The sequence below is a fragment of the Erythranthe guttata genome, chromosome 5 (assembly GCF_056151865.1).
Source record: "Erythranthe guttata isolate IM_541 chromosome 5, IM_541, whole genome shotgun sequence".
Taxonomy (NCBI): domain Eukaryota; kingdom Viridiplantae; phylum Streptophyta; class Magnoliopsida; order Lamiales; family Phrymaceae; genus Erythranthe; species Erythranthe guttata.
Genome location: NC_142537.1, coordinates 12,904,321 through 12,975,337, shown reverse-complemented (window position 1 = coordinate 12,975,337; position 71,017 = coordinate 12,904,321). Strand labels below are relative to the sequence as shown.

The following is a 71,017-nucleotide window of genomic DNA, read 5'->3' as shown; positions in this document are numbered from 1 at the left end:
AAGTGGTAAGTTTGAGGACATAAATCGATTTAGTGGTAAAGTTTAGGGACATAAACTGTAATTTTCCACATATATATATATATATATATATATATATATATATATATATATTTTGATACTAAATTGTTAAAAAGTTTGAGGACATAAATCGATTTAGTGGTAAAGTTTAGGGACATAAACTGTAATTTTCCATATATATATATATATATTGATACTAAATTCAGAAAATATATTTCATTCCATTAATTGAAATATTACTATTCCATTTATATGATAATGCAATAATAAGATAAATTAATTTAAAATTTATCTATATATATATAGATAAATTGGTTATTAATTTATCTTATTATTGCATTATCATATAAATGGAATAGTAATATTTCAATTAATGGAATGAAATATATTTTCTGAATTTAGTATCAATATATATATATAATAAAATGAAATATAATCCAATTAGTACTAGGTTAATTAATCAAATGAAATATAATAAAATTTAATATTTTTTCATATGTATACGAATCTACATCATCCTATTGTGCACTATTCTATTAATGTATTGTTTTAAAATTTTAAATTAATTTATCTTATTATTGCATTATCATATAAATGGAATAGTAATATTTCAATTAATGGAATGAAATATATTTTCTGAATTTAGTATCAATATATATATATATATATATATATATATATATATATATATATATATATATATATATATATATATATATATATATATATATATATATATATATATATATATATATATATATATAAAATGAAATTAATATTTTGTATGTATAGAAATTACATAATATAAATATATATATAGATATAGATATATAGATTGTGATACTCTATGAAATTATAAAGGTAATAAATCATTAATGCACATGTTAAGCAATCATCTATATATTTTACCTTTATAGATAAAATACCATTTATTCTAATTATGCCTATCTATAGTAAACAATCTATACATATCAATCTATATACATAATTATGTCTTCTTTTCATACTTTTCGTATATACTTATATTATTAAGGTATTTTTCATAAATCGGTCAACATAAATGATTCAATATTTTTCCATAAGTATATTATTCAATTGTGTAATATCTAGTTTTCTTAAATCATATTCCATAATTATTATTAATAATTTCCTAATTTATATGATTTTTACTTTATAAACCACATTCTACCCATCTATATATAATTCATTCACTCCATTCATCACTTTACTCATACTCCGAATTTTGTTGGCTTTTTTTTTTTTTTTTTTTTTTTTTTATTATTCTCTATATTCACGTCAATGTATTTTGTTTAGTTTTATCTCTTTTTTTTTTTTTTGTTTTGCTCGTCCTTCATTATTGTCATTATTTGGCTAATAATTTATATATTTTATGATTTTTGCATTCACTTTGTAGTGTATTGTTTCCTATTTATTTTTATGTTGTATCAATTCAATTTCATGTTGTGCTTATTCCTAAGGGGCTCTTTGAGAAAACCCCCTCACTACTTTTTTTAATTGAGGGAGGCCCAAAATATTTTAGTCCATTTGAGAAAAGTCCACACCCATTTTCAGCCATTATGTTTTCCAGCTTTACCCCGCTCGCCACCTCATCACTGGGCCAGCGCTGATTTTTTATTTTCCGTTTTTTTAATCGACTATGAAGCATAGTCGATTAGTCTTAAGTCGACTATGCTTCATAGTCGATTAAGGAAAATCTTTAATTTTTTTTATTGTTTCTAATATTGTTTTTAAATTTTTTTTGATTTTTTTAATTTTTTTCTCTATCAGGTTTATTAATGCATAGTCGATTAAAATTTTAGCTATTAAAAATAACAAATCACAATTAAAAAAAAAATGCAAAATCAACTATATTTAAAAAAAAAATATACAGACATTGTAATTGATTTATACATTGGAATCAATAAACAAAAAATCAAAAAAAAAAAAATAATTAACAACTGGAGTCGGTTAACCTTAATCGACTACTGAACATAGTCGATTAAGCCTTATTAATCGACTATTGAACATAGTCGATTAAACCACGTAGTAGATTAAGGCCCTGCCTGCGCGAATTTTTTTTTCTGCGCCGTCTTCCGCCACAATCCACCAAAAAACCCTAAATCTGTTCTTTATCGTCACCACGTCGTCGCCACACCACAGCATCACCATCCCACTTCTATATTCTAACACACATTTCCCATTTCCTCATTTTCCACTCATTTCATTTCTACTTTTTTTTTTTTGCACACCAAGCCCTTCTTCTTTCTTCTTCTTCTCTTTCCCCACCGATAACCTAGAACACCTTTCATCCCGGCCGAATCTATGGCTCAGAAGAGAGACAAGGAAGAAACGGAGCTCAAAGTTCCCGAAAACATACCGATATGCACTCCGCCGCAGACGATTTCCCCTCCTCCTCCTCAGATTCTGTCCACCACTGCTTGTAGCCAGATCCGAAGAACACCGCCGCCATGCCCAGTTGGGTGGCGAATACAAAGGAATCTTCCTCTAATCGATAATCCATGGCGGAGGTAATTGCCAAGAGAAGAGAGAAGTGAGAAGACGAGAAGAGGAAAGGCGAGAAAAGAAGAAGAGAGAACGGCAGGCAATGGATTAGGGGTAATAAGGGTGGTTGGGGAATTATTAAATAATATTTGGGTAGGATATTATGTAAGGGGGTTTTCTCTAATTATTTTTTGGAGGGGGGTTTTTCTTAACTCATTTACCTAGATGAGGGGGTATTGATAACTATCCCTATTCCTAATTAATGATAATATAATTTGCATTCTCTAATAAAAAATTTATTCTATTTTATCTTATATTTACAAGGGCGGCAATGGATGACTCCTGGAGAAGATAGGAGATGTGATTCCGCGAAGGTAAAAGCATAAGTTATCAGTTCTTTATCATAAAATATGCGAGTGTTGCTATGTTAACTCTTAAGTTTCAATTATATTGGAGAGAATTGATATGCAATCATTATTTGTTTTACATACTTAAATTTGCTAATTATTTATGTTTTTTTTAATAGATTTTGCAGAAAATTTAACATAGGAACAATGTTATCAGAACCGGACCGGACACAAAACCGGATAGGTTTTCGGGTCACGGTTTGACCGGTTCAACCGGGTTCGACCCGGGTTTTTTAATTTTTTTATTTATTAATTTTTTTATTTATTAATTTTTTTAATTATTGTATTAATTTTAAACTTTAAAAATACAATATTCCTATATATCTTGTATATATTTTACATGTATTTTCTATTTTAATATCATATATCTCACTTCATTTTGTTTTATTTATATTTTTATTAACATTTTTTTATTAACATTTTTTATCTCTCATTTGACATGACTCTTTCTCTCTCTTCCCACTTTCTTTTTCCTTTCTTCTTCACGCAGCAGCCCCCTCTCTCCCTCTCTCTCTCTCTCTCTCTCTCTCTCTCTCTCTCTCTCTCTTCCTTTCTCTCTCCTCTGTAAATCCAAAAACCTTCCTTCTCTTCTTCTCTTCTTTTTCTCTCCTTTCTCTCCATTTCGGCCTCCGTCACTGAATTCAGCCCACCACCGCCCAGATTCGCCCACCTAATATAGTCTTTACAACCAAGATCCGTCCACCTCCAGCCTCCGACCACCGGATTCAACCCACCGCCGCCCAGATCCTCCCACGTAACAGCCTTTGCGGCCGAGATCCGTCCACCATATACTTTTTTTGACAAAACCCGGGGTCATTAACCGGTTCGCCGGTTTCCGGGTTTTACCCGGTTGAACCGGGTTTGTTCATTTTGACCCCGGTTTTCAATTTCTCCGGTTTTGGAGTTCAAACCGGACCGCCAAATTGTTGGGTCCCGGTCGAACCGGTCCGACCGGCCGGTCCGGTCCGGTTCCGATAACATTGCATAGGAATCATTGTGATATTTTTTCTCATTACAGTTTGTGGCAAATGCTAATAATATATACATAACTTCATTATGCTTCTACAAAGCATGATGATTATTTCTGTCTTCCCTTATTTTGTTTCATTTTGCTATTACGACTTTTAATTTGCATATGTATTACTTTTGTTATATTTGCTAATTATATATTTGTTGCTAATTGAACCAACAAACCACCAAGGTAGAAGAAATATTACTGAGATTATATTTCATAATGTATTTATAAATTTCTTCAAAATGAATATCTTGATACATATAATAAAATCTTGAGCATATTTGTTATCAAAACTAAATTATGAACACAGATTATAAAAATTTGAGTATATTTGCTAGAAGGTATGAAAGTTTACTAATTAGTAAGGTCTCTTCGACTCGAGTACATATAAAGTTTTAATACATATTATTGTTTATGAAATCAGTTAATTATTTTTATGACATGCTATTATTATTATTATTATTATTATTATTATTATTATTATTATTATTATTATTATATATATATATATATATATATATATATATATATATATATATATATATATATATATATATATATATATATATATATATATTTATATATATATATTATATAAAACTAAGATACACAATAAAAGTTATCCACTTGAGGAGATTGAGTCCACATTATTTTATAAATTTCAAAATAACCCCAATTACCATATTCACCCATATTATTAATGAATTAATTTCACATTATTGGTTTTTAAATTTTATCTCTCCTACATGTCAAAATAGTGTATTTTTATTGGTTATTGAGTTTCTTTTTTTTTCATTGCTTCATATAAAAACGTAAATATATAAATGGACATTCCACTTAATTTGTGTTAATTAAATTTTATGCACAATATTGTATTAATTGCCAAAAAACCTCAATTATCATAATCATCTATATTATTAATTAATTAATTTCACATTATTGGTTTTCAAATTTCATCTCTCCTACATGTCAAAATAGTGTCTTTTTATTGGTTAATGATTTTTTTATAAACAATATTTTGATTAAAAAACGTAGGGCTTAAATGCAATTTTTTAATTTCACAATTGAGTAAATTATAAAACTAAAATACACAATCAAAGTTTTCTAATTGAGGACATTGAGTCCACATTATTTCATTATTTTCAAAAAAAACCCTAACTTCCATAAACAACCACCTAATTATCTATTTATTAAAAAAAAATGTGGTTACCTAATTTGAATTGCGCACATGGCCAATTTGTGCATTTTAATTGTTTGATTTTTACCGTTTGGCAAACTATCCATATATACAAAAAAATAATAAAATCCAAACTTCATATATGGACAAAATATGCATTTTCATTGGATGATTGTTTTCAACTTTTAATTTTAATTGCACACATGGACAATTCGTGCATTTTAATTGGTTGATTACATATTTATATTTAATTTATTACATCTTATTCGCATATCTAATATTATGTTTTCTTAATAAATATTTTAATTTTTAATCTATTTTTAATAGTTATTTTGTATATCACTATTTTATGGAAAATATTTACCAACCTATTAACTATATATTAATATAGATAAATTAAAATATTATTTAATAATTGGTACATGGTAATGAAATCATCTATTATAACCGTAAGATCAATTTAGAAATGATTGACTTGATTGAATATAAATATGATAGGTAATTGTAAATATGGAGGTAAATACACAATTATAGAGGTAATTAGAAATTTCATAAAATTTGAATTTATACCTAATTAGTTTTCAAATTTTGAATATTGACTAATTAGTTTCTAAAAGAGTATTAACTCTACATTAATTACTTTATTTATTTCCTTTATTACATTATTGAACCACCTATAAATTCACCATTCAACACATTCACCTTCTTCATCTTTCTCACACAACTTTTTATTTTCTTTTGCAATTTAATGTAATTCGAATTATTCAATTTAATTTCGTATTGAGTATTGACTTATTGTTTCGTAATCTTTTGTCGTAATTCTTTCGATTTATCAATTATTGTTTTATTCGTTATTTTTAGTGTTTCGGAGATATGGCGAAGAGCATGTTTCAAAAAGAATTGCATAGGCATCACATATATACCTACAATTGTTGAAACATCTTAGCCTTTTTTATACTATATGTTTAAGTTATTAATTTATTTTGTATTTGATTTCGTTATTCAATTATATTTGCAACATTTGAGTAATTCTTTCATTGAAGCTACAGGATTGTATCAACCTTTGCTAGGAGTGTAGAACTCATGTTCAAGTTGTTATATATGTTCGCGAAGAATATATGGGCAAATAAGGTTTCAATTGACCGAGAGTTGGAGAGAGTTTTGAAGATCAAACAACACGGCGTGCGACAACAAGTACTCTTTTTATCTACATCTATATTATATATGAAACTAAGATACACAATTAATTTTTTCCAATTGAGGAGATTGAGTCCATCTTGTTACATAATTTCAAAAAAATCCCACTTACCATAATCACCTATATAATTAATTAATCGATTTCTCATTATTAGTTTTCAAAATTTATCTCTCCTACAAGTCAAAATATTGTCTTTTATTGGTTAACAAGTTTCCTTTTTTTTAATCAATTGTTTGATAATAAATACATAAAAACATAAATGCACGTAATTCTTTTTTTTTTTGGTTAATGAGATTTTATGCACAATATTTATATTAACTGCAAAACAACCCCATTTACAAGAACCACCCATATTATTAATGAAATAATTTTATATTATTGGTTTTCAAATTTGATCTCTCCTACACGTCAAAATATTGTCTTTTTATTGGTTAATGAGTTTCCGTTTTACAAACATTATTTTGATTAAAAATCGTTCGAGCTATAATCAATATTTGTAATTTCCCAATTGAGAAAATTTTATGTACAATATTTATATTAATTGAAAAAAAGACCCCACTTATAATATTAGCCCATATTATTAGTAAAATAATTTCACAGTATTGATTTTCAAATTTTATCTCTCCTACATGTAAAAATAGAATTTCACAATATTGGTTAATGAGTTTCATTTTTATAAACAATATTTTGATTAAAAAAACATAGGACTTATTCCACAATATTACCATAATCACCCATATTGTAAATGAAATAATTTCATAGTATTGGTTTTCAAAATTTATCTCTCCTACATGTCAAAATAGTGTCTTTTTAGTGGTTAATGAGTTTCCTTTTTATATACAATATTTTGAATGAAAAAAACGTAGGACTTAAATGCAATTTTTTAAATTTTCACATATTATTGTATTTAAATTAATTTAGATATATCCGGAAATTATATCAATTTAAATTAATTACTTTATTTGTTACCTTTATTACATTCTTTAACACTCCTATACATTACCATTCAACAATACATTCACATTCTTCAACTGTTCCACATACATTTTTTCTGTTTCGGAGATAAGGAGAGGATTCTTGAGAAAAAATTGCATTGGTATCACCTACATGCAATGATATATTTCATTATAGTCCCTTTTTGTAGTATAATTTTACTTTTTTGTTTTATTTTGTAATTGATTTCTTCATTCAATTCTATTTGCAGCATTTGAGTAATGCTTTTATTGAAACTTCTCGGTTGACAAGATTGTCTACTATCAACCTTCGCTACGATTAAGGCAATCATTTTCAAGTTGTTGTGTGTTCGCGACAAAAGAATATGGAAAAATGTATGTGCTGTTGACTAAGGGTTGGACACAATTTTGTTACGCAAATAACATGGTATGCGGCAACAAGTACTCTTTTTATTTTAACCAATGGGATGATGTACTTGAGGCATGGCTTGGCCCAGCCTTTTAAATGTTATGATATGTCTTTGGCATTCCTTAAAGTTTTATTAATAATATGAATTGCATCGATTTTCAAATAATTTTGATTTTTTTTATTATGTTATCTATCATTTATACATTAAACAAACATATGTATGCATATAAATCGAATGCATATACTAGCCACATGGAAATAACGTAATTGTGCGCATCCACACGGAAACGAGCGCCCATAAGATAAACCGAATAAAGGTATGGAAGGGAAAAAAAATTATAATATATTACAAAAGAGCCACAAAATTGGGCCAATAAAGGAAATTTGAAAAATATCTAAATAACTAATCTTTACATAGATGTTATATATCTGATACATAGATATGTATTGCTTTGATAGTTGTGAAACTAATGTTATATGCATCTAAGCCCATATAATGTTAATATTTATCATTAAAAACTATGTATTTACTGTCTTTATTGTTTCAATAAAAACCGCGTTAAAAACTATGTATTTACTGTCTTTATTGTTTTAATAAAAAATGAATAATCTATGCAACAATTAAAAGTAGAAGTCTAAAATCCTGTACATAATTATATTTAATTGTTATTGTAATAATGTACAATAAGCAAATCGGATATATACAAATTTTCACATGTACAATAATGTACAAAATTATATATTGTTTCCACATAATATATGCTAAATTTATTAACCATATATAAAATACATATGGATATTTTATATATCGGATATATATTTTCGTAATGTATGTATGGATATTTATTTTGTATTTTTGCACAATTTATATTTTGTTTCCTTATTATTAATTAATGATGATGTAAAATTTTAGAATTATGTATCGGATATATAATTAATTCTAATTAAGAATATAAATCTATTTAAATCAACATTTCATTTGTGCAAATTATTTATAGAAAATTGCTTAATTGTATTTCATTACATGGAATACGAATATTTGTTGCAAGACAAAATTTCGTAAATTAATTATTCTTCCCACACGTTTCCAAAATATAAAGTAAAATTATTGCTAATGTTAAATCGATATATATTTTTCCGGTAGGTCAACCGCCGTTGACTTTTTTTTTCTTTTTTTTTTTTATAATTTTGTTTTTTCTTACAGAAATATTTTAATTAATATTATTGTCTTGGCTACTAAATTACTGTCTCCAACAGTTATTTAACTGTCGGAGACAATAATTTAACTGCTAATTGATTTTTTTTCTTCAAAAATATTTTAATTAATATTACTGTCTTAGCTGAGAAATTACTGTCTCCAGTAGTTATTTAACCGTCGGAGACAGTAATTTAACTGCTAATTGCCTTTTTTTTTAAATATTTTAATTAATATTACTGTATTCGTTGCTAAATGACTGTCTCCAGCAGTTATTTAACTGTCGGAGACAGTAATTTAACTGTTAATTGACTTTTTTTTTCTTAAAAAAATATTTTTAATAAATATTACTGTCTTGGCTGCTAAATTACTGTATCCAGCAGTTATTTAACTATCAGAGACAGTAATTTAACTGTTAATTGACTTTTTTTTTTTTAATTTTGTTTTCTTAAAATAAATTATTTTAATAAATATTACTGTCTTAGCTGTTAAATTACTGTCTCAGACAGTAATATTAATAATATTTCTATTCGAAAAAATAATATTCATAATATTACTGTCACAAACAGTAATATTATTGTCTGAGACGGTAATTTAGTAGCCAAGACAGTAATATTAATTAAAATATTTTTTTCTAAGAAAAAAAATTCAGAAACAAATCAACGCCGGAGACCGGCGGTCAACGCCGAAATCTGGCCGGAAAAAAAAAATTCTAAAAAAAAAAAAAAATTCTGAAAAAAATATTCAAAAAATTATTATTTTGGGGGTTAATGTGATATATTTGTTTAAATCCGGGGTCATATGTAATATTACGAAAGTTAGAGCATAATGGATGGAATTGATAAGAATTATAATATGAAGGTTATTTTAGACTAAAGACATGGGGATGAGTTTATTTGAAAGACTATTTTTTTTTGTAGACCAATGTGCATTTAAGTCCCTTGTGATGGGCCTTTTTGCAATTCGCCCTATATATATATATATATATATATATATATATATATATATATATATATATATGAGTATACGATAGGTATTAGTTATTTATATGATTTCTTTTTCCTTTCTATTTAGCATTTATTTATAAAGTGTTTTCTTACAATGTTTTAATATTGATTACAGATGTTATTGGTTCGATTTTGTCGATAGGTTCATTGGCTCACCTAGCCGGTGGAACCAAACAAAACACTCCATTTGAACTTGAAGATATTAAGTAATTTAAAACTCACTGAAATATATTTTTTAGATTTTACATGTGTTTTTCATATCAATCATCATTTTCTTTGACATGCAAGTGATTGTTTGCTAGGGAAAAACTTTGCTGATTACATACTTCAACGAATTCAGGATATTAGTGTAGGGTTGTATATTGTTGTAATAGAATTTGCAACTAATGAGATTAAGAATAGTATTAATTTGTTCAATATTTCTCTTATGTATTTGGTTTAATGAATGTGAAGGACATTATTACATTTCATGCCTATTCTTATGTTTTTTCAGGTGAAGTCCAGGTATCCAACCATTGGCATTCATCGCATGTGCTTATAAATGAGGATATTCCTGCAATTAACGAATTCAAATCGAGGTTATAATTTTATCTTTAAATAAATTAATTACTTTGTTTTTACATTTATTTCGTTCATTACGATTTATTAGCATGTAGTTTTTATTTTAGTTTCATTCGAAGTAAACCAAATAGTTGTCAAGTGATAAGTCAGATGTCGTCGCAGTCTTCTTACTCGATAGAAGATGATTTCATACGTAAGACTGTTAGAAAAAAATTGGACGGATTGAGTGACACAAATGAGGTAATAACAATGTATTTGCTACATTATTTATTCGTACACTTTCAATAAAATACAAATATAAACCATTTATCAAATATGATTATAACTATATTTAACTAACTATTGTTTATTTTCTCAATATAGGATTTCCAACTCTCTTCATCACCATCACATGCAATCCTCAATGGCCTGAAATACAAAGGGTGTTGAAAGATACAACTTAGGCCGGGGATCGGCCAAACATTCTATGTCTTGTGTTCAAGATGAAGCTCGATAGTATAATGACATAAATTAAGAAATGACGTGTATTCGGACATATTAGAGCATGTAAGTATTTAATTAGATCTCAATTTATAATTATACATTTACTACATTCATAGGAATTAGAGATATGCATCCTATGTGAGTTTTAATATTTATTTATTCATTAACTAAATTAATGCATATTGTTTCATATCATTTATTTACAGTTCCTCTCCAGATGTGTGGACTATTGAATTTCAGAAACGAGGTCTACCGTATGCACATATTTTGTTGTGGTTGCATAATGATGACAAGCCCAAGACCCCAGAAGAAATTGACAAGATTATATGTCTTGAAATTCCTGACGAAGAAACCGACAAAAAGATGTACCAGTTGGTGGAGAAGTATATGATACATCGACCGTGCGGTCAGGCGAATTTGAAATCTCCCTGTATGAAGGATCGAGTTTGCACGAAGCGATTTCCGAAACCATTTGTGCAGCGAACTGAGTCAGATACATATGGTTATACTGTGTACAGGAGAAGGGAAGATGGCATAACGGTTATGAAGAAAAAGACTACTCTTGACAATGGTTTTGTAGTTCCGTATAATTGGGTAATATTGAGTAAATATAGATCTCACATTAATATAGAGCTATGCAATCAAAACATGTCAATTAAATACATGTTCAAATACGCCAACAAGGGTCATAATCGAGTTACAACGGCATTTTACGAAAGACGCAATATAGATGGTTGTGCTGAGATTCGTGACGAGATAAAGATGTACTACGAATGTAGATATCTTTCGGCATGTGAGGTAATGTGGAGGTTGTTTAATTTAGATATTCATTACAGAGACCCATCTATAATTAGACTAAGTTTTTATCTCCTAGATCATTAGTAGCTTGTCTTCAATGAAAACAAGTCATTAAAAAGTGTTCTGGATAGGCAATCTGCTAAGCAAACGATGTTCTTAGCGTGGTTTGAGGTAAACAAAAGTTATCCACATACCAGGGACTTGAGGTACGGAGATTTTCCATAGCAGTTTGTGTATAAGGAGGATTCTTGCACTTGGGCGCAAAAAAAAAATGGATTTTCTGTTGGTAGGATTGCAAATGTTCCTCCTGCAAAGGGGGAGACTATTACCTTAGGTTGCTACTTAACATTCAGAGGGGTGCAGGTGTTACGAGGACATCAGAAAAGTCGCTGACTACGTTTACCCTACGTTCAGGGATGCGTGTTATGTGTTGAGTTTGTTAGACGACAACAAAGAATACATGGACGCGATAAGAGAAGTGAATGCTTGGGCATCTGGGGATTATATAAGGAGGTTATTTGCGGTTATGCTGCTTTCCAATAGCTTAAGTCGGCCCGAACATGTTTGGCAAAGTTGTTGTTTGGGTTTGGCGGAGGGTATTGCTTACATAGAACAATGGCTTCATAATAATCCAGGTATGGCAATTTGTGTAGAATAGAATTAGATTTTAAATATTACTCACATTTTTAATAGGCTCTTTAAGTTTTGAACTAAATGCATATGATGTATCAAATTTTTGTGCAGATTTATCTATATCGGATGAAAGCTTGATGAACTATACTCTCACTAAAGTAGAGAAAATATTCCAAAGTAATGGTAAAAGTCTACGTAATTACGTGCCCATGCCATTTCCAATTGAATTCGCAATGGAGGACACAATAAACATATTGGTCTTAGATGAACTGGATTACGACGGTTTGAAATGGGTAAAGAACTTCAACGGTGTCTTGCCTCAATTACAGACGAGCAAATAAAGGTTTATGATGTAGGATGTTGTATCTAATGACCGTGGTGGAATGTTCTTTCTATATGGTCATGGTGGAATGGGAAAACATTTCTCTGGAAAACTCTTTCGGGTACAGTCCGTTCCAAGGGAGAGATTGTAATTAATGTTGCATCGAGTGGTATATCATCGTTATTGCTCATCGGTGGAAGAACAACTCATTTTCGATTTCGACTTCCCATAACTGTACACGAGACTTCCACCTACAGCATAACGCAACAAAGTCCACAGGTGGAGTTGATGATTAGGGCTAAGCTTATTATGTGGAACGAGGCTCCTATGATGCATATGAACTGTTTTGAAGCGCTTGACACGACAATGAAGTCAGTATTACAGGTAGACAAACCGTTTGGAGGTAAGGTGGTTGTTCTTGGAGGAGATTTTAGGCAGATTTACCAATCGTACTGAAAGCATCAAGGCAGGACATAGTGCATGCTACGGTAAACTCCTCTCCGTTGTGGCATTTCTTTCGTGTCATGAAGTTGAGTAAGAACATGAGATTGCAGTCATGTTCTTCTCCATCTAATGTGGACGAGGTAATAGAATTTGGGGACTGGATACTGAAGGTTGGTAATGGGAATGTTAGGGAACAATATGATGGTGAAGCTTCGCTAGAGATTCCCGATGACATGTTCATTGGTGATTCAGAAGATCTATTCAGAGACCTACTGAACTTCGTCTATCCTGATTTGTTGAGTAACATGTATGATCCAGATTATTTTCAAGGGAGGACAATTCTTGCACCAACTAATGAACGCGTCGAGTCTGTGAACGATCACTCGATGTCTCTCCTTCCAGGTGAGGAGAAGGTGTACTAGAGCTCAGATAATATGTGTAGGGACGAGCGAACAACGGATCGGAGGATAATGCAAAAATCTATTCGACTGAATTTCTCAACACAAGAAGTTGCTCGGGGGTTCCTTCTCATGTATTGAAGTCCAAGGTCGGTGCACCAGTTATGTTAATAAGAAACATCAATCAAGCAGAGGATTGTGCAACGGGACCAGACTTCAAATTACTATAATCGGCATTCACGTTCTGCATTTTTAACTTCTTTCCGGCAAAAATATCGGTGACATTGTGTTCATTCCTCAGATGACTTTAATACCATCTAACTTCGGATTGTCAATTAAATTTCAGAGAAGACAGTTTTCGTTGATTGTTTCTTTTGCAATGACGATCAACAAAAGCCAATGCCAAACTCTTTCGCATGTTGGTTTGTATCTTCCTCGGCCTGTCTTCAGCTATGATCAACAAGTGGGAATTTGAAGGTGTGGCATTAAGATAGTCATCAAGTGCAGAGTTAAGAGCAGATGTGGCATTAAGATAGTCATCAAGTGGGATTCGGACGAACTCACCGATGTTACTAGAAATGCCGTCTACAAGGAAGTATTTCATCGAATTTGAAGGTTGAAAATATTTTTATATTTATGAGTTCTTCATGTAACATGTCTTGATTTTTTTTTTTTTTTTAACATTTTACTCTTTGGCAGGTCTATTTTCCTATATGTTTTCCTCCATGCGATGTTATTTTCAGTCATGTCCCTAGGATGCTCAATGCAAATCTTATTATCTTTAAGATTTATGTTTGTCGATATACTAATATTTAATATTATTTTTATATTGTAACTATGAAGAACATGATACTTATAACATATTTTTAATACTGTTGGTCAATAACGTTTTGTACTTAAATTAATGAGCGTAATAATTGATATCTATGTAAATTTGTTTTACAGACCTGTATTTCCAGTTGAAAATATGCCGCCCCGTGCATCGCACGGGTGAATACTAGTGTATATATATATATATATATATATATATATATATATATACCATCGGCCGTGTCGTAACACCCACATAAGGAAAGTGGATATAAATGGCAAAAAAACAAAAAGAAATCATTTTACACTCTAATTATTTTTTTCAAATGTTTGAGGTTTTATTAGGAAAAGTATTACACTCTAATTCTTCTATTTTGAAATGTTTGAAGTTTCCCATCATTAAATATAACCTATACAAATCATGAATCGTTTTTAGGTTTTTCTTCTTGCAGAGAATATGTCAATAATTTCTGCATGATCATTTCATTTGTACGAAAAAATTGTTTATTATATAAGTTTGAATCAATGGGAATTTATTTTATGCTTTTATAGAATTTTAAAAAACATAAAAATTTTAGAGATGTTTTTTTAATTTATTTTAAATTTCATAAAATTATTCCTAAAAATTTCATAAAATAAGTATTAATTAATTTAATTAATAGCGATGATTTTTATTTTATGAATAATTTTTGAATTATTTATTTTGTGCATATTTTATAACAACTTGAGAAGAAAATATACCATGGCTCTTATTTGTCGGCCTTTGCATCTAACTTTGTGGTGTTGCAGTTGTTTTGTGATTGTCTACGCCTAATTTGTTGGGATATTAGCAACTCAATGGGAATTAATTATAGAGTATCAAATGATAAAATTACCACTTTCCAAAACGAGAAGGAGTGGTTTTTTATACTCCCATCTTATTGAGGTGCAAAACTGCTCAAAAAAAAAAAAAAGAGGAGTCAATTTTTCATTAAAAATAGCTCATGCAATTTCAACGTGAAAAAAATGAAAACATCTTAACATATTACAACTAAAAAGGGAAAATAATTTATTTGATACCTAAGGGTTGGAGCGCATGAATTTGTTTGAAATATTAAAGTATTATAATAAGTATCAGTTAAGTATTTGAGCGTCTATTTGCTCTATTTAATGATCACATTTTTTTTAATAAACCGGTTTAGTATGCCGTGTGAAAATTCAAAAATTTCGATTTCTTTAATAATGAACAATAATTTTTTTAAAATTTGTTTATACTTTTTGTTGTATATAATTTGTATATTATGTGACTAAAATCCGAATCCATTAACTTATGGAAACATATGAAATAATGTCCTTTACATGTCTATAAATAACTTAACAATATTTTTATTTAATTCTTTATATATTTTTTAGATGAGATATTCTTTTTTTTTTAAATATATATTAACTAACATCGAGTAGATGTCTTAATTTAAATAATAGGACCTTATATATTTTTGAAACTATATCCATATTTTAATTCCTTCTATGTTTTTCTCTTTTTTGAAGAGGTGATATTTGTTTCTATTAAATGCTTGACAATAACATCAAGTACACGTGTACAAATTTTATAAACTTTAGGAATAAAATGTATTTTTTTATTTTGATTATGAAAAGGGTGAAATTCCTAAAAGCATCTTCAACTACAATATAATTATAGGAATTTCTTAAACTTAAAAAATCATGCATTAATACAAATGGATATTATTATTTTCTATGGGCAAAGACACTATAGTGGTGAATGAGGCGTTCTTGAATGATTTTAGATTAATTTATATTATAGTGTTATTTATTTATGCGGTTATTAGTGAAAATATTATTTATCTATGATTTTTCTCATTATTTCCATAATAATTTGAGTTAATTTTATTTCATATTTCGGTTCTGTTTTTAAATTCACAATAAATCTTTATATTATATTGTTCAAAAATTATTATTTAAAATGGAATTTGTAATCAATATTTTGGAAATAAAATAGATTGGAATATTTTGAAGTTTTCAAATTTTATATTTTAATAAATCAATAATTTGTTTATAATACAGATTATAGAAATTACTTATACAACCCATATAATAACGATTATGAAAATTAGTATTAGTATTAATATTGGTATTAATATTAGAATTAGTATTAACATAAGTATTAGTATTAGTATTATATTATAATTAATGTTAGTATTGGTATTGGTATAGGTATTGGTTTTGGTATTGGTATTGGTATTGGTATTGATATTGATATTGGTATTGATATTGGTATTGGTCATCGTATTGATTTTTGTATTAGTGTTAGTGTTAGTGTTGGTGTCACTGTTATAGTTTTAGTATGGGTGCAAATTTGGGACGGACTCCTCATTAATAGAGGAAAAACGGATTCCACTTACTTAATGACATGTGGAAAATTAAATTAATATTAGTTAATAATTTTGATGGGACCCAATTTAAAATTAAAATTTCATGGGCGAAAGAAACAAATTGTATATTTTCTCTGTTTCTATCCCTTTATTATTTCTTGAGATAAAAAAATAATTTCCTTAGATTATCAATTACCAAAATTTTTAAATATTCTTTTAATTAATTTTTTCGAAAATAATTTCTTTTATTTAAATTGGAATATTCAAGTGTGAGTCTTATGATCTCACGTGTTATTTTGTGTGTATTTCTAAAACCCCTAAAGGTTAACCCAAGTGGAAAAATATATAATACGTAATTAAATATTACACGACGTAACAGTAAAAGACTTACCCAATATTTATCAACGGCTGTGGGATCAAAAGAACCATCATTGGACACAACAAAAATATTTTATTAAGAATTATGCTAATTAAAAATAAATAATCCAAACTAAGATGTCAAGTATGACGAAGGTCAACAGATTTTTTTAATTAACAAAAAGATAAGAAATGTAAAAATACAAATATGATAAGAATTTCTATTTTAAAAAATTGTTTGAAATGTAAGGAGGGATGATAGTGTAATTCTTAATTCTTATGTACAGGTGTCATTCAATTAATGGACTCCGTTTATCATTTATTAACGGAGAATCCGCTTATAATTTAATCTCTTTTAGTATTAGTATATTTAGTATTAATCTTATTAATAAAAGGAAGGTTGTTCTGGTGAAACCCTAGGGTTTTTTTCCAGCTCATTTTATGACTACATTTGTCATTTAATTATTTTTTACTTTTATTGTTTATTTCTTACTTTTAATTTCAATTTTCATTTAAACTAATTACGTATCTTTTAATGATATATTATTATGTGATGAATTCTTTTATACAATTTATTTATTTTATTATTTTTTTATTTCAATTTTCATTTAAACTAATTTTAATGCTATTTTAATTCTAAACTAATTACGTTTTTTCAAGGAATTATCCACATTTTTTTCCCACACCAAATCTACGTACGTATCTTTTAATGATATATTATTGTGTGATGAATTCTTTTATACCATTTATTTATTTTATTATTTTTTATTTCAATTTTCATTTAAACTAATTTTAATGATATTTTAATTCTAAACTAATTACGTTTTTTCAAGGAATTATCCACATTTTTTCCCCACATCAAATCTACATATCTTTTATTATTTGTTTATTTCAATTTTCATTTAAACTAATTTTAATGATATTTTAATTCTAAACTAATTACGATTTTTCAAGACCATTTATTTATTTTATTATTTTTTATTTCAGTTTTCATTTAAACTAATTTTAATGATATTTTAATTCTAAACTAATTACGTTTTTTAAAGGAATTATCCACATTTTTTTCCCACACCAAATCTACGTATCTTTTATTATTTGTTTATTTAAATTTTCATTTAAACTAATTTTAATGATATTTTAATTCTAAACTAATTACGATTTTTCAAGGAATCATCCACATTTATTTCCCACACCAAATCTACGTATCTTTTATTATTTGTTTATTTAAATTTTCATTTAAACTAATTTTAATGATATTTTAATTCTAAACTAATTACGATTTTTCAAGGAATCATCCACATTTTTTTCCCACACCAAATCTACGTATCTTTTATTATTTTATTATTTCAATTTTCATTTAAACTAATTACGTATCTTTTAACGATATATTATTGTGTGATAAATTCTTTTATACCATTTATTTATCTTATTAATAAAAGTAAGGTTGCTCTGGTGAAATCCTAGGGTTTTTTTCCCGCTCATTTTCGGGGTACAACTGTCATCTTATTAATAAAAGTAAGGTTGCTCTGGTGAAATCCTAGGGTTTTTTCAAGGAATTATCCACATTTTTTTCCCACACCAAATCTACGTATCTTTTATTATTTGTTTATTTAAATTTTCATTTAAACTAATTTTAATGATATTTTAATTCTAAACTAATTACGATTTTTCAAGGAATCATCCACATTTATTTCCCACACCAAATCTACGTATCTTTTATTATTTGTTTATTTAAATTTTCATTTAAACTAATTTTAATGATATTTTAATTCTAAACTAATTACGATTTTTCAAGGAATCATCCACATTTTTTTCCCACACCAAATCTACGTATCTTTTATTATTTTATTATTTCAATTTTCATTTAAACTAATTACGTATCTTTTAACGATATATTATTGTGTGATAAATTCTTTTATACCATTTATTTATCTTATTAATAAAAGTAAGGTTGCTCTGGTGAAATCCTAGGGTTTTTTTCCCGCTCATTTTCGGGGTACAACTGTCATCTTATTAATAAAAGTAAGGTTGCTCTGGTGAAATCCTAGGGTTTTTTTCCCGCTCATTTTCGGGGTACAACTGTCATTTATTTAATAAATTATTTTTTTGGGTTTATTTAGCTTATTAAATTCAATTATACTGGATTTTTGGTTGGGCCTTGATTATCAGCGTATTTTCTCTCACTTTTAGATGGTTGCTTCCACAAAAAAACTATATATCATTTGTTGAGCTTTATATTGATCTCCATCCAAAAACCAACCATCTCCAACCGTATATGTTATGTGTTGTTCTGATAATTTTTGCTTTTCCGTTTGCTGATATTCTTAGCAGAGTTAAAAACGTCTACCTATTTTATTTAATTTGTTTTTTTTTTAGCCTCCATCTGCATAATCCGAGTTTTGTTCTTTTGCAGGGACTGCGGTGAATCCTTAGCCGTATTTTTTCAGGTTTTACCAGAGTACTTTTACGTATTATATATGGTAAGTTTTTATTTTATTCATTCTCAGTTTTTTTCAGTCATGGATTGCTTTTTGAAATATAGTCGACATTTTAATTTTCGATGTCTTTTCCTTACAAGTTTCACAAACATGAAGCAACGTTTATAGCATTGTGTTTTTTTGGGAGAAAAATCGATAATTTTTTTATGAATTACTATCGAGTCTCGCTGCATTTTCTATCTCGGAAATATGTTCACATCTTTAAATTGTTCATTTTACAATTTACATTTCTTTCTTCACAACAATGGCGCTGACATTTTTTAAGGAGGTGGAAATGGGGTAGTAGATAATTGATTAATGTTGGGTTTGATCTACTTCTTCCATTAGTGAGTTTTCGATGGATCTCTTGGAAAATGAATTCTCTTTTCGTGGCTTCTTTGATGTTTTCTGTTATAAACATCCAAGAAATTTTGTATTATTTTCATTATGTGTGACCTGAATAATTAATGTAAGTTTTCCACTACTGAAACAAAATCTTTTCATATATTATGGGCATGAGCAGCACATTATACATTAACTTTCTCTAATGAATTTTTAGCCTGCTGTTTATTGTGTTTCCTGCTTAAATTGTGAGCCATTTTTTTATTTTCAATTATTCTGTAATTTTTTCAACAACAATATTCCAGTATCTTTCTATTATGCCCTTGAGCATACAGTGATCTGATCCTGTAATTGTGATGATGCCTTTTCTAGAAAATATTTTAAATGCTCATGTGTCTATTGGTTTTATTTGTAGTAGAGAATGTAAATTTGAATTTATTGAGTCGTGTTTTACATTATACCAGACCATTTATTGAACCGCATATGTTGATAGTAAAGAACTTTCCGAGAAAATTAAGCAGCTAATGATGAGTGGAGAAACTTCGAACGGCTAGAGGAAGTGAGATCAATGAAATCGGGACTGCAGTGCATAGGCATTGAAATTTCTTCCTTCTCATTCTCTATTTTTTTTTTTTGATAAATATTGCAAACTATTCGTATTGTTCTACGTATCTTTTATTGAAAATATGGTGTCAATATTTAGTTCATGGACGAGATTATATTTATGTTTCATATTTTTTATTTCTTATGGTCGTTTGGTTTCGTAAGATTGGTTTTTACCCTACTCTGTATGTTGGTATGTTTTCTGTTAATTAATGTTGAAATGTTTAATCTATTTTCTAGGATCCGCTTTGCTTTCATTTTTTTTTTTTTTTTGTATTTCTATTCGACAAGAAAGTATAATTCTCTGTTTTGTGAACTTGATGTTCGTTTAATTTATAAGTTATGTCATGTTGTTCTGATGCACACTTGATTACGCTTATGATATTTTGGGAATCACGATTCTGTCAATGAAAGATAATAGAATAAAAGCATCTGTTATTTACATTACTACGTGATTCTTTGTTTTATTTTATTTGTTATAATTTTATTATCTATTTGTTTTATGTTGGAATGATTTTTACGTTTTAATTTGAAAGTAGAAAACAATATTGAAAATTGAATTTTTATTCTGCATTTATTTTTTCAAACCCCGTGCATCGCACGGGTTAGATTACTAGTCTTATATATAAAAGAAAGAAACGTTAGAGCAACCCTAAGAAACCCTAATATCATATTTGTAAAAAATAAATTATTATTTTTGATTTTTATCAAATTTATCTTCTAAATATTATTTTAAATATTATTTTCGAATTTCATCAAATATATTATAACTCTTAAATACTATTTTCGATTTGTACCAGATTTTTATCTCCTAAATATTATTTTAAAAATTATTTTCAATTTCTATCAATTTTTTATCTTCTTATTATATTAATTATTATTTTTTAATTTTATCAAATTTATATCTCCTAAATTTAATATTAATTATTATTTTCGATTTTTAGCAGATTTTTATCTCCTAAATATTATTTTTGATTTTTATTAAATTTTTATCTCCTAAATATTATTTTAAATATTATTTTCGATTTTTATCAAAGTTTTATATCCGAAATATTATTTTCGAATTTTATCAAATTTATATCTCCTAAATATTATTTTAAATATTGTTTTGGAGTTTTATAAAAAAATATTTCCTAAATATTATTTTTCGTTTTTTTCAGATTTTTGTCTCCTAAATATTATTTTCGATTTTTGTCAAATTTTTATCTCCTAAATATTATTTTAAATATTAATTTCGATTTGATCAAATTTTTATCTCCTAAATATTATGTTAATTAATATTTTTAATTTTTATCATATTTTTATCTCCTAAATATTATTTTTAATTTTTATCAAATTTTTATCTCCTAAATATTTCTTTAAATATTATTTTCGATTTTTATCATACTTTTATCTCATAAATATTATTTTAAATATTATTTTAGAATTTGATCAAATTTATATCTCCAAAATATTATTTTAAATATTTTCTTCGAATTTTATAAAAGAATTCTCTCCTAAATATTAGTTTTCGATTTTTATCAAAATTTTATCAAAATATAAAAGAATTTTATCTCCTAATATAAGAATATTGTCTTTGAATTTTAAATATTGTCTTCGAATTTTATAAAAGCATTTTGTCTCCTAAATATTATTTTCGATTTTTATCAAAATTTTATGTCCTAAATATTATTTTAAATATTATTTTCGATTGTGATCAAATTTTTATCTCCTTAATATTATTTTAAATAACATTTTTGATTTTTATCATTTTTTATTCTCCTAAATATTATTTTAATTATTATTTTCGTATTTTATCAACTTCTATCTGATTAACATTGTTTTAAATATTATTTTCGATTTTTTATCAAGTTTTTATGTCTTGAATATTATTTTAAATATTAATTTCGATTTTTATCTCCTAAATATTAGTTTTCAATTTTTATCAAATTTTTATCTCCTAAATATTATTTTAAATACTATTTTCTATTTTCATCAAATTTTTATCTCCTAAATAGTATTTTCAATTTTTATCTCCTAAATATTATTTTCGATTTTTATCATTTTTGTATGCCCGAACCAACCCATTAACTCCTATTTTCAGCCATAAATATCTTAAACGCACAAACAATTAAATCTCCAAATATTATTTTATCTCCTAATTTTCAGCCTCAAACATCTCAATACTAAATATTATTTTTTTATGATAAAATACTAATTATCATATTTTCAAAGATGGAAGATTTTCAAAGACTTCCCTTAACACTCGCAACACCTTCAGCTTCTCTCTAACACTTCAACACGTTTGTGTTTTCTCTACTTATTTATATCCCACCTCTCAATTTCTCCACCCCAATTTTATCTCTTCCCGTTTCTACAAAACGTTTGTGACTTCATACAAGGTTAGCTATTTTGCAATTTGTTTTCTCTTCATAGTTCATAATAAATATGATTTTCGATTTTTACAAAAAATTGTAAATAAATCTGATTTTCATCCCTAGCGGATTTTTGACATCGTTCTACGGAATTTCAGCAACATTTGAATTTTATTTATTAATCCTACCTAAGGCTTCTTCTTTTGGTAACCGCGACTTTAGAATTTTTGTCTTATTTTCTTCTTCATCTTATTGATTGTGTGGTAATTAATTTGCATCATTTTCCATCATGGCTTATAGGTAATTTCATTTTGTTAAATTATGTGTTTCATTAATTTATACCAAAGATTTCAAATTTTGTGTATAACAATTATTTCCTTTTAGATGTTATTGGACATGTTATTGAAAGGGATTATTGGAGATAACTAAGCAAAAATGGGCGGATCCACAAGCTATTGGAAGTCGGTCTTCAAGACTTATTGTTTGTATGCGATATTTAATTTATTGTTTATATTTGTTTTTGTATCTTAATTTTCCAATTGTTAATTCCAGTGGTAAAACAGGACCAAAACGAGGCAGTGAAGAAGGGCTTAATTACGATGCAAGATGTATAGATGCCATTTTACGTTGGTATGTTGACGATAATTTAGATTTGATTAAGCTAACTAAGTTATTAAATCTAATTATACTTTTAAGCTCAACACGAAAGACATAGTTGATGATTTTTTTTCCTGGTTCAATTTTTCAATCCACTGGTATTAGCTGATTCAATTCATTTGGAAAATTATTCAACAGTAAAGTTATTCGTTTTTTTTTTTTTTTTTTTTTTTTTTGTGTAGTATACTTAGTAATGTTCCACCGATGGATTATTAACGAATGATTATAACAGAATTTGGATCATACGATGCAACAGACATTTATTATAACATCAAAACAATGCAATTTGTTGTTCCGTGCATCGCACGGGTACAATTACTAGTGTTATTATTAATATTAGTATATTAGTATGAGGTTTTTACTTTTTATGCAAAAGTCCACAACCAAGCATGTCTATTATTCTAGGTTTAAGGGATATATCTCTTTCACCAATAAGCACATCTCTTTAATATTCATAATAACTAAAGGAAACATTCATTTATATCCCAATATTACCCTCAACCATTTATACCCAATTCTTAATTGTAACCCCAATTTATCAATTTTGTCCACAAAAATCCAATTTTGACTTTTTTTGGGAGCATAATTTAATATGCTCCAATTTCATCTTTAACTTATTTTAATCTCAATTTGACCCCAAATTTCACAAATTACTCAAGTTGACCCAAAACTGTTTTTTTTCAAAAAAAAATTTTGCCGCCGGACTCCGGCATTGACCGGCGGTCAACACCGGTCTTCTGCGTTGACTTTTCAACTTTTTTTTTCTCTTTCTTCTGGATTTTTTCGCTGCGGTTGACTTTTTTTTTTGTTTTTTCTTTTTTTTTTCTTTTCTTCCGGATTTTTTCGCCGGTTTCCGGCGGTCTCCGGCGTTAGACTTGTTTTAGTGTTTTTTTAAGGGTTTTTTTTGTTGGGATTGTTTTGTTTTTCCACGTCCGCCGCTAAACGTTGACCGTAATTGTGTTGTCACTGACAGTAAATTAACGTAATTATACTGTCAATTATAGTTAATTAACGGAATTGTACTGTCGTTGACATTACATTTATGTAATGTGCCGCCGTTGACAGTAAATTAATGTAATATTATTATTTTTATTTTTTATTATTTTTTTTATTTTGTTTGATTTGTTGACAAGTCAACGTAATTACATTACTGTCGTTGACAGTAAAATAACTGTAAACACAATAATATTACTGTCAACAACATCAATATTATTATTTTTTTGGGTTTTTTTTTTTGTTTGAGTTATTCACGGAGTAACGTAATAATATTACTGTCTATTATTGTAATATTACTGTAAACACAATAATATTACTGTGGTTGACGGTAATATTACTGTTGTTATAGTAATATTGTTGTCAACCACATCAATATTATTATTTTGTTTGGATTTTTTGTTTGTTTGAGTTATTCACGGAGTAACGTAATAATATTATTCTCTACTATTGTAATATTACTGTGGTTGACGGTAATATTACTGTTGCTATAGTACTATTACTGTCACTCACATTAATATTAATTCTTTTGGTTTTTTTTTATTATGTTTACATTGGTTGAACGGTCAACATAGTAATATTACTTTATTACATAATAATAATGAGTTTTGCTGTGTTAATATTAATGTGCTAGAGATTAATATAGCAATATTACTGTGTTAAACTATTGTTTAGTTAATTTTACTATGTTTAACAGTAATATAGTTAATATTACTGTCAATCACAGCAATATTGCTGTTTAAACGGAAAAAAAAAGTTACAAAAAAAAAAAAAAAAAAAAATGTAAAAGTCAACGCCGGAGACCGTCGTTGACCGCCGGTCAACGACGGAATCCGGCGAAAAAATCCGGAAGAAAGAAAGAAAAAAAAAGTTGAAAAGTCAACGCCGGAATCCGGTGGGAAAAAAAAATTTGAAAAAAAAAATTTTGGGTCAAAATTGAATAATTTGTGAAATTTGGGGTTAAATTAAAGTAAAATTAAGTTAAGGATGAAATTGGAGCATATTAAAGTATGAGGGGTTATTTTAGTTCTTTACAAAAATCTGGACCATGTGTGGACTTATTGGAAATTTTTGTCTGGATCTCTTTATGAATAAGTACCCATTGATGGACTTATTTGGAATATGTCCTATTAGTATTGTTATTAGCATTATTATATTAGTATTATTATTCTATGTAATCTAGCACTTCATATGTTACAACTCTAGATCAACAAATAAATTTTATCTTTTCTTTAAGGGTAAATTATGAAAACCTCCTGAACTTAGTCTCAATTACGAAAAAACCCTCACCTATGTGTAATTACCAAAATCTCCTGACATTTGTTTCTATCTTAAACCGACCCCCTTATGGTGTATTTTTCGTGAAATTTTTTTGATTACTTGGAATATTTTCCAAAAATGCCGATTTAATTCCTACAGAAGTGACGTCTTTATACTACTTTTTAAAGGTAAAAATTACCCTCGGGAGGCCTTTACATGGAATCTTTATTTTTCTTAAATAACACATTCGCGGTTTTATAGTATTATCATTACCTCTCTTAGAGTAATTTTTATCTTAAAAAAGTAACATAAATAAAATGCCACTTCATTAGGAATAAGATCAGAATTGTTCGGAAAATATTCCATGGAATAAAAAAAATTCAGATAAAAATAATACCATAGAAGGGTCGGTGTAAGACGAAAACAAATGGTAGGGGTATTTTTGGTAATTACGGATAGGTGGAGGTCTTTTTGTAATTTAGCCTAAGTACAGGGAATTTTTTGTAGTGTACCTTTTTTTTAAGGGCAAATTACGGCCACCCGTTGAGCTATGGTGAAATTACGAAAACTCCCCTCCTGTTTGAGTAATTACAACCACCCCCTCAACTATGTATTTATCTTACGAAAAGACCCCTCAAGAGGTAAATTTAGGGATGTTAATTCGGTAAAACCGAACCAAAATTTCGGTACGCCAACATTTCATACCGTTTACCGAACTAAATATACGATTTGGTTCGGTAAATAACCGAATTACTTAAATTTTACGTAAAAATATTTAAAAGGAGGGGTGGCTGTAATTACCCAAACAAGAGGGTTTTTTTCGTAATTTGACCATACCTCAGGGGTGACCGTAATTTGCCCTTTTTTAATTTCATTTTACCAGGATTCAATTTGTTACAATAATATAGTTTATTTTATATATATATATATATATATATATATATATATATATATATATATATATATATATATATATATTACTTTTCTCTTTTTAAAATTGACCACCGTGCATCGCACGGTTGAATTACTAGTATTAATTAAAAATATTCTTTTAGGAATAACAAAGTCAAAAAACAGTTAAATTACTGTCTCCGACAGTTAAATAACTGCTGGAGACATTAATTTAGCAACGAATACAATAATATTAATTAAAAATATTTTTTTTTAAGAATAAAAAAGTCAACTAACAGTTAAATTACTGTCTCCGACAGTTAAATAACTGCTGGAGACAGTAATTTTGCAACGAATATAGTAATATTAATTAAAAATGTTTTTTTTAAGAATAAAAAAGTCAATTAATAGTTAAATTACTGTCTCCGACAGTTAAACAACAGCTAGAGACAGTAATTTAGCAACGAATATAGTAATATTAATTAAAATATTTTTGAAGAAAAAAAAGAGTCAATTAACAGTTAAATTACTGTCTCCGACAGTAATATTAATTAAAATGTTAATTAGCAGCCAAGACAGTAATATTAATTAAAATATTTTTTCTAAGATAAAACAAAATTAAAAAAAAAGTCCACGCCGGAAACCCGGCGGTCAATGGCAGTTGACCGGCCGGAAAAAAATTTCAAGAAAAAAAAAATTCAAAAAAAAAGTCTATGCCGGAGACCGGCGGTCAACGGCGGCGATCGGCGGTCTCCGGTGGTGGCCGATCAAAATTGGGGTCAAAATTGAAATTAGGGTTAAAATTGGTTAATTGATGAAATTGGGCTAAATTTGGGTGTAAATCATGAAATTGGAATTAAACTGGGTTTCAATGAATTGGGGGTAATTTTGGTATATATATAAAAGGATTTTCATTATTTGCAAATAAGTTTGAATGAGCTGGATTTATTTGAAAGACAAAAAAGTTGGATGTCCCGCTTTTAATTAAGTGCCCTTGTCATGGGCCTTTTTGGGATTTACCCATTAGGTTTTCCTACTATTTCATTTTATTTGATTTATAATATGGGGAAATATGCAATACACCCCTTAAATGGAAAATATTTTGAACTAAACCCAATTGACTTTTAAAGACTTTTCATACACCCAAATTTCATTCTTAATTAGTGAGACCCCCTCTATTAATGTGAGAAGACAAATATACCCTCAACTACTATAATCCCAATTATTTGCCCACATCTTTGACTTTCATCTTCTCTACCTCTCCACCTCCAATCCTATCCGGAAATTCCAACCTTCATCCTCCGCCTTTGAAACTGCCACTGCCGCCGCGCCACCGCCACTCATTGCCGTCGTCGCTTCCCCCTTCATCTCCACATAAATATCTTTCTCTCTCGTTCTTTATCTCTCTTGGTTTCTCTCTCTCTCTTTACACCACCATCGTTTTCACATAGATTTTTACACCACCACCATTGCCGCTCGTTGCCACCGCCGCGTCCTTCGTCTCCATGTAAGGTTTTTTCTCTCTTTTTTGTTACTTCTCTCGATTTCTCAATTTTTTTTTTCAGATCTGTTCACCACCAACATTGTAGCCGTCTCCTCCACTCTCTCTTTCATTCACCGTTGTTGTTGCCGCCTCCCCCTCCCTCCTTTTCGGTGCGAACTTGAGGGGCAAAAACTATATTTTTCCCGTCAAAAAATACACCCATCAGTCGTACAACTCGCGCGTGCAACACACTAGCGAGCTCTCAGGGGTTGTAATGGCTTTGACTGATTTTTATAGGGGGTCCTTGCAAAGCTTTTAAGTAAAGGTTTTTTCAGTAATTAGAGATTACACATGGGTCGTATTTGCAAAACAAATCCTTAAAAATTGTGTCCTTAAAGTCGTTGCATTGGGCCAATTTTTCGACCATAAAGTGATGTATTATAGTTGATTGTTCAGCTGAGAGAAAATGTGTGTCTACCCAAAGACATCAAAAATTGAGGGGTTTAACAAAAAATAAAAATAAAACTTTTTCTATAGTTCTGACGAAAATTAATCATTCCAAGAGATTTTTTTGCCTAATTGCCCCTTGAATATAAGCATATTAATAACTGAGAAGTGCAAATTTTAGGTTGCACTACAACATTTATGGCTTTATGCGACGGATGAAAACTGTCAGATATAGTAGAAAAACCGTCGGGAACATTATGCTTGACGGTTTTCAACCGTCACAAAACCGTCAAGAAAAAGACCGTCGTATATACTTCTACGTGTAAAAATACCGTCAGAAAAAAACTTTAACGACGCTTGAAGAACCATCGTAAATACTCATACATATTTTGAAAACCGTCAAGAATACATTATCCACCGTTGAAAACCGTCGGGAAAACTGGTACATTTTTTTCAATATTTTGTTCGAATTAATAATGGAACCTATACAACAATTTAACCAAATGACAAATATTAATATATTTTCCCAACACAAAACACAAATATAACACTTCACATTTGGTTCCCTCTTATGTTTAATAAATTCAACATTTTTAGTCATTTCCAGTCAATTCTCCGTCAATTCTCCGTTAAAACTAATGGAATCAAGCGTGCGCCCATCACTACCTTAACGAACGAACTAACGATAAATTGACGGAAATGACCCAAACTGTTAAATTATTGGAACATGAGGGACCAAATGTGTCTTTTTGTTAACATGGGGACCAAATGCGAAATCGGTGCAAACTTGAGAGATGAAAACTGTACTTTACCCATTTTTGACCTAGACACAAATATCCTTAGGGCAAATTACCAAAACCCCCCTGAGGTAAGCCTAAATAACGAAAATCCCCCCCATGTTCTCGTAATTACGAAAACCCCCCTTGACTAACGGTTGACCGAATTTTTTTAACCGAAAACGTGAAATGTCTATTATATCCTTCTGTTAAATATGTGAAAAATAAAGGGCAAATTACCAAAACCCCCCTGAGGTAAGCCTAAATAACGAAAATCCCCCCTGACATCCCTTTCACTTGATGATTTATTGCTTTTATAAATTTATTTATTACTTTGTAATTTGTATTGATAATTTGATATTATAATTTTTTTATTTTTTTATTTGAAAAAGGGCATCTTCCCCAACCAAACTTATCCCGTCACCACCGGCCCAACCAAATTACTCTTCATCCATTTCAGCCCTCAAACCGCCGCCTGCCGCCTCTGCTTTACCTCCCTCTGCCGCCTCTGTTTCGCCGCCCTCCGCTTGCCCAACTCTGCTTCGTCGCCCTCCGCCGCCTGCCGCCTCTGCTTCATCGTCCATCGAAAATTAAGGACTATAACCCGAAAGCACATCACACCGAAACACCAAATTAATCAATCTTTCTCTCTCCCGAAAAAAAAACAACAAATTGAGGACTGTATTGTTGATTAAGCTTTGATTCCAAAAACTCAAATTCCTCGGGCGGATTCAAACTCTGATTCAAAGAAAAAAATTTGGTTTGGGGCTGAAATTGTTGGACCGCCGCCGAAGGTTTCAACGGCGGAAGGTATATCCCTTGCTACAGTGTCATATTTCCACCAAATGGGTTGCTTCCACCACTGCAATTCGCCGCCGCCGTCACCCGTTGATTGATTGCGGCAAAGAAATAACCACCAGCCGGCAGTCAAATTTTGAGACCGGAGCATCGGCGAAAAAAACCCAATTTCTTTGCCTTGTGATGGTGAAGGGGCGGATTAAATAGCAGATTTTTCGAAATCGAACTAGCAGATATGGGGGGATGGATTGAAATTGGTTCGGTGGTGGTGGGGGTGGTGCGGCGGATCAGAGGTTGTGGTGGTTGGTGTTTGATTTGTGAGAGGTTATGATTGCCTGGTTTGTGTTTGGTGGTGTGTCTGATACGTGGTGGTGGACGAAGAAGACGAAGAAGATGAATATGTGCAGTTAACCCTTAAATAAAATGCTTACAATTACCCCCCAAGGTTAACTTCGTGTACAAGGGCAAAATTGGTATTATCGGAGGAATATTCGGGAGAATCAAAAAGATTCTATTGAGTCTAACACCGTTAGAGCGATTTGTAAGACGTCTGCATACCTCAGGGGGATTTTCGTAATTACGAGAACATGGGGGGATTTTCGTTATTTAGGCTTACCTCAGGGGGGTTTTGGTAATTTGCCCATATCCTTAATCATAAATTTTAAAAATTATAGATTCCCCAATTTTTTCATAAGACGGAAATGAAGTTTATAAAATTTTCACTTCAGTCCCTCACAATTGAAGAGAAAAGCCCTCTACTTCACCACACCCCAAAACCAATATCCTCCACCACGTCCTCTGCATCAACACCACCACTATACTCATCTCTTCATCCACACCAAAAATCAATCCAATCTCATCTTGGATTATTGCTAATTGTTTGGAATATTAGATGATGTGTAATGAATGTTGGTATATCAAAATTCAAAGTAAATGCTGAGAAGAATTTGCCACCAAATTTCCGTGGACATTTCTTATCAGCTTCCCCAAGGAAAAGTGTAATTATAAAAATTGTTGGAGAAATTACATTCAGCGCCTTACAGTTCTAAATTTCTTACACCCACCCCCAAACAAAAGGATGTCAATGTAAGAAATTTACAAATGTCAAGGAATGGACGTAAACATTGAGGTTTTTTTAGTAAATAAACCTTACCTCAGGGGTGTTTTGTAATTTACCTACTAATAATTGTGTCGGCAGCACACATAATTATAATTGGCTGAGGTCGGTTTTATGTTTGACAGTGTTTGCGTATTTGTTTTCTAATATTTTTTATATAAATGACATAATTGCCCTTGATGATTGTATTACCCACCAATTTGGTCCCCCGAACTTTAGCGCGGTTTGCACTTTGCCCCTTAAACTAAAAACATTTCGACGGTGCCCCTGACTCCATTATTTGAAGCACCGATCAGGAAATAGAACCTTTTTTTTTTTTTGGCAAAATCCTCGCCTGAATTGTATGGCCGGTTCCATGCGTTTCCTGTCGTGATTTTGATCGAAAAATGGAAAAATAAATAAATAAATTGAATCAAGGAATCGAAATTTATGCTATGGTAGAAGATTCTTTAGCAATTTAAATTTGTAAGAATTTGAGTAGTTAAGTTAGACATTGGGTGTACGTGTGTGTTTTTTTGAAGAAATAATTTATTGATTCTTCTTGAAGAAAAAAAATTCAGGCACGATTCTCGAGGCACCCACGCGGCCACTTCCCGAGGCGCGCGTGCGACACGACTCCTGCGGCAGAAAAATCTCGGGCACGCTTCCCGAGGCAAAAAAAAAAAATAACAGCAGCAACGAGTAACGGAATTCTACAATACCGATCTACTCTCAACTTGATTATGCGCCAGTCGCGTAGCGCACGTCCCGGCATCTCCAACCGCGCTACGTGCGTGTGCTCCTTCTCCACTGCAGGACCATTCGCGCCCGCGACCTCGATCCACGTGATCCTCTACCGTGCGACCTCGACCCAATGATCTTCATCCGTGCATCATCGATCCACATGTGCATCCTAGATACGCGCGCCTCCCTCCACTCACTTAATCGCACGCAACTTCCAATGCACACCACAAAATCGCTCAGGAATTTCAACGCGCTCTACCAAATCGCGCAAGGATTTCAACGCGCCCCACCTAATAGCGCTCGTTCTCCGCATAGAAAGTAAAAAATATTATTCCTCCATGCCATGCTAACGACTAACGGAACACAACAACACCGATCTGCTCTCGACACGATCCGGTACCCTTTTCGCATTAGCTCCCACATCGACTCGAGAGTGCGGGGCTTGCGGTACAACTCCCACGAGGAGTCAACTCGCTTGGAACTATGAACCCGTTGCGAGACAACTCCCACGAGGAGCAAAATCGCTCGGTCCTACAAACCCGTTGCGAGGAAACTCCCACGAGGAGCCAACTCCCTCGGTACTACGAACTAGCATCGAGACAACTCCCACGAGGAGACAACTCGCTCGGTCCTACATCCCGCAGCGAGACAACTCCTACGAGGAGTCAACTCGCTCGAAACTACGAACCCGTTGCGAGACAACTCCCACGAGGAGCAAACTCGCTCGGTCCTACAAACCCGTTGCGAGACAACTCGCTTGGTCCTAGAGCGAGACAACTCCTACAAGGAGACAACTCGCTCGGTCCTACAACCCCTTTGCGAGACAACTCCCACGAGGAGCAAACTTGCTCGATCCTACAAACTCGTTGCGAGACAACTCCCACGAGGAGACAACTCGCTCGATCCTACAACCAGGAGCGAGACAACTCCCACGAGGAGGCAACTCGCTCGGTACTACGAACCCCCGGCGAGACAACTCCCATGAGGAGCCAACTCGCTCGGTACTACGAACCCGCAGCGATACAACTCCCACGAGGAGTCAACTCGCTCGGTATTACAACCCGCAGCGAGACAACTCCCACGAGGAGCCAACTCGCTTGACACTACGAACCCGTTGCAAGACAACTCCCATGAGGAGCCACCTCGCTCGGTAATAAGACTCGCTGCGAGACAACTCCAACGAGAAGACAACTCGCTCAGAGCGACCTGAATCCGCATGCTCCCCAGTCGCGCGTCCAATGCTCCTACAACTTCGCTGCAAGACAACTCCCATGAGGAGACAAGTCCACGAAATTCACGATAATAATAATAATAATAATAATAATAATAATAATAATAATAATAATAATAATAATAATAATAATAATAATAATAATAATAATAATAATAATAATAATAATAATAATAATAATAATAATAATAATAATAATAATAATAATAATAATAATAATAATAATAATAATAATAATAATAATAATAATAATAATAATAATAATAATAATAATAATAATAATAATAATAATAATAATAATAATAATAATAATAATAATAAATAATTATTATTATTATTATTATTATTATTATTATTATTATTATTATTATTATTATTATTATTATTATTATTATTATTATTATTATTATTATTATTATTATTATTATTATTATTATTATTATTATTATTATTATTATTATTATTATTATTATTATTATTATTATTATTATTATTATTATTATTATTATTATATCTCATATTTTCCAACCTATTTTCTATATAAAAATATTGCTTCATTTATTTAATTATCAATTCATATTATGACTATTAAGTTTTTATAGTTTTTTTTAATGAGTTTGTATTATTACTTTTTTATAAATGTTAATATTGTTAACGACATCACTAAGAAATTTTATTATAATTATTATTATTATCATATATTAAACTTTTTTTTTTTTGAGAAATATCATATATTAAACTAATCAATCATTTTCATGAAATGTTATCCCACGTCACCGGGAAAAATGATAGTATATATATTATAATAAAGGTAATACCAATTGTAACAACAAATTCTTATCTGCGATTTAGACAAACAAGAAAAACTTGCACAAAAATAATTTATTGAATTAAAATAAAATATTGCGAGTTACAAACTCTAATTTAATCCTCTGATTCTTCTCTCAAGAACAATATGCGTTTGACTTTGAATTTCGGAGTCGGGTCGTTGACTTGATCTTCTCCGGATTTGATTTGGACTTGAATAACGTCTTCCAAGGGTCTTGCGACTTGAATCTCGGATCGAACGCTGAACTTTGACGGGTTTTGACTTGAAGATCTTGGAGTTCTTGATGGATTTGGCCCTTCAATCTTCCTTCGATCTTGATTTGTTCTTGAAGATCTTTCAGTTCTTGATGGATTTGACCCTTCTTGATGGATTTGGCCCTTCAATCTTCCATCAATCTTGATTTGTTGAAGAACGCCCTTGATTTGATGAAGAACACCATCGATTTGATGAAGAACGCCTTGAATTTGTTGAAGAACGCCTTCGATTTGATGAAGAACGCCCTGAATTTGATGAAGAACGACTTGAATATTGTAGAGAGAATTTTCTCTACGATTTTTCTCCTTCTTGAGTTGTGTCTTCAATTGTGTAGGGAGGGTCCCTATTTATAGTGGTAGAATAAGAATCCTACTTAAAGTCTACTTGATGATGTGGCGCGATTTGATTGGCTCTCTTTAAATTGATATTTATCTCTTATAACTTCGAAGAGAAGAAATAATCCTATAGGTCAATAATTAATTAATAATTATCCCCATGGCTTGTCTTGCAAGACAAGGTATAATTTAATTTAGACACAATTTAATTGGCTAATTTAATTAACCAATTAATTAATTTTATGCGTCTACACCAATATTATGTCATTTAATAATTAATTATATATTCCATTATATACATATATTTCCCTTTGCGACACCTCTTCTCCTTTTTATGTTTTAATTGATAAATGACATATTCCATAATATCATATATATTTTATGGTAATCATTGGATGACATTTTTTAACTATGGTTAATTTGTAAACATCACACCATCTATCTATATATAATATAAAAAGAGGATCTATGCCTTCAATGATTGACATGTGGCAAATGATGATGTCATTTGTCAAAATTGCTTAGTTGGAGTTAAATTGATTAGGTGGATTCTTCAATTGATTAGGTGACATTTTTATTTATGGATGTTTTTAAGGTTTTTCCTATTTTACATTTACACAATCATTTAATAATTACCACGTGTATATATATTATTTCCAAGGTTAATATTTTATAATTTCGAAATAAAAAAATCTTATTTATATTTTCAGTATTTCAAAATATATTTATTCAAATAAATTCATGAAACTCAATTGTTTTACGAATATTCAAATAATTTTCATAAAAAAAATATTATTTTAAATACTAAAATATTAAAATAAAGGAATATGTATTTTTTTTTTAATTTTCAATATTTTAGAATATTCGAATATCCATTCCATAAAAAATAATAATAAAAAAATGTTTTAGTTTTTAATTGAAGTATTTAATAAATATACACTATTTTTTTATATAATTTTTATTATACCATATTTCAAATTAAAAATAATTATATTATTTAATAAATATGCAATGTACGGTGGATTATGGCCCGAACTATAAAACGGATTATGCATTATATTTATTAATTATTATTTCAAATAAAATATCAAATCACCAATATAAATGAATCTTTAATATTCCAAGATTTCATCATATCATCTTTGATTGATTTAATTTATACTTTAATTCAAAATTGAATGGTAAAAAATAAAAATCGTATCTTCATATTTAATGTTTTTATATTGCAAGATTTTTTTCCATAAGTTATTATTTTTTTTTTTGGGTTGTTTCCTTTATTTGTTTGATTTGATTTCATTTACTAATATATAAATCTTTTGAATTTTTAATTTTTCCATAGAATTAAGTTCATTTTCAATAATATATAAACCCCTCAATGTTCATTTCATTTTTTTCTACCATCATTCGATTACAAAGTGCACAATGTTCGTATTATACAGTTTCATAATATTCTTTTTTATCATTTCTTATAAATTATTATAAGTATATATGCATAGTTTTATATTCATAATTAATTTTATATATACATATTAGTACTATTTGTATTTATTTCTCTTGGGTTTTAATTTTAATATACTTTTTTTTTATTGTTTTCATGCAGTTTATTAAATAAAGCCGTGCGTACTTTATGAAGATCAAAAAAATTGTTTGCGCTCAGTCCAAAAAATGTGTTCTTTGCAACGCGTATTTTGATCCTAATTTCGATCCATGTATGTGCGTCTCATGTAGGGAATCAATCAAAGTCGTTCTACGCTCTGGATCTTGCATAATCTTTAACAAATTGGAATTCAATGTATTATGTTCTTCTTGATGTTTTGGTTTCATTGATATTCGTTGTTACACTTAATAAAACAAATAAGTGTATACAATGTATCAACAAATTTTTGTTTTTAAATTCTTTGTTTAATTAATATTGTTTCATTTTTTACTATCCTGTCTTTATGTTATTGTTAACATTCTTTTTTTTTCTTCTTTTTTTTCGCATCATTATTTGTATTCTTTAATATCCGTTGTTTCGGTAAAATTCTTTTATTTCTCCTTACTTCTTTATTTTTTTTATGTTTGGCAACTTCCATTAACTTTTCCTATCCCAATTTTCTTATATTTTCATTTTTATTCAAAGTTCTTTTTTTTTCCCCAATGTGATTCTTACCAATTTTTCTTTTTCTTTCATTTTTTCTTATATTTTTATTTTTCTTATAGTTTCATTTTTATTAACTATATTATTATTATTATATATTGTTATTTTATTTTTTCGTTGTTCATTGTTTCATTGGTTTTTTTTTTTTTTCCTTTTGCAGAATCTTACCAATTTGTGCAAATTATGTAACAATAATAGTTACGTACTGAAGAATATGGAGTATGATGTAATCAACAATAATTTTTTTGTATGAGTACTGTAACAGTCAAAAAGTTGAATATAAATTATTATGTCTTATATCAAGTTGTTATGACCGAAATATTAATTTTCGTTAGGTGCAATTTGTATTCATATTTGTGTTTTATAAACAAATTGTAAATATAAATTGCCTGATTGATTCGATTGAATTCATGTGTTGTGCAACTTTGTTCCATTTGTTAAGCACAATCAAATTTTGTTAGATTCTTAATTTTCATCTAACAAACAAGTTCTAATTAAATCCAACAATGTTCTATAGATTAATTTACAATAATACTACATTTTTAATGCATTTTTTATTTTATTGCATTAAAAAATATTATAAGAATACAGGACCGTATAATATCATGTAAATATTTATTTTATTAAAAAATAATATTTATGAGATGAGAAGATTAATAGATTTTAATTTAACAGAGTGATGTGGAAACTACAAGTTTAATACAATTATTTGAACGTGAGAAATTATATATATAAAAAAAGTCAATTTCAAATATACTATATTAATACTATTAATGTTTAAATTAGGTTGTGCTAAAAAATGTTCAAAATTAATCACATTTGGTTGTGCTAAATTCTTTTTGTTGATGGAAAAGTTTTGGGAAATAGTTAACTAAGTTAGAATTACTAATAATTCTATCCTGTTCATATTCTTCAAATTCATATTCTTTAAAATATTTTTATAATTTTTTTTTTCTTTTTGAGGAGCAAAACAAAGGATTTATTAAGCAAGATGAGCAAGATGAGCAATGGAATTTATTGGTCACTATTTTTTTCTTATCGTGTTCTCTTAAATACTGTTATAATTATTTACTGTTCATTAATTTTGTTGTCATACTCTTTTAGTTACTTTTATAATTATTTGAATATTTATATAATGTATCAGGACTTTTAGTATATGTTCAATCGTTTATTAATTATCTTCAGTTAACTAAAGTTTATGATTTTTTTGGTTAGAATGTATTATCTATATTTATTAATTAGAATATTAATTAAAAAAAGTAATCTAAGAATGATATGAAAAAATTTACTCACAAAAAAAAATGATATGGAATTATTTTACTTTGATTTTGCATTTCAAAGAATTATATTAGGAAAATATGTTTATATTTATGAAATAAATTATACTGAAAAATAACAACACTACTCTACTTTTTCTCGCAATTTTGGTTTTATTTTTTATTTTTTATTTTATTTTCCTCAATATCTGTTTTATTTTATATTCTTACTATAAATCCTTTTTTTAGTTAATGCATTTGACAATTTCAAGATTTCATCCATAAAACCCAATTTTTAATTATCATTTCCATATATTTTAGGGATAATTAGCTGGAACCCCCTTATTTGGAACTTATATGGCAGGGGGTCCATTTTGTTAGTTGATTATAGCTATAGGTCCCTTGACCAATAAATGTAATATAAATTAAATTAAATTATTTTTCTATTGACACTAATACCCTTAATTATTATTTATATTAAGGTAGTTAGTTATGGAAAATATGAATAATCCCACATTTCACTCTCCCTTTTAACTCCTCTCTCTCTTCTCCTCACGTCTCCCCCTCCCTTTCTTTTCTCTCATTTAACTCCTCTCTCTCTTCTCTCAATCACGTCTCTCTCTCTCTCTTTTTTTTTTTTTTTTTTTTTTTTTTTTTTTTTTTTTTTCTATTCTATAACAGCAAAAATAAATAGCAAAATTGCAAAATACTTGTGTCAAGTTACAAGAACAAATTGCAAGATACAATTAACAACATACAAACTGCAATTTATAACAGCAAAATTAAATAGCAAAATAAATATAATACGGAATCACCTACCATATGGCAAAATAATTATTTTACAAATGTCTTTTCACAACAACACAATATAGAACTAATGATAATTTGCTCAAACATCAGAGGTTCAAGTTTATTCTTCCTCGAACAATATAAAATATTTTTAAAATATAAAATATGAAATAAAAGATGATATAACAAACAACAAACTATTTTTATTTAGGAATAAATCAGTACATTAAATACAAAATATTGTAAGATACAAATCAATAGATACAAGCAGTGTTGCAATATAGTCAATGAACAAACTACAATATATCATAATTGATTATGACTGGGTTGATGTCATAACGGACATAGTCTCGACGTCCGACTGAATTCACAACTTCCAAAGGTCATCGGGGATCTTCTAGAAACATGATCGTGTCAGTAGCATCAACCTCTAATGACTCTCTTGTTTGTTTTCTTCTGGCTTATAGTTGTAGCGAAAGTAAACTACGAGTTCAACCAAAAAAACTTCCAATTGAAATATGCACAAATTTACATAAATGCATATTACAATATCGAAACGCATCATTACAATATCTTGTGCACCTCTTCAGCCGACTTCCGAACATGGTGTGTAGAGATCTTCCTCTGCATAAATGGAATTACAAAATCAGCCAGCGCAGTTCGCCCAATGCAGTCAATATGTTTTTTTTGTAAATTTATATTGCCGGAAAAAGCGAACAACTGAAACTAGATTTGATCTATATAAAACCCATGTACATCAATTGCACAATATAACATGAAATGCGTATCTTGAAACAGCAATCGCAAGTGCCAAGTGCCAATTGTAATACCAAGTGCCAAGTGCCAATTATAATTTCAAATAACAATACACAGTTTCAAAATCGCAACATAACAAACAACAATACAATAGAAGGTTTGCAAAACTTGATATGCCACCAAAGTTTAATGAAATATACAAAATACAATATACAATACATCAGTAAGTGCAAAATACATAATAAATATCAAAGTGCAAAATAAACATAAAAACAGCAAAATAAAAAAGCAAGTGCAAAATACATAATAAATATCAAAGTGCAAAATACACATAAAAATAGCAAAATAAAAAACAAACAAAAAAATATTATTTGCAGAAAACGAAGTTATTACCTGAGGTCGTAGGCTCCAAATCTCTGTCTTTCACTTCATTCATAAAAAAACCCATTGTATTTCGTCAATGAATCGCGATTTTAAAAACAAAAAATACAAAAAAATAAAATATATTGCAAATTACCTGTACGTTTTCGATTTTGCGCCATCTTCTCGGTTTCCAAACCTACAGACTCTCCATCGATCTCAGCAATAAGGTGCTATGATTACAGAGTTTGGGTTGAACGAAAGGGGGGAGAGTTTTGCATGTTTCAATTTGACGAGATTTGCAGATCTTTCCTTTCGGTGGCGGTTTGCAGAATTACATATTCTCCGTCGATCTGAGAATTAGGGTTATTGCGTAAATTGAGAGAGAACGAGAGGTGAGTGTTTTGCAGTTTCTCCCTTCGATGGCGTTGTGAAGAAATACGACAATTTCTGTCGATTTGAGAATTAGGGATATTGGGTAAATTGAAAGAAACGAGAGGTAACCACTGCAGTTTCAATCCCACGAGATTTGTTTGCCTGTTTTTTAGCTAAAAAACTGATTTGGTGGATAATTATATTTAAAAGGTAATTTTCCTATTTTGTTGCAAAGGGTAAATCAGCCAAAAAAATTAGTATGGGGGTTTAGAAAAATAGGACTTATGACTTGGATTAGGACCTATATAATCTTAGAGTGGAGGGTTTATAAAAAATTACCCCTATATTTTAATGCCTAATATATTACACCTTTTTTAATATACAGAATGTAGTTCCACCAAATCTGCATGTTTCATTTTTTAAAAATTTCCGGTAATTATTTAATGTTAACTAATATATAAGTAAATTATTTCAATATTATTATAGGTAATATATAAGTAGTTCATTTTTTAACTTATTTTGCATATCAATTCATGATTTAAGAAAATTATTTTACCAACATATTAATTAGTACATACATATTATTTTGCTTAAATATTGTATAAATTAAAAAAGAAAACATTGTATTTTTAATTTGAATAATAACATTAATGGTGGTACAGTATAACACAAATTTGAGTATGAGTATGAATATGGGTATTAGAATTAGTATTAAAATTAATATGATTATTATTAGTAGCATTAACATCATTATTAGCATTGCCATTAGTATGAGTATCAACTATCAATATAGTAGTATCAGTATTATTATCTGTATTTTTACCATTATCAATATTAATATGAGTATGAATATGAGTATCTGTATGAGTATCGGTATGAATATAAGTATTAGTATCAATATAAATATCCATATTAGTATCAATATTAATATACGTAGTAATGAGTATGAGTATTACTATATGTATGAGTATGGGTATAAGTACGGGAATGAGTATGATAACGTGTATGAGTATGTGTATGAATATGAGTACGAGTATGATATAAGTATTAGTATGAGTATGAGTATGAGTATGAGCATAAGCATGAGCATGAGTATGAGTATGAATATTAGTATTAGTATCGTTATTAATATCAATATCAATATTAGTATCAATATAAGCATCAATATCAGTATAAGTAACAATATGGGTATCAATATTAATATCAATATCTATATTAGTATGAGTATGAATATCAGTATTAGTATAGTGTGTATGTATAAGTATGAATATCAATATGGGTATAAATATGAGTATCAATATCAGTATGATTGAGTATAAGTATTAGTATACATATTAGTATCAGTATCAATATGAGTAATGAGTATTAGTATACATATTAGTAGGGGTTCAAGTTGGAACGAAATTTCCAATTTTTACCGGTCCCGATCCAAAAAGTTCCGATTTTGGAACATTTTTTTTCATTTCGACTACCGAAATTCCGATTTCCGAATATTTCCGTTTTTTTTGGATTGGAATTGGAAATATAAAATAAATTTGGAATTTTCAATTTCCGATCCAATTTAATTCCGGAATTAATTCCAAAATAATCCAATTTTTTTCCGAAAAATACACCTATAAAAAATATATATTATATAATACTTATTTTTCCGAAAAATACAAATGTAAGTTTTGTTTTAGGATTTTGACATAATCAATTGTTGTTAGAAATTTTATTGGGTATTATGTTGTGTTTATTTTTATTTATTTTTTTAACTGAATTTAGTAGTTATTAGTTTTACTTTTATCGATGTGGGATGTTCTTATTTTGAAATATTATGAACATTTTAAAATCTCGGCTAAGTTTGAAATTTTAAAGCTTATGTGAGTTCCGATTTTTTTCCGAAATTTTGAAATTTTCGAGCCTTTTGGAATTGGAATGAATTTTTAGATTCCGAAAATTTTGGAATTGGAATTGAAATTGATTTTGTACTTCCGAATTTTTTTTGGAAATTTTCCACAAAGGTTTATTCCGATCCGATCCATCCGACTTTCACCCCTAAATATTAGTATTCATGTGAGTATGAGTATCAGTACGAGTATGAGTATATGATGAGCGCGAGTATAAGCACGAGTATGAGTAAGAGTTCGAGTATGAATATGAGTATGATTATTAGTATGATTATTAATATGAGTAAGAGTTTAGCATGCACAATTATACAAATTTAGTATTAGTATTAGTATTAGTATTAGTATTAGTATTAGTATTAGTAATAGATAATTATAATTAAAATTAATATTAGTATTAGTATTCGTATTTGTTTTAAAATTAGTATTATTAGTATTAGTATTTGATTAGAATTAGTATTAATTTTTAGTGTAGTATTAATGTTAATATCAGATGTCACATGGGCAAATATACATCGCAATGTCGAGAGTTATGAATAGATGTGGTATAAAAATATTTTTCAATTTATAATATGTCATATTTACTAATGTTACGTGCAATATTCTCTATAGAGAAGCCGATGATACATGAATTTTGTTTTAAAGCACCGGATAGGATAATGAGATCAATATTGAATTCTTACAAACTTTTTGTTACTTAAACATGTGCATTTTTTGTATGTTCACATTTATTTGCAATGAGTATAATTTTTTTTATGAGTAATTGAGTACGTTGTTTTTTGTTCAAGGTTAGTCTATGCTTACATCTTCATTTGTTATTTATATATATTTATTTTTGTGTAAGTAATGGGTTGAACTTATATATTGAAATTGATGAATAAGAACATGTTATTCTTCCTCTAATGGTAAATTTGATTGTAGTTTTGTGTTATAATGCCCCAATATTTAGATTAATGCGAAATAGTGGTTCATTGATTCGATTGTTCTCTTGAAGTTCTTGAATTTAGTTGTGAGATTTCGACGTGGATGATATTTATAATATTATTATTTTTATATTTATCTAGACTTTTTGCTGATAAAATGAAACACATTTTTTTGTTGATCGTCGATTTTTTAATTTATTTTTCTTTTACATTAATGCACTTTTATACGAGAATTGATTCTCGTGCATCGCACGGGTGAGATACTAGTTTTAGTAACAAGATATTCCACAATTCATAATTTATTCAATTATTATTCTTACATACTAGGTTTTTTTTTTAATTGTATCATTTTAATGCATATAATTTATTTCCTTAAAGATATATATTATTTACCTTTTATTACATAAAAAATGAGGATAAATACATCACTCCACATCCATTATTCCCCATTCATATATGATATAACAAAGCACACGAGAAGAAAAAAGTTTCTATACGCTAATCCTATTCTTTCATTTATTTGAGTTAATTTTCGATTTTTTTTATATATTATTGTTTATACCCTAAAAATGTATTTTTTTTATTTATTTTTGTATGGTTTTCAGTAATATTTACCAATTTCCTGTATCTTTGATAATTAGTTGTTATGTTTATTTTTTATTAGATGTTCGAATCACGTTGTTTGCGGAAAGATTTATCTACGAAATTTATGAAGGAATGCCAGATGTGGTACTGCGAGGAGACATGAAAAGTTTTGATATCGAAAAATGCATCAAATTGCCTTCTTCGTTTTTGGGGAATAATGTGTATGTTTTACATATTTTTACATTGTTTTTGTATTCCAATCTATATTATCTATATATAATATAAAAAGAGGATCTATGCCCTCAATGATTGACATGTGGCAAATGATGATGTCATTTATCAAAATTGCTTAGTTGGAGTTCAATTGATGAGGTGGATTCTTCAATTGGTGAGTTGTCAATTTTATTTTGGTATGTATTTAAGTCATTTTCTATTTAACATTTGTACACTCATTTAAACAATTATCACATATATATATATATTATTTCCAAATTTAATATTTTATATATTCGAAATAAAAATAATCTTATTTATATTTTCAGTATTTCAAAATATATTTATTGAAAAAATTCATGATACTCAATTTTTTTTACGAATATTCAAATAATTTTAAGAAAAAAAAAACATTTTTTTAATATTCAAATATTAAAATAAAGGAATAAACTTTTTTTTTTTATTTTCAATATTTTTGAATATTCGAATATCCATTCCATTAAAAAAAATTATAATTTTTTTATATTGTACTATTTAATAAATATACAATATTTTTTGTATATAACTTCTATTATACCGTATTTCAAATTATTCTATTATACTGTTTTTCAAATTAAATATAATTGTATTATTTAATAAATATGCAATATTTTGAAATTTTAAACTTTAAAAATTTTTGTTGTACCATATTTCAAATTATAAATACGGTATATTATGAATACTGTATATTTCAAATTATAAATAAGATATACATAAAATAATTGCCAAATATTGTATCAATTATACCCAATTTCTGTTATTCTGTATAATCTTTGTCAATGGCTGCTTTGTTTTGTTTCAAATAAAGGCACATCATTTATTATAAATATATATATATATATATATATATATATATATATATATATATATATATATATATATATATATATATATATATATATATATATATATATATATATATATATATATAAATAAAAGAAGGAATGGCTAATTTAGGTAAAATATTTAATTACCAATAAAAAAAAGTTCTTCAATATTGCAAGATTCTTGCATATCATCTTTGATTGATTTAGTTTACTCTTTAATTCAAAATTCAATGGTAAATAATATAACTGAATTTATTGATTTTTAAATACGGTATTATAGAAATTGCAAGACACAATTGAGTCTTTAGATATAATTAATTTCTATTAACTGAATTGCAAGATTTTCAATACCGTATTTAACAGAATAGCAAAATTAATCATCTTTGTATTTAATTTTTTCTTATTGTAAGATTTTTTCTAGAAGTTATTGTCTTATACTATGGGTTGTTTCCTTTATTTGTTTGATTTGATTTGATTTCATTTACTAATATATACATCTTTGAATTTTTATTTTTTTCCTAAAGTTCATGCTCAATACTATTTAAACCCCTCCACATTGATTTCATTTCATCTACCATCACTCCATTACACAGTGCACAATATTCGTATTATACAATTTCATATTACATTTTTTTATACTTTCTTACAAATGTTTACAATTATATATGCATACTTTTATATCCATGATTATTTTTATATATACATATGAGTATTATTTGTCGTTCTTTTCTTTTGGGTTGTTAATTTTAATATACCTTTTTAATTTTTTTCATGCAATTTATTATACAAAGTCTTTCGTACTTTATGACGATCAAAATAGTTGTTTGCGCTCAGTCCAAACTATGTGTTTTTTGCAACGCGTATTTTGACCCTAATTTCGATCCATGTATGTGCGTCGCATGTAGGGAATCAACCAAAGTCGTTCAACGCTCTGGATCTTTTGTTGTGGTTTATGCGATGAGGCTTTTATACATGAACGATGTATTCATGCAAATCAATGTTGGACCAATGGATCCACATGGAGGTGTGATTAATGTTGTTGGTTATTTAACATGTGTATGTACCAACCCTTTGCAATTCAAGAGAATCTCAATATTGATGATGCTGAAGGGATGAACAATGGCTTGATCTGTTATTTAACAAAGATAATTACGCGTTATGATCTGCACAAATTGGTCGTTATATATATATATATATATATATATATATATATATATATATATATATATATATAATATATATGGTCATAACTTATATATAGCGAAAAAGTATTAATTAAGAAAATGAAAAACAAATGTAGTACTAATTACGTAGCCAGTTTCATAATAATGTGATTATACTTTTATTCATATTTTTTATTTTAATTATGTCGTAGTACCTACGCAAAACTTTCGCCGAAAATGCTGAATTGGTTGACAAGAAATATATTGATGTTGAATACAAAGGTGGTTCGTTGAATATATTTAGAAAAGTCAAAACTAATTCAAAATATCATGTTTTTAGGTAACAAGTTTCGAAATATATTTTACGCCAATATTTAAAAAATAAAATCAGAAAACTCAATATTTAATTTATGAATATTCAATTTTTTATATTATGAACGTATTTTCATAAAAAAAATATAGGGGTAATGGCAAATAGGCCCATGACAAGGGCACTTAATTAAAAGAGGGACATCCAACTTTTTTGTCTTTCAAATAAATCCACCCCATTCAAACTTATTTGCAAATAAGGAAAATCCCTTTATATATACCAAAATTACCCCCAATTCATTGAAACCCAATTCAACTCCAATTTCATGATTAACACCCCAATTTAGCCCAATTTCATCAATTAACCAATTTTAACCCAAATTTCAATTTTTGACCCCAATTTTAACCCTAATTCTTATCAATTCCACCAATTATGCTCTAACTTCTTAAATATTACACATTGACCCCGGATTTAAACAAATATATCACATTAACACCCAAAACTTTTTTTTTTCAGAAAATAAATTTTTTTTCTGAAATATTTTTTTTCCGGCCAGATTCCGGCGTTGACCGCCGGAGACCGCCGGTCTCCAGCGTTGACATTTTATTTATTTTTTTTTTTTTTGAATTTTTGTTTTCCTGAAAATTTTTTCCGGCCGGTCAACGGCCGTTGACCGCCGGGTCTCCGGCGTTGACTTTTTTTTTTTTTTTTTTCTTTTATAATTTTGTTTTTTCTTAAATAAAATATTTTAATTAATTTTACCGTCTTGGCTGCTAAATTACTGTCTCCGGCAGCTATTTAACTGTCGGAGACAGTAATTTAACTGTTAATTGACTGTTTTTTTGTTTTTTTCTTCAAAAATATTTTAATTAATATTACTGTATTCGTTGCTAAATTACTGTCTCCAGCAGTTATTTAACTGTCGGAGACAGTAATTTAACTGTTAATTGACTTTTTTATTCTTAAAAAAAATATTTTTAATTAATATTACTGTATTCGTTGCTAAATTACTGTCTCCACCAGTTATTTAACTGTCGGATTTAACTGTTAATTGACTTTTTTATTCTTAAAAAAAATATTTTTAATTAATATTACTGTATTCGTTGCTAAATTACTGTCTCCAGCAGTTATTTAACTGTCGGAGACAGTAATTTAACCGTTAATTGACTTTTTTATTCTTAAAAAAAATATTTTTAATTAATATTACTGTATTCGTTGCTAAATTACTGTCTCCAGCAGTTATTTAACTGTCGGAGACAGTAATTTAACTGTTAATTGACTTTTTTTTTTAATTATTTTTTTCCTTACAAAAAAATTTATTTTAATTAATATTACTGTCTTGGATGTTAAATTACTGTCTCCAACAGTAATTTACCTGTCTTAGACAATAATATTAATAATATTACTGTTCGGAAAAATAATATTCACAATATTACTGTCCCAAACAGTAATATTACTGTCTGAGACAGTAATTTAGTAGTCAAGACAGCAATATTAATTAAAATATTTTTTTTCTAAGAAAAAACAATTCAAAAAAAAAAAAAAAAAAGTCAACGCTGGAGACCGGCGGTCAACGGTGGTTGACCGGCCGGAAAACAAATTCAGGAAAAAAAAAATTTCAAAAAAAAAAAAAAAAAAAAAAAAGTCAACGCCGGAATCTCGCCGGAATCTGGCCGGAAAAAAAACATTTCAGAAAAAAAATTATTTTCTGAAAAAAAAAAAGTTTTGGGGGTTAATGTGATATAGTTGTTTAAATTCGGGGTCAATGTGTAATATTAAGGAAGTTAGAGCATAATGGGTGGAATTGTTAAGAATTATATTATTGAGGGTATTTTAGACTAAAGACATGGGGATGGGCTTAATTGAGAGACTGTTTTTTTTTGTGGACTAAAATGCATTTAAGTCCCATGTGATGGGCCTTTTTGCCATTTGCCCAAAAATATATTATGTTTATATATTCGTATTTCTTTGTATTTGTTTAATATTAATTCCTTGAAATATATTATATTTATATAGAATTTCATAAAACTAATTTGAAATATCATGTTTTAAGGTAAATATTTTCGAAATATATTTTACGCCAATTGTTTTTTTTTAAATTCAGAAAACTCAATTTTCAATGTATGAAAATTCAATTTTTTTATATTATGTATATATATATTTTACGCCTTTTTTTTCTTTTTTCTTATATATATATATATATATATATATATATATATATATATATATATATATATATATATATATATATATATATATATATAGAGAGAGAGAGAGAGAGAGAGAGAGAGAGAGAGAGAGAGAGAGAGAGAATTTAGAAAAGTCAAAACTAATTCAAAATATCATGTTTTTAGGTAATAAGTTTCGAAGTATATTTTACGCCAATATTTAAAAAAGAAAATCAGAAAACTCAATATTTAATTTATGAATATTCAATTTTTTATATTATGAATGTATTTTCATAAAAATAATATATTATGTTTATATATTAGTATTTCTTTGTATTTGTTTAATATTAATTCCTTGAAATATATTATATTTATATAGAATTTCATAAAACTAATTTGAAATATCATGTTTTAAGGTAAATATTTTCGAAATATATTTTACGCCAAATTGTTTTTTTAAATTCAGAAAACTCAATTTTTAATGTATAAAAATTCAATTTTTTTTATATTATGTATATATTTTTGAATTTTTTTATTATGTATATATATTTTACGCCTTTTTTTTTCTTTTTCTTAGAAAAAAATATTTTAATTAAAATTACTGTCAAATTACTGTCTCAATCAGTAATATTACTGTTTGGGACAGTAATATTTTGAATACTAGTAATTCACCCGTGCGATATTGGTATTAGAGGTAGCATGGACTATTATACATCGCAATATGGACAGTTAGGAGTATAGGTGGCATGGACTATTATATGTCGCAATATAGAAAGTTAAGAGTACATGATTCGATCCTAGCAAGTTTAAAGATGAATAAATTGGAATAAGAGAAAACGAGTGAGATTCATGGAGACGTTCCGGTTTGAATTGAAGAATAAAGGCTTGAATCGGGCCTTTAAAGAGTCCTTATTTAGGAATTCGAAGAAAAGGAAGAGGAGAGTTCGATGGACAAGTTGAATCCCATGCATCCGAGATTCTCGCCTATCTCTGGCAGTTTTACCATTTGGGTTATAACTCTCTCATATGGCATCCAATTTAGGTGATTAAAAGTGCTCTAGAAAGCCAACTGGAAGTGCTACAACTTTTATGTTTTGAGAAGAGAGAGATTCGAAGTGTAACAGTGTTGTAATTGAGCATGAAGTGCATGCACTTGCACAACCAATTGTCTACGCGAGATTAGAAGGGTGATCGAGAAGCCAACTTGATGATCAAGTTACTTAATTTAATTATGCATGTTTTTAATTTATGTTTTATATGTTTTTATTATTTTAGAGTCTTTTATGATTACGATTTGCTTATTTATAAGTTTCCTTATTATAGATTAGGTTGGAGTCATTTTCCTTGTGAAAAAGGAGTCTTTCTAGATCTTATAAATAGGTTGCCAATTTGGTTTATTTTAAGGGACGAATTTTTAATGAATATTTGAGTATTTTGAGAGTTAATTCTCCTTCGCTGTTCAACAGCAAATTTTGGGATTTTACAAGTGGATTCTTGTAACCTTCTTAGCGACATAATATTGGTTTCTGGTTCTTTATAACCACGGGATCAATATTCCACCTTGATAATAATGGTTTCTAGCTCTTTATAGCTATGGGGTCATTATTCCTTGCTCCCGTCATTCTGAATCATTTATTTTTGGATGTATTCGATCTTGCTTTCGCGTAAGGTATTGGGTCTCGTAACAAGTTCTACGGGGTTCGTATCAGTACAGGTGACATAAAGAATTCATTAAGTCGGAATAGACAACTAATATTACTTGCAACATTGTCTACTAAGAAGTTTTTTAGGGAATATGAATGTACATCATAAAAATTATATATTGTGATTTAAATACACATTTGTTTTTTATTTTTTATATGTATAATTATTTTTACCGTGTTAGTTTATTTGCATATGCTAATTTTATCGTCTACTCCACTGAATTTGTTTTTTTTTTTAAATCAATGTGATTTAGTACAAATTGTATTTATTTTTTTACCCTTTTAAGTGATTACGTTTCAGTAATGTATATCACTGATTGCATTTGAACAATGAAAAATGTATATGTTACTCGAGAAGAGAATTATAGGCGTTGTCAATCGATGTGCTGTAAAACACTACTTTGATAATTAAGTTTCTGTTAAGAATCCGAGTGTATTTGACGAGATAGTTGTACCATACTACCATTTGGGTCAGATTATGTATTTTATTTTTTATATCACAATTTTCATATATTATATTTCCTTTTATTATTTATTTTGTTTATATCGGTACTTCAATATAATGGAATTGATATTGTTTTTAAATGTTTTAGATTATTTTGTATTATATATCAACTATCCAAAGTTTGCGTTCGATTATGTTATATAAAACATATTTTTTTTTTCTATATTATCCCATACATCGCATTAGCATCATCTTTTCATTCTTAAAGGTGTTTGATTTACCTCATCGACGTGTTTTAGTCATTAAAAAATTGTAATTAGAATTGATCCCCGTACATTGCACGGGTGAGTTACTAGTTATTTTATTAATAAAACCTCCCCTATTAATCTTGTTTAGCACACAATTCCTTTAACATGGTTGATGATTGCTACAAAAATTAAATCATAAGGCGTTTTTGCCAATGAAATTATGGTGGTGTTTGCAAAAACTTATTTAAAAGCAGAAGTTAGGAATTGTGAATTAAGTTGATTTTAAGTGTTTCTTTCTAAAAGTTAGGGGTGTTTGCAATGCAAATTTACTGGAAAATCAACTTAAACAGAAAAAAACTAGGGTGGTTAACAAATTATAGCTTAAAATTTCTTATTTTAAGAGAAGTAAAAACATAAGTCCATTTTGCAAACACTTAAAATAGATTATGAGCAAAAAAAAAAAACTCATAATCTATTTGTAAAAACTTTTACAAACACCACCTAAGTCACTTACTGCATAAATAATACCGGAATTTGGACCGTCCAACTCTTGAACTACAAATTGACAAAAAGATTCGAAAAATTATCATTTTTTTTGTAAAATTATATTCCTAATTTTGTTCCACAAAAATCCGAAAACATTAGAAATCAAAAAATCAAAATATGAAAAATTAAAATGAAAAGAATTGTTCGAAAATATTGTTATATGTGAGGTATATTTCGAAATGCAAATGGGACAAAGTTTTATGACGGAAAAAGAAATCGAGGCAAGAATAACATTCTTTCTCCGTAAGACATTATTGGCCCATATTAGTGCTAACGGTTCTTGCCAATTGTCCCCAAGATACAACGATTTATGGGTATTCAAGTTTGCAGCACAACAACGCTCGAAGTACAGGCGAACAAAACGAGAGCATTGGACTTTCTAGATACGAAGAAATGGACATGATAATTGCAACAATATGCAATGAAATGTTATGATGAAAAGTGAATTCAATTAATGTATTGAATTCCATGTGGAAAAAATGAATTAATGAATGATTCAAATGGTGGATTTTGGAATACACTTATAGATCTCCAAAGGTTATGACCAAATGTCACAACTCTTAGGAAAATGATCATTTGAAAAGGTACCACACCTTTTCACATTAAACATATATTTCTCAAATGGTGTTTAAACAACTCCATGTTTTTCAAAGGTGACTTTATTTAGAGTTATCACACCTATTCACCACTTCCTTTTCCATGTATTATTTAAAGTGATTTTATTAATTTCTCATTCATTAAAAAATAATTTTGAGAAACTAAATTTAACCCACTTAAATAATCAACTAAAATTGAGCCAACACTCATAATTTCCAACAAATCGCCTATATAAATGACAGAATGAGCTTATTACATGCATGTGGCACTTTCAAAGTCCAAACGAACTATTATTGCATGGGGCGAGGTAGCTTGTAGCTTTGAACCTTCCTTAGTAAAATCTGTCGGATTTACTCGCTGCTTAGTGAACGCGATGCCTTGAAAGAAAAAGCTTTTTTTGTAAACCAAGTCAACAATACTTACTCAATAATAATTCTAGCTCCTTTTGTTCTCATGTTGTGTCCATTTCGGCCTTGGACCATATCTCCGATTCATAAGTGTTTCTCATTTGAAGCGGCCCCACTTCTCACTTATATAGGTGACTTCCTATTAAGAGTATCCCGCACTACTCCACCACATAAGTATAACAATCATTAAAAGTCATTTGACTTAGCCTCACCACACTTTGCAGGTTTGCACTTGGTTTAGAGGAATGAGTTGTATTTGTTCCAAGTGCTCATTTCAATATTTATAACTTAGTTATCCCATTGAACCAAGATTTGGGATCCCAACAAGGTTTGAGTTATCATCATGAACATTCTTTATTAGTGGATTCTAATCCCGTTCCTCTAGATACGTAGTATATTTGATCTCTTGGTAGTCCATTCGTCAATGGATTTACTATATTAATTCTCTTCAATTTTCACATGATCAGCAGAGATTTGCTCCAATAAAGATCAACTTTCTAATGGTATTATGTCTTCAATCAAGACTTTACCATTTTGTGCTATTTGTATAGTCAATTGACTACTACAATTACTTTGCAAGTACCAACTAAGTTCATCACATTATATCCTCTAGAAAATTATGGAGTTATTCATCTTGTTCTTTAGCTCCTCCCAAACTATAACTCGAATTCCATAGTGAATTGAGCTATACACATTTATTTGAGGAATTTTGATTATACATAATCATTACTAGACTTAGTATCTTTGCTCTCACATATCCAATTTGTATTCTTCGTACAATTGGATACCTTATAAGTATCATAATCCATATTTAAGGTGAATCTTAAACTTTTAAGAACCCTTTGTTGGAATTATTTCAATAATTATGTGGGCTCACATATGTAACGTAAATGTGTATGATTATCTAAAAGAAAGTCCAAATTAATTGTGATTTAATAAAGATTATTGTGTTGGACTTATGAGTATTAGACTATAATTATGAGCCTAATGTGTAGAGACAATTAGGGTTTAATTGTGATTTATTGATGGGGCTGAATCACAATTGTAATATAACTGGACTCTACAGTTATATAAAGGGTCGTGGTTCCCAAAAAAAACGCAATCATTCCGTCTCTTCTAAAATCATCGTTCTAAAATCCATCGTTAGAGAAATAATTAAGGAATCCATCGTTAGAGTTAGAGAAATAATTAAGGAACTGCGGATTCTTTGGAAGACCTGTCCCAAATTAAGTGGAGATTATCATTCCGTCTCTTCTAAAATCATCGTTCTAAAATCCATCGTTAGAGAAATAATTAAGGAACTGCGGATTCTTTGGAAGACCTGTCCCAAATCAAGTGGAGATTCGAAGATTCGATTCAATGATGATCAAGTAGAGATTCGGATTCAATGATGTAAGGTACGCTTCCGTATTTATGTTTAGGTTTACTTATCGTTGATTCAAGCATGTTGGTTCTTGGAAATTCGTATGTATGTACGATAAAATTTTCTAACGAGTGGTATCAGAGCCACCATGTTTTGAATTTCCGAGAATTTATGAATTTTGTTGTGTTGTATTCAATTCGGCGCTATGTAGCTTTGATTTCATGAATTCCGCTGACATGGATCAACGTATTTAGGGTTTCTGATGCAATTTTATATTCAGTGATTCAAATTGCATGGTTAATTTCGTTTTTTGTTTAAATCAATCATGATTATCGTATTTAATGATGTAAGGAATTATGCAATTGCTGGTTGTGGAATAAAATTTAGTCGACCTGTCTTTTGTGTGATTATCTATGAATTGCACAATTAAATTTTAATTTCTGACTGGCAATTTTTGAATTGCACAATTGTTGCCTGAATTTGAAAATTCAGGTTAAAGTTCTAAGGATTCATTCATTAAGATTAATGATTAAGGTTAAAGGAATCAAATCTGAGAATTCCAAATCTGAAATTTTTCAGTACCGCCAATTCATCGGCCGTCGTCGACCACCAACCACCACCCCCTCACTTCTTTTCCGGCATCCATATTATTACGTGTTGTTGGGTGGATTGCGTGTGCTCAATGCTCATATTATTACTGATGTTGGGTGGCGTGATTCGTCTAAAGGGAAGCCGGAGCGCCGACGGTGGATTCCGACGGCGTTGATATTTGTGGGTTGCGTGTTTCCGGCGGTGGTATGTGGTATTGATGGTGGCGGTGGAGTTTGCTGAGGTATGACGGCGGTTGATTTGCTAGAGAGGCAAAATTAGGTTGATAAAGTTCTTGCAAATTGCAACTTACTCCAATCAAGTTTTCTGAAATTACAAATTGACCCCATATTTGGGTAATTCCTGATAATTTGGGCTGGGGTCAATTTTTTTTTGAGTAAATTCAAGTCCATTACAAGGGAAGTAGGGGAGGGGGGACTCGAACCCTAGACCATTACCCTATTGGTAAAGGCTAGGTACCAACTCTCCTAATAAATGAAAATCTGATTTTGGGCCCAAAGCTTCCGAAAAGTGCATTTCAGTCCCCACTTTTAAAGTTTCTCCCAAACAGTCATATATTTTTCGAAAATATATTATAAATCTTAAATTAAGTATTTCTGAATCTTAGGTCCCTTTTCACTCAAAGGCTTTTTTTTCAAAATTTCAATTCAGTCCTTTAAGTTGAAAGATTTTCTGGTTTTGGGGCAAGGGTAGTTTTTAAGGAATAAAAAAAGTTAATTTAAGGTTTTGGGGCCGTTTAAAATATTTTAATTATTTTGAGGGACTGAACTAATATGTGAATTGTTTTAAATTCACTTGAAGTTTTTTGTTTGGTCAATAAAGTGAAATTCATTTGGAATTTCAAATTCGGTTTCCTAAGGCTTAATTAGGGAATTTTTAGATTTTAAAGTTCATTAAGCTTAAATATTTTAATTAATGGGTCGAATTAAGGTTATGCATTAATTTATTAATTCAATAAGTTTCTGACCAATTATATTTAAACATTAACGAATCAACATATGAATAATGGTTATTAATTAACCAAATAAGGTTTGACTCATTCGGCATTTGAGTCGAAACGCTTGGTTTAAGTCTAAATTGAGTTACCAATATAGTCCAAATCCATATAAAGTTAGATTTATTGGTTAAAATTTATTTTGGCCTCTAACTCTAAATAAGGTTGAATTGTGAGCCCCTCATTTTCTTTAGCTCAAATTCAAAATAAAGATGGATTTGATGTTTTCAATTCATACTCATTTTTATGAATAACCATATTGCCGAGTTTGATTCGAAAACAATACTGTGAGGTCTTTAGAGCCTTAGCTTTCAACGACTTTTAATTTCTGAGTAATTTGTTGGTACATCTAATGATTTGTTATTAAGTTTGTCTGACATTTAAAATAACTAATTGAAGCATGACGCCACCCTACGTGACCTCTTTGTGTAGATTAGCTAATTGAGAATGTCAAGATGTTTATGCATATGTCAATTCATGCGAATTTTAACACTACCCCTACGGTAGGTTAATACTTGGCCGAACCACATATGCAACTGTGGTAATAAATATGTGATGATTATTTGGCTCCATGTGAATAAAAGTTACATCCCTACGATGAACTTATTATGTGACAAGATTTATTATCAATGTTTGATTACTACAACAAAAGTGTCACTTACAATTAATATTAGTGTCCTACGACTTGATATTAATGTTGGGCTAGACATCTTGAGATGTATTCCATAGTTATTTAAAATTTCAAAGTCAAACTTTGGATTATAATGTGAGCATATTGATTTCGTTTGCGTTCTCTATTTAATTTATTTATCTGCTTACACATTGTCTGCCTATAACATTTTTGTGCTTAATTGCACAATTTTTTTTTTTTTATTATTATTTATTATGGTGCATAGATCTTGATTTTTTATTTTAGATAGAACAAAGAAGAACCTTGAGTATATGAGCGTTCTAATTTTAAAGCTTAAGATCATTAGGTGCACCATCTTAAATATTTTTTTCTTTGCTTTGGGCATAAAGTCCAATTAGGGCTACGTACTAGATGATTCCTTAAAGATATGTTTTATTTTAAAACAATAAAACTGAAACAAATGAGATTTTGACATCACTTGTTTCGATTATGTATAAAGAAAATGAATATAAGTGAGCACATTAAATAATAGTCTAATCTCATTTGAATTATAACACTTCAGTTAGTCTGACTTGAAAGTGTATATGGTTTAATTTATTTTTCTCCGTGAACGGTCAATATAAGTTTTGTTGTAAAACATAAAGAATAAAACTTTGACCTTACACACGAAGAATAAATAATTAAGGGAGGAAAGACTAAGTGCTAATTTGACCAGTACACCTTAAGATAAATATTTATAATTGCAGTGTACATCTCAGGTACTGTTTGTTTCTCATTTTAATTTGTTCTAAATATATTTCGACTTTGTACCTAGCCACATTTATTGAATAGATCATGGGTTACACTATTCAGGTAAGTGTGTATATAAAGGGTTATTCACATGACCAACATTTAATTGATGTTGAAAGATATACATCTATAAAGGTTATGTAAGACATTTGGGATTGAGGATATGAGGACTCTTAGGTTTTCTTTTGAATTATGAAATAGTCATTTGGTACCATCATTAGATGGATTTAGATTTTCTCTTGAACAAATTCGGTTTGCTTGTTCATTTGAAAATATTAAGCTTGATCTATTTCATAATTCAAAATTTGACCTACAATTTAAGTAAAAGTCTCATACAGTAAAATCTTGCATAAGGAATTTAAAATTATACAAAATTCAAGAATAGAACATTCAAGGACATTCAAAGAAGTATGATAAGTCATTCTTCTTTGCTAAAGTACATCTAGGAGAAACATTAAGTGCTGCAATATATTATTTTTAAAAGGAAAAGTTTAAAATCTTTTAAGGATGTTGAGTTTGAGGGGAGAAATTTAGATTATAGACATTGTCTTTAAAGAGGAATCAATTCGATTCATAATACTGCTTTTGACAATGTACATGTTTTTATAATTGTCATTGTTTGAAAAGTAGATTTGGAATTTTGATAAGACAATGTTGAACAATTCCCCCAATCAAGTTTTGGTAATTATTACTTAAGAGCAAACTCAACAACCTTAAGATAATAAAACATTAAAGATGAGTTGAAATTTAGAATGACAAGACATTATGATCTTATCGAATTGCCATAAGGTGTGAAATTCTTTGGTTACAAATAACTGAGACCAAATGAAGTTCAAAAGGGTAATATTGAAAGATATATGGTACGTTTAGTCATTAAAGATTTCACTCATATCGACTCTATTAAGAGGTTTTTTTGGAACCAAGCAATATGTTTCTCAAATGGTAACATTTATGGAACAATAAAGTACAGTCATAAAATCTTATCTAAATATTTGAAGGATATTGATTGCAAACTAAAATAGTCCATTAATGAAATTAAAATTCCCGTTAATGATGTTACAGTCCTAAGCTAATTATCTCATATGTACTTTGAGATAAATGAAGTTAATGATTGTACATATCCAAGGATCAGTGGGAGATAATCTCACAATAAAGGAGACTTGTTTAGTCTCATTCAATGCCCAATAAATACTTTAGAGTAAAATAATGTACGCATTCGCTTAAGGCGTGCATAAAGTTAGGAAGATATTTGAATAACCCTATAAAGTGGATCATTTAGCAAAGTAACCAAATGGGTTATACAGTAATTATAGGGAATGTAAGTTATACACATATGCTCATTTATCAAAATCAGATATTTTGGGAGATCGTGTTGTTTATTTTTAATTTTGAGTTTAATGATGTGTATAATGTATAGATCCATTTTGGTTAATGTAGACCTAAGTGAATGAGCTGCTGCACATTTTGATTTGTATTAAAGTTATACGGTGACAATATTCAACAGCTATACTTTCGAACAACAACAAGATCTTGTGAAAGTTCTTTGTTGTTAACGGTACAAAGTGAACAGTACATAGAGCATATTAACATAAACTCCACAATTGCGGATCCGCTTACTAAAGGATTAACACATAATGTACTCATGAGCATTGCTTATGTAGGTGTTATATCATTTAAGGATATTATGGTTCAGTGGAGTTTGTATGTAAGTGTATAAATATACACATTTTGGTAGCTCTATGGCATGTTTGGACACAATTTGTCTATTTTGGTTTTCTGCAGAAATAAAGTATTTGACTGCACTTTGTACAGTTGTTTTAATGTTTGGTCTCAATAAAGTTTAAAGTAGGATCAGTTGGAAATAGGCATGTTAAGATCACATTATATGTAATTTCCATGCTACACACCATAATTTGATCTATGTCGTTTGGCTATATTGTTACACGTGATTACTGTTGGGTTTAGACACGATCAATGTGACAAAAGCCTCTTTAGTCCTATATTAGTATGGTCAATGGACCAGATTGTAAGGAATACCTTTTTATATGATAGCAATATTTGAGCTCATAAGGTATACACATTTATAAGGTATATAGCATATGTGGCCCAAGTTGGAGATTGTTGGAATTATTTCAATAATTATGTGGGCTCACATATGTGACGTAAATGTGTATGGCTATATAAAAGAAAGTCCAAATTAATTGTGATCTAATAAAGACTATTGGGTTGGACTTATGAGTATTAGACTATAATTATGGGCCTAATGTGTAGAGACAATTAGGGTTTGATTCTGATTTATTGACGGGGATGAATCATAATTGTAATATAACTGGACTCTACATTTATATAAAGGGTTGTGGTCCCCAAAGAAACGCAATCATTCCGTATCTTCTAAAATCCATCGTTAGAGAAATAATTAAGGAACTGCGGATTCTTTGGAAGACCTGTCCCAAATCAAGGAGATTCGAAGATTCGATTCAATGATGTAAGGTACGCTTCCGTGTTTATGTTTAGGTTTAATTCTCGTTGATTCAAGCATGTTGGTTCTTGGGAATTCGTATGTATGTACGATAAAATTTTCTAACACCCTTATTAACTCATCCATTGATTAGTTACATGATTAGCTATTTACTTGACTTGCTTAATGAGTCAATCAACATTTAGATGGACGTAGTTCACTAGGCTACCATCTCTACGAGAATGTTTAAGTTGAACCATTGTTCATCATTATTCTTGACTAGGTGAAGAATTATAGTCTTAACTAGATGGCTTGTAATGCCTCAACACATTGACTACAATAAGTTCATCAAAATTTCAATGATTTCAATCTCTAAAATTACATTAGTTAGACCCATGTCTTCAATGTTGAAATATTTTACTAATATTTCTTTAGTTTTCATGATAATATCATAATTACAACCCATGATTAACATGTCATTCATGCATAACCATGTAATCTTTTGTACATTTATTATACACGTACTTTCAAACTCGTTGAATTTAAAGTTATTTGATAACAATTGTTTTTTTTATCAAATATGCTATTGTTTTAGAACTTATTTAAGTTCATGCACTATACGAGTTTCAAGAATTTTTTTTTTTGTCTCAAAGACAATTAACCCCCAAGTGGACAATACACATTAATTGTCCTAGATTTACATTGTAACTCATAAGTTAGAAAGTCAAAATCAAATTGTTGGTTTTCTTAGCTCTTTTATTGATCGTTGGTTATTTATTAATTAAATAAATTCCCACTTGATCCCCCTTAGATATATATATATATATATATATATATATATATATATATATATATATATATATATATATAGCTAACAACTTACACTTAATAAAGTACATTTATTGTAGCTTATTTTCAACATGGGATTGTGACTTTACACCTCCCTATACATTAATTTTTCATTCATCTGAAGTTGATTTTGAGAAATTACATACACTAGATTCATCTAGTCTAGTCAAAATGCAAAATTTAATTCCATGACTTATAAAATGAATCCACTTAATTTTTTGGTCAAAGTTGGATCAAACCCCAACTTTCCAAACATATTTAATTTTAGGGAAAATTTACTAGACACCTCTTATTTTGGACTTATATATGTAGAGATCCTAGTTGCTAGATGAATATAGATATAGATACTTTGATCCAAAAAAATAATATAAATAAAATAAAATAATTAGTATATAGCCATAAACACCCTCAATTAATAAGAAAACAAATCTCATATATCCTCTTTCCAATCTCACGTTTCTCTCACCCTATCTTTAAACTCTCATCTCCCTCCCTCTGTACCTCACTCACGTCTCTCTCTCTCTCTCTCTCTCTCTCTCTCTCTCTCTCTCTCTCTCTCTCTCTCTCTCTCTCTCGTTCTTCTTTGTTCTTTGTTCTTTTTTTTTTCTTTTTCCTTATTTTTTTCTGAAGAAATATTGTAGAGAAGGAAAAAACAGGAATGTTTTTAGATTATGAGATGGTTTCTTGGTGAAAGAATTAAAGAGGACAACAAACATCCCTCCACCTCTTCTAAAGAAAATCAAAAATCCAAAATTCTAGCCAAAATTAGCATTGTGTCTCCCGTATGTAGAACCTTCCCATGGTTTGTTGTTAGCAATTTCCGTTTGCAGGTTGGTTTAACTTCGTTTGTTGTTTGAAGAGTTGCGTTTGGTGTTGAGATTCGATTCCTCTAGTTTACAATTTGCAAGGTATGTCTTAAGTTACATTTTACAAACACTTTGTTTAATTTTTTTGTTGTTTGCAACGTGTTCCAGAAACAATTTTTTGTTGGTGTTTTTAGTAATGATTTTTTTTTTTCAGTTTGCTGTTTGCATTTGGCGAAGTCATAGGTATTTTATTGCTTGCAATTCAATAATGCAAGTTCTGCTGATTTTTTTTCTTCAGTTTGCTGTTTGCATTTGGCGAAGTCATAGGTAATTTTTTGTTTGCAAATTCTGGATTTTTTTTTTGTGTTTGTTGTTTTCATTTGATGAAATCATAGGTATTTTGTTGTTTCCAATTCAATAATACAAAATCTAATTTTCAGTTTGCTATTTGCAGTGCACAGAGTCATAGGCATCGCGGGAAGCGTTACAGTTCCCGGAGTCATTGTTAGCGTTTTTAGAGTATAAGTTTGTAAAATAAATTGTATATTTTTTTTATGAATTAATTTAATTTTTGGTTAATATTTGAAAGAGAGATTTTTGGGAATTTGTTTTGATAGAGAGATTCTTTGGGATTTGATTTGATTTTAATTAAGGGTATTTTTGCCACAATAAATATTATTAATTTATTAAAACATGGAAATTTTGACTTGGATCTACACACATAAATTATAATACATAGGGACCTATAGCAAATTTCCCCTTAATTTTAAAGATTGTACATTCATTTGCTTCATTTGCATTAAGAATGACTATCTTATACACTACTTCACATATTCAATGATATGCACTTTTTTATTTTAAGCCCTTTGAACTTGTGTAACTTAAGTACTTTTACCTTTGTCAAAACACTCCCACATTGCTAAGGTTCAAGACCTTTATGTGGTACAATTTTAAGAACGCGGTGAGCCATATCTCCCCCACAAATTCTAGCTTCTTACTGTAAAATTTATCAACATGGCTTTGTCACTCTTTAAGAGTTCGAGTATTTTATTTTATAATATATTCAACTGTGATAAATACAAAACTTTATTTTTGATAAGCACAAATCTCGTCAAATGAAATTCCATATCATCCACCTCAATCATTTTAAATAACAATCTTTTATTCATATGCCATGATCATTCTCATTTAAGTGATTCTAAGGCCTCATCTTTGCTACTTAATAAAGATACATAATAAAAATTGGTATAAATACCAACAAAAGTAATAAATACTTTTTTCTATAAGTTGTACAATCTTTTAAATCACCAATGTGATTTAACTTTGTACACGTTATGTTTATTTTCTCTTAATACAACACACTATAAGAAACTTCTCAAAATACTCAAATCAATAAATTTCTTATCGAATTGCGATAGTTTGTGAACAATTAAAAACTAGAGTTTAGAGACTCCCAATTGTTATATCCAACATTCACAATATAACAATATTTATTATGAATTTGCTGACCAATTTTCAGCCAAACCCAACGGTGTGATTGTACAAAATGACCTTTCATATAGAGCTTGTTTGACATTTTCCTTAAGAAAAAATAGCCCCCTTGTTGTTTATGAAAGGATCATAAAATTCGATCTCCAATGTTCATCTCATAGATTTATATCTTGTGAACCCAATATCCAAAAATCAAGACGACGCAACGGTTCGATCATATTTGATGTTCTATTGGATAACAACTGCTCAAACATTCTTCAAAATTGAGCCTTTGGACTTTCAAAATTCATATCAATTATGAATAATTCATGTCTCTAATCACACACATACGAAGTTATCATTTTAAAGATAAAAGTGCGTCAACTTGATCTTCAATATACTAAATATTGAATTTAAGCATAATAATATCACAAATAGCAAGAATTATTTATGATATAACTTAACATTCGGAATTAAACTAATCATGAATTTATAAGCATAGAAATATGCACGTAATCATAATTACACAATTCCAAAAAATCACATGCATCGTATCACTTATATGCATATAACAAATATTATGCATTTCATCGTCAATTAAAGAATAATAATATTCAAATATTATGCTTGTCCCCAGCCCCTCTTCCCATCACCACTAATTGGGAGCTCATCCTATTACCTACATCAATACTGTCTCATCGTTGGATTAAGGAAGGCGGTGTTTCCATACTACAATTGTTGGTGCAACGGAAAGATCGACCTATAGAAGAAGCTACCTGGGAAAACTATGATCTTATTGCCAGGACAGTTTCCATCATTTCGCCTTGAGGACAAGTCGAGTTCCCAGGGGGAAAGTACGGATATGATTCCACCTCTTCATGTATATTCAAGGAAGAAATCGATTGCATGTGATAAGGAGCAGATGGCAGAAATTGTATTGCAGTTATTGGGTTTACATTATCCAAATAAGATTTTGGATATTCTGAACTAATCTTATCCCCTATTTTTAGGAACTTAGTTATGCCTAGCAGTTATCCTATGTATTATAAATAAGGGGAAATTTGCTAGACACTCCTAATTTTGGACTTAGCTTATATAGGTGGAGATCCAAGTGATTAGATGAATATAGGTGTAGGTCCCTTGCCTATTAAAATTAATATGAATTAAATAAAATTAGTTGTATATGGACATAAATATCCTCAACTAATATTTATATGAAAATATTATTTTAGAAAATAAAGAAATAAACCCACAAATCAATCTCATTTTTTCTCTCTCCTCTCTTCTCTCTACATATCTTTCTCTCTCTCTCACATGCATTTATCTCTCCCATCTCTCCCCTCTCTCTCATCTCTCCTATTTACATATTTTTCTCTCTCTCTCTTTCTCTCTCACCCACTCACGACTCTCTCTCTCACTTACATATTCATCTCTCTCTTTAATTTATTACATTTATTATTAATTTGTTTCCAAACAACAAACATCAAATATCAAACAACAAAAGGAATTTGAGAACACATATTTAACGTTACAAAATTGTTGTAATATGGTATTTACTTGTTATATTATTTGGCATAATTTCATCATTGACATTTATTTGCATATTTTTATTTCATAATATCTTTAAATATTCAATTTTCTTATCCACTAATTTTTATTTTTTTCCAAGTTGTAAGTTGTAACAGGAAAATGCAAATTGCATACAACAACAAAATGCAAAATACAAAAGAAATGATAAACAAACTGCAAATTTTAGAATGGTGTTTTTTTTTCTTTGTTAATTCTGTATTACTGTTATATCATTTTATAAATAGCGAACTGCACCATGAATAATTGCAAACATTAAAATTTTAAACATAAATTTGCGATTTGCATTAGTATGAGAAAAAATAATATTGCATAATGCAATAGCAAAACAATTATTTTCTTTTTGCAAATTTAAACTTGGATTTTGCAAGGTGATGTAAAATATGAAACCCTTTTATCAACAAACGTAAACTGAAACTACAAACTGTGTTACAAAACGTGTTGGGAATCAGACACGTGTACGCAGCGGAAAACAAAAATTTTATTCGCATTAAACGAGTTTAAATCACATAATCACATGCCCGATAATTATAAACAATTAATTGCGTACTTTTGCGCTTCCAGCGAAATTAAAAACGATAATCATGCAAATTTATTTAATCGACAGTAAATCAATTAGCATGCTCGCATTAAATCATTCAACGTGCTCGCAGTAAATCATGAATTTCATCTAAACATACAAATTCACAAACAATACTACGAAAACGAACTAGGATAATTTAATCTAATTAAATTAAAACCTAACGAATACCGGATTCAAGAATTACCTCTTGAAGGGTGAGGTTGGCGCACGAAACGAAGCAAGATTTCCACGGAAACCAATCCGTGCAATCCGGAGCGGCAACAGCAAAGCAGCGATGGTGGCGGTGTAATCTACGGCGGCACGTGAGGATCACGCGCTGTCTTCGGGCAGCGCGTGCGTCGTCGGCTCGGGGGCTGCTCCTCGATTCTTCGATCTTCCTCCTCTGGGATTTCACCTCGTATTCTTTGATATACTAAAACGTGGCACTAGACACGCAATAGTTAGAATAAACGGAAGAATAGAAAAGAGGAAAAGAACTACCACAATGATCGGCCAAGAGAGGCCGATTTCCGGCGGTGGAACGGCGGCGAGGCCGGCGGTCGTGAGTCAGTATGGCCGAGAGAGAGAGAGAGAGAGAGAGGCGAGCGGCTAGGGTTTGTGTGAGATGTGTTATGTTTGTGCAAAACCTATGAATCAAGTATTTATAGTGTCTTGCATAAAAGCCCTAACGGGCTTAAGTTGGACGGGGCTCAACAGCTTAAGTTCATTAGTTCTTTACTCGCTCGTTTCTCTCAATTCAATGATCGGAAAATTTTGATTACATTTTCGGAATCATTATAATGTCCTCGTCATTACGAGTGCCAATGCTCGATTTCCAACTTTCTAAAAGTGGAAACCCTAATTCAGTGCACTTTCTAAATTTGGAAGCTTCCTGATTTAGAAAGTCCACTAAGATGTGTGCCTATTCTTTTCCTTTTCTTATTCTCATTCATAATTCCAAATTACAAATGTTGGACTCAATCATGCAAAGATAAAACATTTTTATCTCTGACTGTTTATTCAAAGATCTCATGTGCACGAGCAGTGTGACCCTCGATGGTTCAGGTGTAAGCTAGCCGTGGGCCCACAACCCTTTGCGGTCAAAACTCGTCTCTTAGAGTTAGGATTAAGATGAAGCTCGTTTCACCTTAATCACCCAACGAATCAAGATTGGCGTCTAGCAACTACGCGTCATGATTCCCTATATACAACTGAAGTGCCTGCAAGAACCTTTTGATATAGTTAACGTACAGTACGATCCCTTCGATTCATATATCCCGATTGAACTAGAGGCATTGGTTCATCGAGACCTCCTTAGTAGTTCAATGACTGTGCGATCGTTCTAATCGTTACGTGCATGACCTAGAGAATCAAATTCTCTAATCATCACTTAGTCAGCTCTGGCCAGAGACTTAGAGATTACAAACTATGAGAACACACAGGACATCCAAGACTATTCTAGTGATCGAATCCCCGACTATAATGTACATACCTCCCACTAGATTTCTGACTGCACGAACACTGGCCCTTGAGGCGGTCCTCGCTGGAACTCAGGGACAGGTTACGATACAGCTGGTCCTCTAGTGAAGTCACGGTGATGTCTAGGTCATAAGGACTAATGGTGTACAACTATACCATAGATATCTCTACTCGATTATTGACAACCACTTAGAGATTTCTAGGGTGAGGGAGTTCAGTGAACTCGTCAACTTACGAGCAACCACTATGCATGCCGATATCAGAATACCATTTACTGATGAGATGCAGTACACATACACTAAGTGCTAGTCTCTTAATGGGAAAAGCCGATATCCTCATTGGTGGCGTAAGCCTTCGACTAGGAACACGTTTAATAGTTATAATACTAAAGTAAATATCTCACGATCCTAACGATCAATTACTAGTACTTGTAATAATTGTAAGGACTATATCTATGTTTGTGACAAAGGGACAATGATATAGAATGCTAAGGTGTTTTTATCATTAATACGAAAAAGGATTATTTATTACAAGAATAAATAGAAAGACCACAGCCACAAGTTGGCTTGTTGGTCACCTACTCTAACAATCTCCCACTTGGCCTAAAGCCAATTACCCATGAATTGCAATCCCATCGACTCTCGATGTTTCTCGTGGACTGACCTTGGTAAAGGCTTCGTGAAGGGGTCTGCAACGTTCTCTTCCGAGGTGACTCGTTCTACTTTAACTTCACCTCTATCAATGATCTCTCGGATCACATGATACTTCCTCAGAATATGCTTGGACTTCTGATGAGATCTCGGCTCCTTAGCTTACGCCACGGCTCTGGTGTTATCACAGTACAACGGTACTCGATCATTAGCATTAGGAATGACACCCAACTCTTGGATGAATTTCCTTATCCAAGTTCCTTCTTTTGCAGCTTTGGACGCTGCAATGTATTCCGCTTCGGTAGTGGAATCGGCCGTCGTGCCTTGCTTGGAACTCTTCCAACACACGGCACCACCATTAAGTGTGAAATAAAATCCCGAGTTCGACTTTGGGTCATCCACATCCGATTGAAAACTAGCGTCGGTAAAGCCCTCTAATTTCAACTGGGCACCCCCATAGACCAAAAATATATCCTTAGTCCTTCCTAAGTACTTGAGAATATCTTTCACGGCCTTCCACTGAGCTGGACCGGGGTTAGACTGATATCGGCTTGTGACACTCACAGCATACGCGATATCGGGTCTAGTACACAGCATGCCATACATTATGATTCCTATGGCAGAAGCATAAGGCGTCCTTTTCATCTCCTCGATTTCACTAGGTGTCTGAGGACACATGGATTTAGAGAGACGAACCCCATGGGACATTGGCAAGAATCCCTTATTGGATTCTTCCATGCTAAACCGTTTCATAACGGTGTCTATGTACATGCTTTGGGATAAGCCAAGCATTTTTCTAGCTCTATCTCTATAGATCCGTATTCCTAATACGTAAGATGCTTCTCCTAAATCCTTCCTTGAGAAACGTGTGGACGACCATGATTTTTTCTGTTGCAACATTCCTACGTCCTTCACAATGAGTATAATGTCATCAACATAAAGCACCAAAAATATCAATGCCCTCTCACTAACTTTGTTGTATACACAAGGTTCCTCCGGGTTCTTCTTAAAATCAAACTCTTTGATAGTTGGGTCGAACCTAATGTTCCAACTACGGGATGCTTGTTTCAATCCATAAATGGATCGCTGGAGTTTGCAAACCTTTTGCTCACTTCCAGAAGATATGAAGCCTTCCGGCTGCGCCATGTAAATTTCTTCCTCAATGTCTCCATTAAGGAAAGCGGTCTTCACATCCATTTGCCATATCTCGTAGTCGTACCAGACAGCTATGGCCAGCAAAATCCTAATGGACTTCAGCATCGCGACTGGTGAAAAGGTCTCCTCATAGTCAACACCTTGCCTTTGAGTATATCCTTTCGCTACCAATATAGCTTTATCGGTCGATTGATAAGTGTTCATTTTGCATGATTTTCGCTTATCAATTCTTCAAGTTTTGGTCTTCGTTCGTCCGAGTTTTCGGCTTTATTTGTATATATTATGTTGTTTTTGTTTTATTTATATTTTAGGTAAAGAGAAGCTATTTTTCCCGATTCGAAACGATTTTGGAAGCGAAACCGAAAATCAAACCAAACACGTGCAAAAGTGCATTATCGCGGGTTGTGGCACTGTTTCGTATTTCACGCATAACGTTTGCATACGACCTCCGATTGAGCTGATTCAAGTGGCCTTAGAAAGATACCTTCAAGATCTAAAACTTTTGTGAAATGCAAAATTGTCCACTTCGGGCTAAAAAAAGGTCTAAATAGTGTTTGAAGTTGGCACAGAAGCCCAGATCGCGATCCAGCCTTCCTGTATCGCGATCTGGGGGGGTCTTACAGAAGGTTTTCTTGATCAGGACCCAGATCGCAATCCAGCCTTCTTGGATTCCGATCAGAGGGGTCTTATAGAATTTTTTTTGATCAAGAACCAGATTGCGATCCACATTCCCGTATCGCGATCTGGCAAGGCGGTGCGTTGTTTCCAAGGCTGCCAGATCGCGATCCAAGAATCCCTGATTGCGATCTGGGCACAGAATTCGAGACGAGATATTTTTCTTTGATTTCTTACTATAAATAGAAGGTCTGTTTTTAATTTTTAGGGATCAAGACTTATCTCTCGACCTTTTCTTCGGTTTTCTCTTCAGTTTTCGACAGTTCTTCGCGGGAAGCTTCGACGAGGGTTTCGACTCGGGTTTTTCATAACCTTTTCTTTACGTTTAGTTTATGATTTCTCGTGTTCTTTATTTTGATACTATGTTTGTAATGAAGTGAGCATTTTCTTTTAGTGAAATGAAACCTTGCATATATTGATTTTGATTTCCAGATCTGTGATCTATTTGTCATTCTTTGATTATGTTTATGTTTTCCTGTATTAAATGCTTTCGATTGTTTGGCCAACATTTGAATTAATTCTAAATGGGAATGAACTCCCGAGAGGATTTCTTGTTTGATTTTTGGAAAACATAGCTCGGGTTGTGGAAACGGAGACGTGATGCACCTCGGGTAGCCCTTAAGGACTTGACATAAATGCTCTCTTAATATCAGGTTCTAAACGGAGACGTCGGACCTGTGGGTAGACTCTAACTACACTGGAGACGGGGGTTAGGGTATTTTAGTGTCTGGGTTAGCGAACATAGAATTGACAATAGATTCAGATTTGTAGATCTTTATCGATAGTACACTGGTGGATTATACCCTAGAAGCCATCACACGTCGGAATTCCTCGCTTATACTGGCGGACCGGTGTTTTTATTATTGTTTTTTTTTAATTTTTAGTTTCATTTCTCCCATCCATTCTTGATCGTCTAAATAAAGTTTATGATAGTATAATTACGGTACTTTGTAAATTTAGGAACTTAATTCCCTGTGGATCGATATCTGGAATTCACTATTCTACAAAACGCGATACTATACACTTGCGATTTTTCATACATAGGTTTTACGCGTGTCAAGTTTTCGACGCCGTTGCCGGGGAATGTACTAATATCGTTACCAACTATCCTTACTTTACTTTACTTTAGACATTTTTTTTTATTTTGTTTTAGCAACTTTGTATACATTGATGGCCTCGATTTATGATATCTCTCTTTACAAGATTCAATCCAGAGCTGATTACATTCAACATGAGTTGGAGAATATTGAAAGACATCGTAAGCTCAACCCAGAAAATGGAATTGCACAAACAAATGAGCACTTGTGCTATTTACAAGACAACCTCCACTTTCTGGCAAATATTTTCGAAAATTTATAGAGTCGTCACATTCACAAACCACAGCCGACCATCCTTTATGAAGACAACGAGGTATTTACAGATTTTTATATGAACGATGAGGTTGAGCACATTGAGGGAATTATTCATCCCAGTTATGTACATACTTTTGCGTGTGATGAGAGTGGGATGAAGATGATGGTAGAGGAACTTGACGAACAAAATCCTATCCACATTGCTACTCTGGATTTGAGTGTGAGCGAGGAAACGAGTTTCAAATTTGAGGTAGAGCTTACTCCAAAGGTCGAATATCTTGTATACGAGTTTGAGAGATTGGTAGGCAAGCAACCCATCCTAGTCTCCTACCGACTAATTTCCCAAGCAAACGAAAAGTACCATGGGTTGGGATGGTCATTACAAGATTGCAATCTAGTCCATGATATGATTGCAAAGTATGTATCAAGACTGATGGATGGATGGATGCGCAATCTACAAGGCTTTGGATTGGACATAATCCATCCAAATTGTGTCGAGCCGTCGACTGTAAAACAGGCGCTGAATGGGAGGCAACCCATTATTTATTTTTCGTCATGTATTTTGTTAGTTTTCTTTTATTTTTGCATTTTTTTGGTTTAAATCTAAATTTCACCCATTTTTCTTGATTTTTGTCGGTATCTCGTCAAGGAAAGAAGAGTAAGAAGTTGGGAAGTCTAGACAATTCCGGGAATTCGCCCTCGGTGTACAAATTCACGGCACCCCGTGCAACCAAAGAACACTTTCGCAACCGTAGAACACTGATCAATCTGCGGCATGACTGTTCAGGCGTATTTCTTTCTCATATCTTTTATTTTTTCGCATTGAGGGCAATGCATGATTTAAGTTTGGGGGTGAGTTTAGCTTATTTTGATTTGGTCTCTTGCATGGATATCATATAATTTAGTTTTATTTATGTATTTTTATTTCCGTAATTGTGTTATGTTTGTCACATGCATTTCATTTAGGATCGAGTGTAAGTTGCATTTCCGGATTCTATTGAAGCAAAGCAATTAATGAATTATTAGACTGGCTAGTTGATTTTAAAATTGAAATTGTGCATAACCGGCAACGAATAGATGAACCTTCCGACTACGTTTCTGCAACTTGTATGGAGAGCCTTTCGAATCCTTTCCATTTAAGCATGAGCGCACTTTTCTGAGGGGTATAATAGTCTGAGGTTTGGGGGGCGAGTTAGAATTGAATTATGTATTCACAATTCGAGTT

General features: G+C 30.1%; 1 protein-coding gene and 2 long non-coding RNA genes across 3 annotated transcripts; 2 read left to right on the top strand and 1 right to left on the bottom strand.

The window, feature by feature from the left end:
• Positions 1 to 10,592: 10,592 nt before the first annotated feature.
• LOC105970833 (uncharacterized) lies at positions 10,593 to 13,134 on the top strand. Its single transcript, XM_088817981.1, has 6 exons — positions 10,593 to 10,682; positions 10,806 to 10,864; positions 11,132 to 11,734; positions 12,087 to 12,358; positions 12,468 to 12,665; positions 12,806 to 13,134. Exons 1-6 carry the CDS (start codon positions 10,593 to 10,595, stop codon positions 13,132 to 13,134), a joined length of 1,551 nt encoding a protein of 516 aa, XP_088674107.1.
• A 9,574-nt stretch (positions 13,135 to 22,708) lies between these two features.
• Positions 22,709 to 23,561, top strand: LOC148770667 (uncharacterized). Its single transcript, XR_016031265.1, has 2 exons — positions 22,709 to 22,859; positions 23,217 to 23,561. It is a non-coding gene; the product is annotated as an uncharacterized LOC148770667 (long non-coding RNA).
• A 15,451-nt stretch (positions 23,562 to 39,012) lies between these two features.
• LOC148770666 (uncharacterized) lies at positions 39,013 to 40,415 on the bottom strand. The gene is made up of 3 exons (XR_016031264.1): positions 40,086 to 40,415; positions 39,962 to 39,994; positions 39,013 to 39,436 (listed from the first exon to the last, which is right to left on the bottom strand). It is a non-coding gene; the product is annotated as an uncharacterized LOC148770666 (long non-coding RNA).
• Positions 40,416 to 71,017: the final 30,602 nt, after the last annotated feature.

Excerpts from the sequence above, each read along its gene's own strand:
- LOC105970833 (XM_088817981.1), top strand. The coding sequence starts at position 10,593 with ATGTCGTCGCAGTCTTCTTACTCGATAGAAGATGATTTCATACGTAAG. Across the intron at positions 11,735-12,086 it reads GCATGTGAGGTAATGTGGAG|GTGTTACGAGGACATCAGAA; the intron begins GTTGTTTAATTT and ends AGAGGGGTGCAG. Across the intron at positions 12,359-12,467 it reads ATGGCTTCATAATAATCCAG|ATTTATCTATATCGGATGAA; the intron begins GTATGGCAATTT and ends ATTTTTGTGCAG.